Below are 71914 nucleotides of genomic sequence, written 5' to 3'. Positions count from 1 at the left end.
GTGTTTGTTAAACTATTTCGTCATTACAGCCACAATAAATAATTGTTCATAAGGATTAAACGAGTAAACTTTTTCTAAACGTTGTGGATAGATCATCAATAGTTCTACAGTTCTTGATAAGCTAATAAAATAAACCACATATATGTATGGATAGAAATGTATTAAAATAGAAACTATTAATATCCTTTGCAAACATTTTAGGGGAAACTATTATAACAGACAATTGCATCCTCAATATTCCATCAAAAAATGATCTCAATCATCTCACTTACGGAAATAGTTCAAAATGCATGAAATAGTTCATTATCCTGTCCATTTTTCCCTTTTCAAGTTCAAATGCCATAAGAAAAATGCTTTACTCTAATGAGCGTATCCACCAGTTTTCCTAGTCTAACCAAGAGCTGCAGTTGGAATTTTTTTTCGAATTTTGGATTTCGCTCTTTTACAAAAAATGAAAAAGCATTGTAAGATAAACTTAGTTAAAGTTAAAGCAGAAAATTGTAGAATAAACACAAATTTTGAGACTTTGGGGAGTAGCTCTCACACGATACATTTTCTGTCATCGGTTTATTTGAAAAAATGCGTGTGAGGCTAAGTTCACAGTACATGCATTTTTTGTGTAATTTTTGAGTTTTGATGGCAGTTTGCAAAGTGAATAATCCCCAAAGAGATGTGAATGTTTCTTTAAGGTTTAGCTGAAGGGATATTGTAATTGTTATTCGTACAACTAGTTTTGAAAGTCATATTTTTCGCCCTCATTAATCAAACTGCAAATTCATGAAAAAAAGACACTTTCGCAATGCGTTGTACACGAAAATTTTTTGTATAGTGATCCTTAATGACATAATTGAATAATATCATTGATATTCGTGATTTACTGTCACTCAAAAATTGATGTTACTGTGCATAGATAGGACTAAACGCCCTGGAAACACATAGTATAAATCGTGAAAAAAGTAACACTTTCCATACGATTTTCCGTTAAAAAGTCCGGTAATTTGATATATATGCAAAAAAAAAATTTTTTTTTAAGGTGCTTGGAGTTTTGAATAGAGATCTGAACAATCTCTCAATCAATCCTTTCTAAACATGTTTATAAATGGACTTTTGGTTACACTTTATAATAAAAATACCAAGGAAAACAGTTTGGAATATTTTTGGTAGTTTGGAGTTATGGTTACACTTCTGGAGATTTATCTGGTGTTTTTGGTACAATATGGGAGTTTTGTTTCACAGCACCTGGGGTCCATTCGAAGGCACTGAAGCTTTTTACTTTAGAATATTTTAATTAATCCTGCAATAGAAAAATATGGTTATTCCAAATTTACTGTGCTTTTTCTTAGCCATTTTATCGAGAACACTTTTCGATGAAACACTACAAGTGCTGTAACTATTAATATTATTATAAGGTTTTGTTGTAAAATGTCTATGTTATAAACTATAAATAAATACTTGTAGTTTTCATTTTGGAATAATTCATCTTGAATGACGTAACTGTTGAAACTACGTTGAAACTATTTCTAGGATTGATCAAACATTCCTGTCATATTAATCCGAATCCTTTTATAATGATACAATCACTTTTTAAAGATCGAGATACAAATTCTGTTTTCCGGAAGTACCTATACATGTTCGGATCCTGTAAAAGGATTCAGAATTCAAATTCGAAGCACTTTGGATCCTCCCCAGCTATGTCTTGAATAACGCAAATATGGAAGATTTTTCATAAGACATCTGAATAAAATTTTAATCCATACAACACAGATCTTCCTTGCATGCAACGAGTGAAGATAGAAGCCCCCGACATCATCTTTTAAGGGTTCAATTACGACTGGTGGTTGTCCAAAAGTTCCGATAGTTACAAACAAAACGATTTACAAAAAGCGCATTTCCACTTGTATTCATTTCCCATTTGTAAGATGCAACTTCTGTTAAAATCGTATAATCGTGCAAGCCTCGACACCATAAGGAACCAAATAGCGAAAAAAGTAGAACAATAGCTCTTAATATAAAGAACTAGTAGCGTCTCAATGAACGATCGGACGGACGGACGGACGAACAAAGTGGCCACAATAGCGCATTTTTTTAAATTTTTGTGAAAATGCGCTAAAAAGTTGCATTCGGCAATTGTAACGGAATCTTGCTCAGGAATTATATGCCCGTTAGTACATTTGGATTAAACGTCCTCTCATAACTCATTGATAGGGGTGCAGAACGCCTTGCCGCTAGGATTTTATTTTCAGTAATGATGCCCCAATAATTCTCTAATTGAGAATTAATTTTGGCAGGTACGTAGCTAGGTGGACCAAGTGCGCGGAAAAAATGTAATACAATTATATGTATTTGTCAGCCATCGCGGGACATTCGGCCAGAACGTGTTCTCAAGCCCATCTGCATTATACACGTTATTTTTCAGCAGTATGTTTGTCACAGAACTTAATAATACACTTGAAACAAACAAAACGGAAAACTGCTTTCGATAGGTAAATCTTCATAGACTTTTCATTACCGTTTACGTTTATTTCGCTAATTTTCCCTTAGAAATATGAATGTCAACTGCCAATCACAATTCTTTACGAATCAAATTAAGGAGATGAATCTGGCGTAGCAAGTTCTCTCACTTTCATTATGTTCGACAAAAGGTTAGCAAAAGATTAAGTAATAAGCAAAATTGGCAGGTAGGTACAATGATGGAATGTGCATCAAATCAAAGCTCTAGGCTAGGCAAACTACGATACGATAGTAATCACCATCTAAACACTAATGAAAGCAAATTAGCGCAATTTACCTGCTATTTTCGATCGGTAATGCCTTTCTAAGCCTTACAAAGGCTCCGTTGACAGCCTGCACTCGTCTTCTTTCTCTCGCGTTTCGTTTCGCAACGATCTGAGGAGGTTTATCTCTATGTGGCACGTGTTTTTGTCCACCAGTCTTTTTAGAATTCTTTTCTCGTAGTGGTCTCGATGCCTCTTCAAATTCATCTTTTATATTTTCATTGTAGTGGGTCGCATCTGCTTGCACCGTCGGCGCCGTAACTTGAGATGTATAAAAATCATTGGGCTCACGTATAATCCAAGAATTTTGAATAACATCTTTGTCTGTACTAAAAGCGGAGTACATGCAAGAGGACACCATTATCGGGTTACTGACGGAGCACATACTAACTCAAAAAAACAAAAACATTTAAAGGGAAGCTTTCGACGCGTGCCTTCGCCAAATGACTGTTAATAGATACTATCATTGTTCTGCAATAGGTTTTATCTATTAGTTTTTGTGTTCTTCACCCGCATACACCTGGATGGACGTAGGTGGGGTTTCAGGATTATAACTTTTTTAACTTTTTCAACTACACAGCTGCTTAAAATAATAGTAAATTTTCGGCGATTGGTCAGCATGATTATCCTAATAGCGTTAAACGCTACAAAGGGTGCAGCTGAAGAGTCTCTATCTTTACGTGATTGCTTCGCCTAAACATACCGCCTTGCAGTTTCGATTAACGTACCACCTGGGCACCTGGTTAGTTTAATTAGCATTATTATGTGTTGCAGTTTCAAGCAGATGTATTTAGACCTTATGGTTTTTGGTACAGATTTGTACACCCATCACTAAATCATTTCAATCAGTACAATATAGTTTACTTACGCACTTATTTGAGTTTATGCCAATGCTGATTTTTATTTATAGGAACTTAACTAAAGATAAAGCATTTTCGCACATTAAATCTTCTTTTCTTTACAATGGAATCACTTCGTTTCATTTGAGGCAGCTAAGTGTCCCAACAGTGTAACATTGAATTATTGTAGTATACGTACTTCGCTGGATTCCATCAGATACGTCATGTGGACTGATGTATTTATGCTGATTTCTTAATTAGCCACAGAGCTCGTTTATGATTTTCGACTTTCTGACCGTCCGTCCGTCCGTCTGTGTATACGATAACTCATCGGGAACGGTTTCGAATTTTCTCATTCTGTTTTCAGTAATAGGTAGACAATTGTCAAGAATTTTGGTCAATTTTGATTTGCATCGCAAAGACTAATGGTCCTTCCAAAATTGAGGCACACGGATAATTAAATCTGAAAATCGATTATGTGTGCATCCATTTGTTGTTCTACTAGACATCTCACATAGCATTCGATATCTTATGTATATACATTTTAAATCCATAATGTACAGGGAATATCCTGTCCATGTTATGTATATACTATGTATATTCATTATAGGATAGGCATATGTATTTTATGTTCAGTATGGATATTCTATAAATATACATTTTGGATGTGCTATGTATATACATGGGATTATATGTTATGTATATGCGTTTTGGATTTGATACATGCGTGTTCTGTATTACCGACGTTACAAACAAACGTTTCTTATAGAATGTGGCCTGTAGAATCCATAATTTCAAACAGTTCCAAGATTGGGCTACTAGTTCAAAAGTTGCAGCCCTTTGAATTTTCTTTCGAAATTGGTTTCTAGTCTATAATTTTTGATTGAGAAGTCTGATCGAAAAAGTACGAAATGATTTGGATTCTACGCACCAAAATTAATATGAAAAAGTGTTTTCCCGAGAAATTTTGGTGTAGTCGATTTTTGGTAAAAAAAGGAAGGTTGTACACTGCCTTTTTTTTGGCCCGAAAAAAAATTGTCTCAGAACGACCCGGAAAAAAAATTTCCTTATAGAATGTGGCCTGTAGAATCCATAATCCATAATTTGAGGAACATTAGACAGGAATTCAACTTCACAAGTGCTTCACCTTCAACACTTTAGCATTGTATAATGTTACCGTCATATTGCAATTTGCAAATTCCCATGGTATTTTGCAAAATGGGCAGCAAAGTGAGCAATGGAACTCGGGTTCCCACTTTGCGTGCCTCTATGCAATTCGAGAATTTTTGAGGATTGTAGATGGTCGTTATAACGGGAGTGTTTATTATACTATGTTTGAGTGAAAAATTCGTACATACGTCTCTACGAAAAAAAAATTCGTTTTGGATCCTTTTCTTCTCAATTTTGCTTACATATTTACCCTGTACCACAGCTGTAACTACACATTTTCAAAAGGGAACGCCCCTTCTTGTAGTATATTTCATATCCGTTAGTTTTTTGCGTCAGCTAAACATTTATACGAAGCGTCCGAAGTTTAGCTATAATTTTTTTGCAAATTTCATTTGGAAATTAAACCTTTAGTATGTGAAGGACAATTATCTGACGCGGTTTTATTTATATGTTTTCCTAGGCTACCTGAATTCAATTCACCATTAATTTTTTCACAGGAAACATTGTCGATAGTAATTTTTATTTTATTTTATGTAACTTCTGAATGTAATATTAATGTGGTTTTTCGACCAAACAGTTAATTGAAAAGCGTTAATGCTGTATGCCGTGATTCGTGCGCACATGATTTTAAAACATGCGATATGTTTGCTTTTACTAGGCTTGGTTAAAATTTCAAGAAAATATCTCTATAAATAGAATAGTTGACATTGTGCATTCAATCAAACTAATCCGATTTCCTACATATTTGATTGGGGACATTCCAATAACGATCTTAGATTTAGTTGAATGCCACTACTGCGTGAATATTGCCAGTGCGTCCAATCTTTTCGAACAAAACTTGCTAGGCAAAAGAAAAAGCAAACTATATAGACAATGGGTGTCGAACAAATGAGTTTAGTTTCCTTCCCTACGTAATTGGTACATAAATAACGTTAAAAAATATATACCTACAGCGCTTTATTTATTATTGTGTATATCAAATTACAAGAAAAACTAAATAATATACTCTAATTAAGAGACTTCAAATTTTAAAATAGACATTTTATAGTTTGTAGTTAGTGCTTATTGTTTAAATTGCGACAAAACGCCATTATGAACATAGTCGCTGAAATCAAACATTTATCGGCTAGAATTAATTAATTACTTAATTAGTCAATGCCCAAACAAAATCGGTAAATATTATTGAGATTGTAGGCCGTTATGTGCCTTAGAGGTATGCAACACACATATCACCAGTCCTTTTTATAAAAATCGAATATTCGATTTTTGCCCATCTTGAATTGAAAACAGCGTAACGTGACGCATTTATGGAATTCTCTGGAATGGGCTCTGGGGTTCTGGAGTTCTCCCTCAAAGAACGGTTTTGGTATTTTTGTCAAAACATTTGTTTTTATTTTAAGGCGGTAGATATTTTCGTTGCGAGACGCATTTTTACAAATTTAGTTAGGTGGCGAAGTAGTAAATTTGCAAATTATTCAAATTTTAGGAACTTACAATTTTCGTGAAAGGGTCGAATCTTACGTTTTGGCGCTTTCTTCACGCATTTTTCGTACACTGACCGCATTACTTTCCTGTTTCTACAGACATCTTAACAACCCTTTTCTATTTTTTTGATGCATTTTTACCCTCTTGCGATCATGACTCCTTCCCGAATTCTTAATTTTCTCTTCGCCTTTCATTCCATCACGCTTCTTCACTCCATACTTTCGTCATTCACCTTGTTCCTTCTACGCGGACGTATGAAAGTATTAACTCATACCATTGAAAGTGCTTATTCAATGCTCATACCTACGTCGATGTTTTTCTCCGTTTCTCGTATCTGTCTCAGACTTCCTTTCACACTTGCTTCCTTCCTTTTTTGATTTGCGTTGGGTGTCTTCTTTATACTTCTCCTTTCTAAACAACATCTTTTTAAGCCCTGTTTACCTTTTCTTTCACATTCACATCCTTCTTCATGCCTCCTGAAATTCCCTACGCGCTTTTTCCTTACACATTTTTTATGCCTTCTATACTACTCCCTCACGTCTTCCACACACATTAGTCATTCGTGACTATATATAATTATGTTTTACACTGCCATCTATGTTTAATTAGTTTACTGGCTGAACGAGATCTGTCAACGGTGGCAACGCTGTTCAAAAGTGACAGTTAAATGTAAGATAACCTCAATTTAAGTCTTTATGTTTGCCTTCTAATCTTACCGCAACGTGTTCGTTATTTAAATAGTAAAACGTTTGCTACTACTTAATACATAAGGAAAACTGAAACGGAAAATGGTAATAAATAAAGCCCTGAACGCTTTCTGTCAGAAAAGTGTGCCAATTTAAAAGGGATTTCACATCTTCATTTTCTGATGCAACTTCTTATATCTTATACACTTTCAGGTCTCATTGGAACGAAAGGGCACCTTCAAGGTTGAATATTTACAAAAGATCGAACGGGAAATTCAGAAACGGTGGCAGGATGAGAAGGTATTCGAAATCAACGCACCCTCAACCCCCAAGAAGACCGATGAAAAATTCTTCTGCACCTTTCCCTTTCCTTACATGAATGGCCGACTACATTTAGGCCACACATTTTCCTTGTCAAAATGTGAGTTTGCAGTGAGATATAATCGACTCAAGGGAAAGTATGCTCTGTTTCCCTTCGGTTTTCACTGCACCGGTATGCCCATTAAGGCATGCGCCGATAAATTGAAAAGGGAAATCGAGGAATACGGTTGCCCACCTCAGTTTCCGGTTGAGGACGTGTCGATTGTTGCCGTTGAGCGAGAAGATGTGGTACCTAAAGACAAATCCAAGGGGAAAAAGGTAGGGCTCATTTTTTGTAGTTCATGTTTGAATGATATTTTTTATATAGAGTAAGGCAGTTGCCAAAACCGCAAATACTAAATATCAGTGGCAAATCATGCAGAGTTTGGGAATGAGCGATGAGGAGATACCGAAATTTGCAGATGCCAATTATTGGCTGGATTACTTCCCTCCAAAGGCCGTAGAAGATTTAAACGGTATCGGAATTCACGTATGTGTTCCGAGGGGGTAACCACTCTAGCAAAATCGTACAGGTATTTTCAGAAATCGCATGTGATCTATTAAAGAAAGTTTCTTTGGTTTCACATACATTACTCTATGGATTTTTTTATTTTTTTAAAAAATAACTAAATGTTTCACTTATTGATTTCCTTCATACTTAGGTGCAATAACTTTTTTACCTGACCCCATATACATATTATGGAAACGGCAAATTATATCACACTCTCAACTCACAAAAAATTAAAAATGGACAAACATTTTTTTTCATTTTTTAAATCACTGGAACTTTTTTTAATTTTTTAATATCATCCATGGTGTGATATATTTTTGAAGAGAAAATTGAGTATCATACCTTTATACAGGGTGTTCTATTTAAAAAATGAAAACCGTAATAGATAGACATCAGATCAGTTTCGTGCGAATCTGAGATTAACAAAGAAATTTCGGAAAAATAATTGCATTCTACCCTTTGCCAAAATAAGTGCTGATAGATAATGGCAAAAATTCATTATTGTGGTAACAGTACTCAATTTTGCAAATTCTCTAAACGGAATTTTAATCACCACACAAAATGCACTCTATTTTTAATAACACGCAGTTCTAATCGGTTAGAAATATTCCGTGTACCATTTATGTTGCCAAATTTTTGGTGATTTTATTAGCAATGAATTACATGGATCAAAATTATTGTGGTTCTGCGATTTTTCAGTGATTATTGCGATTCCTGCAATTATACAAATATGTATGTTCAGAGTGGCTACCCTCCTCAATGTACCCTTGCATGTATTTTACCTTTTAAGTTATTGGTCACAGGTGGATTGGCGCCGTACATTTATCACAACTGACGTGAATCCGTTTTTCGACTCCTTTGTACGTTGGCAATTTTTACACTTAAAAAAGCGGAATAAAGTTCAGTTTGGCAAACGTTACACCATTTACTCACCAAAGGATGGACAGCCTTGCATGGACCACGATAGATCGTCAGGTGAGGGAGTGGGACCGCAGGAGTACACATTGATCAAAATGAGAATGCTAGAGCCGTATTCGCCGAAGTTCAAGTATACCATTTTAGTTCATAGTTGAGTGTTTCATGGAAATATTTTCAGGGTCTTCGGTAAGAAACCAATTTTCTTAGTGGCTGCGACTCTCCGGCCTGAAACAATGTACGGCCAAACGAACTGTTGGGTACGACCGGATATGAAGTATATTGCCTTTGAAAATGCCTCCGGAGAGGTTTTTATCGCAACAGAGCGTTCGGCGCGAAATATGTCCTATCAGGGATTTACAAAGGTCGAAGGAGAAGTGAATGTCGTTTTGCAAATCACTGGTCAGGTAAGAAAATCATTAAATAAATAATAAAAGGAAGTGTAAACATTATTTGATTATTAAATTGAGAAATTAAAGTGAGATTAATTACCCCTTGGACTATCACTTCATATGGAACGCCTTAATTCGGGGTTTAATGAAAACAGAAGATTGACTAGTTGTCTTGAACCCTTTTACCGGTAGTCGTTTTGATCATAATTTTGTTCGCACTTCATATAAACAAATTGGATGCAGAACGTTGATTAGTAAATTGTGTTTTACGCAACTGGCTACTACAAATCTGGCGCAATGGAATGTTTTACACCTTGGACCCCAACACTTTCGTAGTAGCAATTTATTTAAACTTGTTCGCTTACGTATTAATGGGGGGGGGGCTTTGCAATATTCACGGTTGGAAATTATAGCAGCCGCCCGATCGCCTCTTTCACGTAATGAAGTTCTCTTTCTGCATAAATAATAAATGGCAACCGTTACATGCGCATTTACTGAATGCATTTTGTCGAAGGATTTACTGGGTGCTGCTTTGAAGGCGCCTATGACGCACTACGCAAAGATCTACGCTCTTCCAATGTTAACAATCAAAGATGATAAAGGTACCGGCGTAGTGACGAGTGTGCCCTCGGACTCGCCCGATGATTACGCCGCTCTTGTCGATCTGAAGAAGAAAGCCGCATTTAGGGAAAAGTACGGAATAACTGATGAAATGGTAGGTAACTAAAACGCCCGTTTTCAAGCACGCCAATGTTTTAATTGTAGGTTTTACCTTTTGATCCTGTTCCAATCATTGACGTACCCGAATTTGGGAATTTATCCGCGGTTACTGCATACGATAAATTGAAGATTCAAAGTCAGAATGATAAGGATAAGTTACTGGAGGCAAAAGAGATGGTGTACATGAAAGGTTTTTATGATGGAGTTCGTCTTTGCTAACTTTATAATCATGGAATAAACCTGGTTGTGTTTTAGGTGATGTTGGTAGGCGAATTTAAGGGGAAGAAGATCCAAGATGTCAAGAAAACTATACAGAAAATTTTGTTAACGGACAATGAAGCTGTTATTTACTATGAGCCGGAGAAGACCATTATTTCTCGATCGGGCGACGACTGTGTAGTTGCCCTTTGCGACCAGTGGTACTTAGACTACGGCGACGAAAATTGGACTAAGCAAGCTGAAGAAGCTTTGAAGTCGATCAACACCTACTCCGAGGAGGTTAGGAAAAACTTTTCTGCAAGTCTTGACTGGTTACACGAACATGCCTGCTCGAGAAAGTACGGATTGGGAAGTAAGCTGCCATGGGACGAGCAGTGGTTAATCGAGTCTTTGTCCGATTCTACAATTTACAATGCCTATTACACCATAGCTCATTTTCTTCAAGGCAATTCGTTCAAGGGCGATAAACCAAATCAGTTGGGTATAAAAGCGGAACAAATGACTCCAGAGGTTTGGGATTATGTCTTCTTCAAAAACTCGCTTTATCCCTCCAAGTCTGGCATTAAAAAAGAAACATTGGACTTGTTGAGACGCGAGTTTGAGTTTTGGTACCCCGTCGATTTGAGAGCGTCAGGAAAGGACTTGATACAAAACCATTTAACGTATTATATCTATAATCATTGCGCAATTTGGTCGAATGATAAGTCTAAATGGCCGAAGGGTATTAGAGCTAATGGACATTTAATGTTAAACTCTGCCAAAATGTCAAAATCCGAGGGGAATTTTTTGACTCTGCAAGAAGCTACGAAGAAGTTTAGTGCCGATGGTATGCGTTTGTGTCTAGCGGATTCGGGCGATACTGTAGAAGATGCGAATTTCGTTGAAAATATAGCTGATGCTGGCATTTTGAGATTGTACACTTTCATTGAGTGGGTAAAGGAGATTTTAGCATCGAAGGCTAGTCTCAGGTAGGTTAACAAAAAATCCAAACGTAAGCGAAATTCTTTTCCAAACCTTTTAGGTCTGGTCCAGCGACTACTTTCCACGACAAAGTATTTGAAAGCGAAATTAATTTGAAAATAAAGGAAACTGAAGACTTCTGCAACAAGTTGCTCTTTAAAGAAGCACTGCGTACTGGTTTTTATGAGTTACAGGCAGTTAGAGATAAATACCGCGAGTTGACGGCAATGGATGGAATGAACGTCAATCTAATCCTTCATTTCATCGAAACTCAAGCTTTACTCCTTTCTCCAATTTGCCCACACGTTTCTGAGCATGTTTGGAGCCTTTTGGGAAAGGTAGCCGACACTTACACTGGGATTCCGATTTTGAACTGCAGTTTGTTTCAGGAGGATTGTATCATTAACGCGACTTGGCCGAAAGTTGGAGCTATTAATGAAGTTTTAATCAAGTCTTCTGAGTATTTAATGGAAGTCGCTCACTCATTTCGTGTTCATCTAAAAAATTGTATGCAAGGTGTAAAGCCTTCGAAGAGCAATCCAAATCCTCCACCTGTCGAAAAACCGAACACTGCTACCATTTGGGTCGCTAAGAGTTTTCCACCTTGGCAAAGTTGTGTGCTGACAGTTATGAAGAAATTTTTCGACGTAAGTTGTACCTACAATGAATCATTCAAGTTACTCTAATAAATTGTAGACTGACGGGAAACTGCCCGAAAATAAACTTTTATCGGCTGAGCTATCCAAAAAACCAGAATTACAAAAGTATATGAAGCGAGTTATGCCATTTGTACAAGCTACGAAGGAAAAATTAGAAAAGTTAGGGCCACAAGCTCTTGCTCTAACCCTAGTCTTTAACGAAATCGATGTGCTTAAAGAAAACAGTATTTATTTAACTAATACTTTAGATGTAAGTATTCAACCGTAAAATACAGCAATTTTTAAAGGTAATTGCAGCTTGAGGATATGGAAATTCGTTCAACTGATGAGGAGGGAGCTCCAGAGCGAACCGTGGACTGTTGCCCAGGTCAACCACAAATTCACTATGCTGTGAAGTCGGGAGTAACTGTTGAGTTTATAAATCCGATTCCACATTCCGGGCTGTTTTCACAATCCATCAAAATCAGTAATGGAGATACCTTTCCAAAGGTTGTCTCTCGCCTCGTTAAGGAATGCAGAAACTTGAAAGATCCTAGTGTGCAGCTTTGGAGATATGAAGATCCGATTATGGGAGATCGCAGGATGGTGCCCTTTAACAATCCTTTCCTTGGCAAAGTTATCATTTCGCCAGATAGTACGTTCCAAATAAATGGTAACGGCAACAGAGTTAGTGTAGTATCCAAAAATGGAGTTTTCGACTTGGGTGCATCTGTGATATATGTTGTTTCAACCTGATTTAATTCAGAAATGTATACAGCTGTGAATAAATGCTTGACATAAACGTAGCTATTTTTCTCTTTACCTTTAATATGTCCCTTTGGCCTGGCCTCTATTGTAAGGGGATGTAAAAATAAATAAAAGAAACCGATAGTTCAAGTTACAAAGCATACTGTCCACAATATTGATAAATCTTTTATCAACAACCAAGCCTCTAAATGAATTTTGTAAGTAAGGGGGGTGGAGGCACCTTGCCCATATATTCATATATTAAAAAGTAAGCTTTTTGTTACAGATTTAGAAAGATCGTCAATACTTTTAAAGTTCTTGCCGGTTTTTGCTATGTTAAAAAATATTTTCACTAAAAATCATTGTTTAACCCCTACATATTATGAAATAAAAATTCAAAAAGGAACAAGAACAAACTAAAATTGTTCATTAGGTACTTAAGATATGAATCGTATACACTTTTTGGTGATGTCAAAATTGTTATGCAAGCAGTAGTATTGATTTCGTTTGGAAATCGACCGATGGCCATGGCAATACCTAGTGTCACGATAGTATATTGAAAGACAAGTGTTACAATGCGACCTATTGTAATACGACTATCTTGTGGCACGAGTGGCGTAGCGAATTCAGATGTATCGGATTTTTATATTTGATTTGTGACAATGGAAACTTTCCCTAAACATTTCTAAATTGTTCTCAAATATTTGAATAACAAAAGTACTGCCTTTTTTTGAGGCCCGAAAAAAAATTGTCTCAGATCGACCCGGAAAAAAAATTTTCTTATAGAATGTGGCCTGTAGAATCCATAATTTCAAACAGTTCCAAGATTGGGCTACTACCTATTTCAAAAGTTACAGCCCTTTGAATTTTCTTTCGAAATTGGTTTCTAGTCAATCAATCAATCAATCATTTAATCGTTGAATTGTTGAATAACAATTATCGATACGTCAATAAATAAATAAATACATACACATAATAACGAAATGTTTAAAACCAGGTGGCGTTGCAGCAGCTTAATGTTTATTTACAAAGAGATTAATAAAATCATGTACGAGTAAAACGCATGTTGGAGCAGTATATCCTTAATTTTTACCTTGAATTCTTTTATGTCGCAGTTGGTGATAGATTCGGGTAGAATATTGTAGAGTTTTGTGGCGTTGTAAAAGGGCGATTTTTTGTAGAAAGAATGATTGTGTTTTTGAATTATGAATTTGTCTCTTGTTCTTGTGTTATATGAGTGTCTGCTTCCTACCCTATTAAAGTTATGTAAATGTGTGTGCATGTAGTACACCAATTTTAGTATATATATATATATACATGGTAGAGTCAATATATTAAATTTTTTAAAAGTGTATGTACAAGTTTGTGCGTAATTTAAGTTAAACATCAGTCTTATTATGCGCTTTTGTAACACAAAGAGTTTATTGAATCCCGTGCTAGCACCCCAACACATTATATGAAAGCTTAAGTGCGAGTACACTACAGCGTAATACACCTCAATTATGTGGTTTAAGTCAAATTGATGTTTTATTCTTCTTATTAGGTAGTATGCCTGGTTCAATTTTGCGCGTATGTGTTCTACGTGCGGATGCCAGGATAGATTATCATCCAGTTTGCATCCCAGGTAGGTAGAGGTAGACTCTGGCTTGGGGTGATTGAGTTCAGAATGGGGATGTTGCTGATTTCGAGTGTTCTACGGGACATATTCATTATTACCGTCTTGTCAATGTTAATAGCTAGTTTGTTTATGTGGCACCACGATGTAAATTCTGTCATCACCATCTTTAATTTGGACAATGCATCGTCGGGGTTATTTGCGCTGACCACTACGGCAGTATCATCGGCGTACATAAATGTGTTTCCGTGCAGTATGTGCTGTGGTAGGTCATTGATGTACAATATAAACAGGATGGGTCCAAGGTTGCTACCCTGAGGTGTTCCAAGATTCAGTATATATTCTTCGGATGATCTGTTTTCGTATGTGACGCTGTATCTTCGGTTGCCAAGAAACGACAGGATAAAGTCTTTGAATTCATTTCGTAAGCCGTAGTTTTCAAGCTTTCGTGATAAAATGCTCTGGTCAATGCTGTCGAAGGCTTTACGTATATCAAATAATACAATAAAACATTGTTTATTTGAATCGATTTCATTGTAGATATGCTGCAGTAGTTGAGCAACAGCTTCTTCGGTTGAAAACCCGGGACGAAACCCATATTGGCGATTGGAGAGGATGTTATATTTTTCAAAATATGCCATCAGCCTTTCACCAATACACTTCTCGAGTACTTTCGAAAACGAGCTTAGTAAGGAAATCGGTCTGTAGTTGGAAGGAGCTGCCTTATCGCCTAGTCTATAACTTTTGATTGAAAAATCTAATCGAAAAAATCCGAATTGTTTTGGATTCTACGCACCAAAATTAATAAGAAAAAGTGTTTTCCCGAGAAATTTTGGTGTAGTCGATTTTTGGTAAAAAAGGAAGGTTATACACTGCCTTTTTTGAGCCCCGAAAAAAAATTGTCTCAGATCGACCCGGAAAAAAAATTTCTTATAGAATGTGGCCTGTAGAATCCATAATTTCAAACAGTTCCAAGATTGGGCTACTAGTTCAAAAGTTACAGCCCTTTGAATTTTTTTTCGAAATTGGTTTCTAGTCTATAACTTTTGATTGAGAAGTCTGATCGAAAAAGTACGAATTGATTTGGATTCTACGCACCCAAATTAATAAAAAAAAAGTGTTTCCCCGAGAAATTTTGGTGTAGTCGATTTTTGGTAAAAAAGGAAGGTTATAATCTGCCTTTTTTTGAGCCCCGAAAAAAAAATTTGTCTCAGATCGACCCGGAAAAATATATTTCTTATCGAATGTCGCCTGTAGAATCCATAATTTCAAACAGTTCCAAGATTGGGCTACTAGTTGAAAAGTTACAGTCCTTTGAATTTTTTTCGAAATTGGTTTCTAGTCTAACTTTTGATTGAGAAGTCTGATCGAAAAAGTACGAATTGATTTGGATTCTACGCACCCAAATTAATAAAAAAAGTGTTTTCCCGAGAAATTTTGGTGCAGTCGATTTTTGGTAAAAAAGGAAGGTTATACACTGCCTTTTTTTGAGGCCCGAAAAAAAAAATTGTCTCAGATCGACCCGGAAAAAAATTTTCTTATAGAATGTGGCCTGTAGAATCCATAATTTCAAACAGTTCCAAGATTGGGCTACTAGTTCAAAAGTTACAGCCCTTTGAATTTTTTTTCGAAATTGGTTTCTAGTCTATAACTTTTGATTGAGAAGTCTGATCGAAAAAGTACGAATTGATTTGGATTCTACACACCCAAATTAATAAGAAAAGGTGTTTGCCGAGAAATTTTGGTGTAGTCGATTTTTGGTAAAAAAGGAAGGTTATACTCTGCCTTTTTTTGAGCCCCGAAAAAAAAATTGTCTCAGATCGACCCGGAAAAAAATTTTCTTATAGAATGTGGCCTGTAGAATCCATAATTTCAAACAGTTCCAAGATTGGGCTACTAGTTCAAAAGTTACAGCCCTTTGAATTTTTTTTCGAAATTGGTTTCTAGTCTATAACTTTTGATTGAGAAGTCTGATCGAAAAAGTACGAATTGATTTGGATTCTACGCACCCAAATTAATAAGAAAAAGTGTTTTCCCGAGAAATTTTGGTGTAGTCGATTTTTGGTAAAAAAGGAAGGTTATACACTGCCTTTTTTTGAGCCCCGAAAAAAAAATTGTCTCAGATCGACCCGGAAAAAAATTTTCTTATAGAATGTGGCCTGTAGAATCCATAATTTCAAACAGTTCCAAGATTGGGCTACTAGTTCAAAAGTTACAGCCCTTTGAATTTTTTTTCGAAATTGGTTTCTAGTCTATAACTTTTGATTGAGAAGTCTGATCGAAAAAGTACGAATTGTTTTGGATTCTACGCACCAAAATTAATAAGAAAAAGTGTTTTCCCGAGAAATTTTGGTGTAGTCGATTTTTGGTAAAAAAGGAAGGTTATACACTGCCTTTTTTTGAACCCAGAAAAAAAATTGTCTCAGATCGACCCGGAAAAAAAATTTTCTTATAGAATGTGGCCTGTAGAATCCATAATTTCAAACAGTTCCAAGATTGGGCTACTAGTTTAAAAGTTACAGCCCTTTGAATTTTTTTTCGAAATTGGTTTCTAGTCTATAACTTTTGATTGAGAAGTCTGATCGAAAAAGTAGGAATTGATTTGGATTCTACGCACCCAAATTAATAAGAAAAAGTGTTTTCCCGAGAAATTTTGGTGTAGTCGATTTTTGGTAAAAAAAGGAAGGTTAAGTATTCAATACTATGCGAAGTATTCGAATACTTCTCAAAGTATTCAAATACCTTGCGAGGTATTCGAATACTAAATATTTGTGAAAGTATTTGAGTTACAAAAACAAATACTGCTTCCATAAAAGTATTTAATTACAAAGTTTTTGAATACTTTAAAGGATTTGAATACTAAAAAGTATTTAGAAAATCGAATACTGCCCAGCTCTTGGTACACATGCTATGCACGTGATTTGATAAAAATGCAACTGGTAAGCAAGACGCAAGTTATAGGGGTAGGTACAGTGTGGTCCAATTTCGATGGGTTTAAATGGGTAACTTTCTTATTAGTGCAGATAAAGGGCGACCTCTTTTTTCATGCTTATTTCATTACGGTTACCAGAAATATAAGCTGCCGTCTTTTGTTTTTTAACTGGGGAGAAAAACGAAAAGTGGTCGATTCATTCACTTTACAGTAACTCCTTTATTTTTGAAGCTAGAACACTAAACATAATATGGCTTTAGCATTGTTCAGGCACTTTTTAACGTAGAAATCAATCCCGTCGGTCGTTTGTTTCTAGTCCTTTTAGTACTTAACTGCGTTGTAGTTGATTTAAATGGAAGTTACAGTTTACCCTCGAGTTTACCATGGTTTTAAGAGGGTTATTGTTTTACGAGCTTTCCTAAAATGTATAATACAGCGTGGTAACTAGTCGGCGGGACATAGGGAAATAACATAGGAAAATACATTTTTGGCAATTCCTGCTCCCCATTTTAACGTAAAGAAAAAATAAAAACACCTTCGGATAGATAATTAAAATCGACATTAGAATTACACTACAGAAGAAAACGTCTTTGTAAAATCGTTTTATGACTGGGAATAATACACGGCGAAGTTCGTGATTTAAGTGTACCTACTAATTATTTCACCATCTCGTGGTTGAGGTGAGATAATAGTCCAAGGAACGATTTGTTCTAGTAGGTACCTAGCAAGTTCGACACGTCACTCCATGGCCAACCAGTTTTTACCAATTTTTAGGATTTTTAATTTAATTTTTAGGCTTGCATGAGACCTCACTGTTGCGTATTTTTATGTCATCCGATGGATATTTTAATTATCTATCCGACTTCCGAGGATGTTTTTATTTTTCCTGTAGGATGAAATGGGGAACAGTATTCGCCACACTGCATATCATACTTATTTTCAATAATAAGTTTTCTACAATAGGTACATTTTTCTTATTAATACACTTGTCTGAAAGGAAATAACAAAAGATGGTCTATCTACTACCTATAAGTTCCATTAAAAAAGTTGCAGCGTAGTTACTAAAAGGTAAAAGGTCTAGAAACAAACGATTAACGGCATACGTTAAAAAGTGTCTGAATAATGCTAAAGCCATTTTGTTCTAGCTTCAAAAATAAAGGGGTTACAGCAAATTGAAGGAATCGGTCATTTTTCAGTTTTTCTCTCTGGAGAAGAAACAAAAGACGGCAGCTTATGTTTGGTAGCCATGCCTGCCATTTTAATAAATTTAAGTTTCCATATTTTATGTGATACGTACCCATGGCATAGTGATTCAAATGTACGTTTTATAACCGACTCACAAAGCGGCTTTGAGTTTTGCATTGCGGAACCGCGAAGGTGGCCATTGTTGTTTTTCTCCCTGTTTTTAGCGCAGTTGTGTAAAAGTATTATTGTAAAAAGGTAGCTTTTAATCTCACTTTGGCTGGCTTAGGATTTTCGCAATACATGTACACTTCAGCCGGAGTTATGGTTACTGGTTACTCCCGTGGCCTTAGCTTTTTTTAGGCGGTTGAGTTAAAATCGACAAGAATTTTCGGGATTAGATTGGATCATTAGGTCAAAAGTTATAGTCCTTGCGCTTTTCCTTTTGATGTAGTATTTCAATCTTGAAAATTCTAGCCGTTTAGCATTCCACAGACCAAACTCTATAGGCCCGATTGAATGGCTACGTTAAGGACAAAAAGCCGAGTTCTAAAAAAACAAATTTTCACAGATCTAATATGACAAAGGTGGTATTAGAGAAACCTGGTGCACGAGATGTCCAATAGGCTTAGCTACTAAATAATGGTTCTTCGTTATTAGCACTTAGGAACCGGGAGGAGTGAATGAGGTCCACGTACCAGTATGTCCTTTTATTTACACCTACTGCATGTTAGTACATCTTCAACATTCACGCAATAATACTCTACTCATCCATATATTCATATATTTTGAGAGATTATTGAGTGATAAAAAATTAAACTTCAGCATTTCATCAATCTTCAACTAACATATTACAATACTTTAAACTTAGTTATTAATATATAGTACAATTATGATATGAGAGAGTTCTTACGATACTAATTTTTTAAAATGGTGCTATAAATTGCTTTACCAAGATTGTTCTAATTAGAGATACAAAAATTTAATGACAATAAAGTCCTACAAGATTCAACAATATTATACATACTTATGTATAGGATATGAGTTAGAAAAATGTACAGAAATACATGTGCCCCATAATATATATCACAGTAATACAAGCCATGATATTAACATTGACTCCAAGTAACAAATTATTATTGTCATAGAATTCAAAATCCGTTCACTTAAGTTACGCTGCTTAAATGAACGAGTTCGTTTAGGGTTAGTGAATGGATAGGGCGATTGTAACAGTTTAGGAAACAATTAACAATTGATAGGTTTCTTATGTTAAAGGTACATTCGAACCCGAAGGTTTCAACTACAGAAGGCTGTTTATCACATTTATGGAAGCATAACAAAATGTATAGACCTTTTTAGAATGATTGTAACAAGGTTAACAACACGTATGATGTAGGTACAATTGGGCTTATTTTCTAAGTGGGTGCCACATTGCTACGGGTTTCCTTAAAGCTGTCAACATTTGGTTCCAATGGTTTAAGGATCTTCCGGATGCCTGAGCGCCGATTATAACGTGACCGATCGAGTACGTTCTGGTAGGGTGTTCGTTATTGATATTTTCGGCTACCGTTAATCTAAGCTGGATGGTCTGTAAATTCGTTACATACACAATTAAAAACTCCACTTACTCCTATTTTATACTTTATTAAAATTTAGTTAATATTTGCATTTGTGCCAATTAAAGCGAACGAAATGAATTTCATATTCAGCATTTGAATAGGCGCTTTGTTAGTCCGTAGATGAATGGATTTAAGTTGGAAGGTTGCGGCAAAATTGCCAAAATTAGAAATGTATCCAGGAGTAGATATTGAAAAGTGCCTGTGCAAACTTTTGGGATGAAGACGCTCAACGCTTGGATATGTAAACCCTTTTTATAAGCTCGAATAAATACCTACCCAGAACTTTCTCAGTTAAAATATAATTTAGCAAGACACGCACAAATCTCAAAATGTTTCAAAATTAATTCATAAGGTAATCTCTATTTATGACATTTCTTTAGGTACGGAAAGAACGAGAGCACTCTATTGATACTTAATAATTTAATATAGAGAACGCGTAACAATTTTGTGTAATTACTAATTAGTCAACACAATTGTTACACTAATGGATGAAGGATTATAGAATAAAGAAGACATACATACTGACCGTCAATTAATATATCATCGCGAATGTCTGCAATAGCTTTTCTCATTCGTTTTTTTAGTTTTCCCATTGAATTTTTATTCAATGGTTTAGCTCATCTGCGGTTTACGGCAATGTTCAAAAATACATTGTCTTTTAATTCATTCTATAGCCTATAGGAAGACGTCGAGAGGAGTTGGATTCGGAGAACGTCGGCACCATTTAATTGGGCCGTTAGTATCTCTACCCAGTTGCGTTTAAATATTTAGTTCAAACAATTTGTACTAATTAATATTGGAGATATGGGCAGGGGCACCGACTTGCTGGAAATAAGTACATATTTTTGTTACATTTTTACAAAAATGTCGTAAATTAACCCTACTACAAATTTAGACCGATGAAAAGTCATGAAATTTGCTACAAGAATACGCAAAAAATTATCAAGTAATTTAAGAAAAGTCAGCGGCGTCATAACATGTAAATGAAGGTTTTTACAAAATTTGTTTTTTACCAAGCTGTACCTAATACTGCCCCATTTAATACTTAATATATAGGGTTTGTTAATAGTTAAATCATGGTAGTATATGATGGAAGATTTAAAGTCGCTATAGACTTGGACCTTTTTGTAGAACAGACGGTGTAACTATATCTTGTAAGTTCCATAACATAAACGGAAAGAACATATAGCACATAGAAGCGTCCAATTTAACAAACTATATGCTGAATGTGACTGAATCAATCGTAAAATCGACCCAAAATGATGCAACAGGTGGAAGATGTAGAGGCAAACATAGAATTACGTTACGAAGCAATTACCCAACACGAACTAGAGAAAACAGTTAAATCTCGCCCTTCGGCTCCAACAAGGAGTGGGTTGGATACACGAAACTTCCAAATCAAATTAAAGTGGGTGGAAGTATCTGCCTCATTGAAATTCGTTGACCAACATCTGGGCAGGCGTCGATAATGCGAACGTGTTGTAACTTTGGGCAAAGTTGCTCCTCATAACACTTTCTCTTGAGGCGTTTTTGTGCTGTGTAAACTGAGGAATATGATAATAGCCAACGGAATCTTGGGCGGTCAACTAATATATCGAAAAGGATAGGTCACGAAAGTAGGCGAAATCGCTAAGGTGCAAAGTTTGAAAGGTTTTACCGCCCAACGCAAAAGGGAATGAATTTTCACCATTTACACAGATCTGAAATGGAAATTAATCTGTTAAATTGGTATCGATTGGAAATTCGTTTGCCTAGTACTCATTGGTTCAAAGTGTATTAATGAAATGCCAATATCATAATACGAGCGCCATTCAATGTTTGTGAAAGAAGGTATCGATCGCAGTGGAAGCCTGTTTATTTCCACAATTTTCGCGTTTCGTAGCTACATAACGAACTCAGAGGGTGTAATTACCTGCAATGTGTGAGCTGGAACGCTGAAAATCATAGACTCGTTAAAAATAGGCGATCGCTCTCCTCTCTTTGTTGATGTTTTCTTTTTATGAACTTTTTTCCCGTGATGCAGCAGATAGACCTGAAAACAAAAGAATGAGAAACTCAGAATAAGTACCATTTCATACCTTAACAAACGGATCTCCCGCATCCCTATCGTTTTGGAATTTTAAATTGCGTGCTTTCACCACAACCACCGTCAGACGTTCGGCTGTTGGAAGGTAACTTAACGAAAACATCACCTCTCCAAATTCCGTTCCTTTCTGTAAATAGGTAACTTGTGGGTATATGTGCGAACCAAGTGTTTTGCATACCTGTCCGGTATCCGTCAACGTGACCCATGTTGTAACTGGCTGTCGTAAGCTGATGTCAGTTAGACGTATTTCACCTTCCCCAAGTAGCGTATGCGACGTATTGTCTAGGGAGTAGACGTGAAAACAAAGCGACTTCTGCGATTGCTCTCGAGGGCGTAAAGGAAATGAAAATCTCTCTTTATAACTGGGACTATTTGAATATCTATACAATTTTGTTTGCGCACTCGTAGCTTTGTCCGGAAGGAGATAAATCTTCACGTATGAATCTATGGGGTTGTCGTCCTGTGATGATCCAATTAGGTCTTTTGCCTCTAATACGTTTACTATTAGATCGGATAATTCACTGTGAAAAAGAAGTAGCAAACATGACGTGATTATTCAGAAGAATATCTAAAAATGTAAAAAAGTAGACATTTCTAAAATACACATTATTGGCGAGGAAATATTAAATTGTTTAATTTCCGAGTCAAGTAGTGTCATTTTACTACGAAAGCGTAGAACGGACAAGGTACCTAGTTCAAATTATGTAATCCCGAGATATAAGTCGGGATTATACGTAATCCCGAGATATAAGTCGGGATTATACTTAATCTCGAGAAATTTACATCTCGAGATTACGTATAATCCCGACTTGTATCTCGGGATTAAGTATAATCCTCACTTACATCTCGAGATTACGTATAATCCTGACTTATATCTCGGGATTAAGTATACTCCCAAGTTATTTCTCGAGATTAAGTATAATCCCGACATATCTCGGGATTACATAATTTTTTTTTTTTTTTTATTGCCTTTATTTTATAGTGGGCGGAGTGTTAGCAATTTGCTACTCTTCCCACTCAACCCACTATACAATCACAAACAGCCATGCCTCACCTGGGATTCGAACCCAGGACCCTTGTAGCCAAAGTTAGAGCTTCTAACGTAAGCTCTTCTGAGCTACGCAGGTCGTTGAACTATACCTTCTCCGTTCTACCCTTTCGTATTTTACAGACCCATTTTTCCCGAAATCGTCTTTTTTAATATAATAATGTATAAAGAATTTTCGTATTAGCACAGATTTAAATTAGTATATTTAAATCTGTGGTATTAGGTTACTGCACCGTGAGTGAAATAAGGGAATTTGAACTCCTTTTTCTGTAAAGACAATAAGTTTCTCAAATTCTCACCCGTAAATAAAACTCATTAATATTACGGTAGAACATTAAAAAAATTCGTTTTGTTTGCCGTATAAAAACATCGAAGAATAATTTCATCCTGGCCGTTTAATAGACTCTCTATTTTAATTCAAAGAATGTAAGTATGCAAAGCAAAATTTCAATTAATTAATTAAAAGCTGAACACTACGAGAAAAGAATTGCAATAAAAATTTGTGCGGAACCGGGACAATCACCATGGAATGTAGCTCTAAAAACGGGGCTTTCAGTCCAAAAAGTTAGGCTGAGGCTAAACGGCTGAACCGATTGGAGCCAAATTTGGTATGCATCATATACACATTTTTAGACATAAAAGGAAGAGCTCAAAATATTTTAAGCAGAATCGCGCAGGTGTGCGGGTGGTATCTGTGCTAGCCACAGCAAATTTTTTAATTTAATTTCACACATGTTTGAATGAATTTTCGTTTACGTGAAAGTTAGTTTGCACAAGCACACCAGCCTAAAACATTACAGTACAGTCGCCGCTCCATTCAAAACCACTAAACCTATATCTTTAAAAAAGGATTTCCCTCTCTTTGGCACAATTATTCAAATGTAACACTTTGTATGTACTGTTACAGACATTTCTAAGGAAAACATATTATTGTGTTAAATTCTGTGACATGAAACCAAGAGAGCTTTAGAGTGATGTGCAATGTGTGCAAGTTTTACAAGTAAGCTGTCCATTTACTGAGTCATCTTTTCCCTTTAATACATATACTAAAGAGCTTAACTCTGAAAGTAAGTTCCAAGTTATTAATCTTTAGAAAGCGTTTCGTTCCACTATAAAAAAGTTGAAAACCTATATAAGAAGTTTATTTAATCACCAAATACCAAGTTTATACAGCAAAAGATTACATGGTTGTCATTCTCTATAGTACACCTACTTCAAGTTTTCAAGTCGATAAACTTGCGGCTATTTGCAACGTTTATTTTTCTTTCTGTCTAGACTACTGCAAAATTACATTGTTCTACAAAATCTTCCATCTAACTTTTCTTTATGTTTATTTGCAAGATTGAAGTTTTTGGAAAAAGAACGCGTTCGTAACGAATTAAAAATTGTGAAACAGAAAAATTTTCCACGGAAAATATTTCGGATTGTAAACTGCATATTGAACGACCGGTTAGCGGATACTACCGCGATAGGTAGGTGAAAGGTATAAAACGGAAAACCACACAGTCACCACAAATTTACGGTTTGTTTAATTTTAATTACGCTTTAAAATTCGCACGAATGGAAAATGTATGTATTTCACAGAAAAATAAATTCATTACAGGCCTTATGGTATTTTACCTTTTGCCCTTTTTTAGTAAGCGTTAACAATACTTTTTCCGGGACACGATATCTGCGTCATGACCAAGTTACTATCAACCCATTTCAGGTTATTATAGATCCTCTCAGTAAAATTCGCAATGTACATACAGTAACGTCAGAAGCTTTGCCAAAAAACTACCTTTATCGAGCTTTTGAAAGTCCGCATTATGCCAATTTCCATGGAAAAACTAACTGAATCTGCGACTGAGCAAAGCTCTACAAATTCAAGCGGCTTAATGCCGGTGGAGTGTTATATAATGGAAAAATCCAAGCATTACCGTGAAGCTTACCTTTACGAATGTGGAGCTTTATTTCAGAGGGTAGTAGGTACTGAAAATAATTCAGATTATAGCTCCTGCGTTTAAATAGTTCTCTGTATCATATAGCTTTCATAGAATATTCTTTTGAGTTTTATATCGATTGTGCTTCGTTCAAGCGAAAGTAAGCCTGTTAAATATTTATCAAGCTACTTCCTCCTGCAAAAAGCCTTTAACGTATTCGTGATAGCTTTAACCAATTTTCATATTTGTACGTACCGGAATGATAAAGGAGAGGTAGCATTTTTTTCGAATCAACCGAGGAATCACGGTGTTTCGTTTAGCAGCTAGACTCCAAAGACAGAGAATTTATGTAATCATTCGCTCTGTCCCAGACTCTGAAACGTATATGACAGTTGAGGTAACACAATTCAAATAGCATTAGAAACAATAAAAAGCTCAGATCAGGTCTAAAATTCCGACCCATCGGAAAATGATGAACGTCGTAACACAACAATGTCATGTCATGGCCCTATTCCATCGCTGCAGTATCCTGAACTACTATTGCTAATAAACATGCAACAAATGAAAATACTTACCCATCGCCCTATCTATAATATGTATTCGTCCAATCAGGTTTGTCTTGTGTTAATAACTTTACAGCTATGGTCATATACTCTAAATTTTCCCGCTGTATATCCTAACTTGGGACCGTTTTTCAATTTTTTAGTTAAACGTACGAATAGCACTGTTTTTTAGTGGGAGTAGAAGGAGAAATGGTCTTGAAACCGATCTCTCACATTCGTATGAAATATATTACTTTAAAAGCTCATTATATAATATACTATTCTCAAACAACATTTTTCGGCGAAAAGCTGCAACTTACACTTGGTGGTCAAATCTCTTGTTCTGCAGACCAAACTCTATCGCTGATCCTTGAATCCGTAGAAATCGATTTGCCATTTGCTATCCCTTCTTCTAAACTAAATTTCAGTAGAATACCCCATCTTCCATGACGCCCTCGTAATGATTGCGGCAATTCTTCGCAATTAAAGAATTTGGTGGCATTTAGGCACCTTACCTTTCAAAAACATCCTCAAAGAAAACCACTTTCACAAACAGGGCGCAGGGAAAATTTTGCTTGTTCCGAAAAGTTTTTAAGTCTAGGGAAAAGAACATTTTTGCACCAGAAAATCATGAAGTAACATTACTTATTTTAATTTTTCAAAAATAAATAAAAAAGTATATTTAACAAAATCCACAAATTTTGTTGAAGGAACTGCAAAAACATTGCGTTGAAGCGAAAAATTAGGAAAGAAATGTGATTTCCTTGCTTATAGCGAAAATTCTTCATTTAGACACCAATTTCGTCCGGAAATCATAAATACACATTGTCTGGATACCCAGGAACTAAATTTTGCGCTGTTTCTGTATTGTTTACTTTAAGGTCAATTTGTTGACCACTTTCACTATACAGGATACTACACAAATTTTTTTTCATTTTCTTTTTTTGGCGATATAGCAGTCCAAATGTTTATAAAGAGTCAGTTTTTCTCTTTAAATGACGGGTACGACTTCTTGGAACACTCTGTAGAGAGGGTAACAATCTTGTAGGCTACGACTTCCTGTATATAAAGTAACGTAATAATCGTAAAATGGGCTTGCGTCTTTTCACTCCAACCTCTTTGTTATTTTGATTGACAGCGTAAATTTCACACTCGTGAAATAATGCGCCCTCATGATATATTAAAAAATAGAGAAGAGTAATGAGTTATACCATCAGGGCATTGTATTGAAGAGACATAGAAAATTGGGGGAAGCTCAGTTTCGCGATGGAATTATGAATTTATACGTAGCGGAATAATTCGAAATTTAAACTCTGATGCTAGTCAGGGCGAAAGGATGAAACTTCTGCATGAAGTATTTAGAGTATTTTATTGTCGGTCAACATGCTTCGTTGTCAAAACGTCTACTTTTAAAATAAGCCGAGCGTGCAAAAAGGTTTGGTTTGGTTACTTTAACTTTCGTTAGATTGATTCCATTAACGTAATTAAAGCAAAGACTAAACATACTCGTATTTTCTGGAAAATATAGACTTTTCGGTTTCCAAAATTCGATGTTTCGATAGTTTTGGTTGTAACTTTAAAAGCCTACCTAATATCAACTCGCCTTCTCGCCAACTCAGACTGTGTGCATGTCAGTGCAAATGAAAGCGTTAAAATATTTAGTTCTCTTCGTTTCCAATAAAAAATAAACATTTAAACGAGCCTTTCTCTCCGGCTAATCAGAGTGAAGCGTTAGACGACTGACAGCTGCTAAATAAGTTGTATTTTCCAAACCACCCAAAATCAGTACAAAAAATTGCTATACCTGCGCACGCACGATTCTGCACAAAAGCTTTTCAGCTCTTCGTTTTATGTCTAAAGCCGACGGTTCCACCCAAATCGTACCTTTAGAATATGTGTAAAAATGTCGTTTTAATATGTTCAGCTGTTTAGCAGGAAATGGGAGTACAAACAGACCGACAGACAGACCGACATCATCGAGATTTTGCTGGTGCTTCAAGACGTGTATTTCCGTCAAGAAGTGGGAGTCAGTGTAAGACCCCAATGGAATACCACCCGCACGTTAGTAATTAAAAACTAGGTACTTATCTCACTCTCTTTTTTTTAAGGTTTCAAATGACATACCAGACAACTCCATGTGCCGTTGTAAATTTGAAATTTTTATATTCCAAAAGGGTTAGAACAGGTTATGCCTTACATATCATAGAAGATTTACAGTGTGGAAATTTAGAGGACCGATTTTCCAATAAATTATGTGGCTAGTGCAATTTCATGAATAAATCTATAAGCATTTGGAAGAATTGAAGATTTTCTTTTCCGCATATTTTGATTTCTGTAGAGCATTGTTTTCATAATGTGCTTCGGGTGTTTGGAGACGAGACTAACTAGAGCTAAAGTGGCCTTATACATACCAAACCACTGAATGAGCATGAGATCATTTCATTATCGTAGAAAATGTAAAAGGTGTTGGTCATACGTAGGGTTTGATATTACCCTAGCTTTTATTTAATTGGTACTGCAGACATGAAGGAAACAGATCAACAAATGAAGATAGCAGTGTTTCTTTAATAAGACACTATTTTGTGGGTGGCAGTTAATGAAAAAGGATAGTAGAGATCTTTACAGGGAAATTTTTGCGAGTTTTGAGTTTCGGGAGCCTGGAGAAAATATAGTTTTTTCTAGTAAAAATATAGTTTACTTTGGTGAAATCGAGCAAGATATAACTATTTCGGTGATCGCGATAAAATTAGTTTATATGCCAATGATGTTTGGCGAAATTCATATTCGAATTTGGAATTTTGTCACGCTGGTAAAGTGTTTAATTTCAAGAGATCCAGGTTTCGAAAAGCGCGAATAAATTAGGGGACTCACAATCAATTCAAACCAGGATTCAAACTCAACAATCATAATCGCGGTAGGAATTTTTTTCGTAAATGCAGGATAAATCCAGCAGTAGCCTAACCAAATGAATATCACGTTGGAATTAATAAATTTAAGTTTCAAGTAAAAAAGGCAAAGGAGCAATTTTTTCATTCGGAGTTTTACCAAATACAAAAATATCATTTCATATACGGCTTGCCGGAGGTCCTTTTAAAATTCTTGTTCAAAAATTCAAGTGCTAATCAATTCAAAGAAGAGGTTCAAGCCCCTTTTTATGCAAAACCTGTTGCAAGGTGCCTACTTCGCCTAATTGAATGAAATGTAAGTCTTGCAAATGAGACTAAATTTGATCCTCATTCCATTGACGTGTTCGAGAATTTTTATGTTAATCTGCATGAAATTGACTTATATAAAATTTTAGTTTGGAGACGCTGTACATCTAATTTCAGTATTTTAATATCGAATTATAAGATTAGAAAAAAATTAATAATAAATGAGATATTTACGAAATTTGAATTTCGCTGTTTATGACTTCAAGATGAGGCGTGAGAAAGGTAATTAGGGCAAGAGAACATAAACGACGAGATAAATTCCTTGGGGGCGATAGCTGACCAAAGCCGTGTTCTTCGGCCTTACGTTTGAAAATTCACTAATCGTTGTTAAATTGAAAGCGTCTATACGTGTAATGGCCTTGCGTGTTTTCATTTCAGCCTCTTTGTTATTTTGATTCATGGCAAAGATTTTATACTCGTGAGTTATCGCGCCCTCGCGTTATATTAGAAAAATAGAGAAGAGTAATAAATTATACCATGGAAATAGTAGATATAGAAGAGGATCGTCTGTTGGAACCCCAGTTTCGCGATGGCAATTATGAATTTATACCTACTACCCGATACCCGAATAACTCGAAATTTAAACGCGGATGCTATATGAGGCAGTGCGAAAGGCTGAAAGTTCTGCTTGAAGTATTTGAAGTATTTTATTGTCGGCAAAGATGCTTCGTTGTGGAAACGTCGTCTTTTGAGATAAACTGAGCGTGTAAAAAGGGTTGCTTTGACCACTTAGGTTTTCACTTTCGTTCCACTAATGTAATTACGATACAGATTGTACTTGTTCAAATTGATGATATACCAAAAATGTTCGGCTTTGAAACAAATTGGAGCATAAAACTTGAGTTTTGTGGGGGACGTGGAATTGTCAAATCTGGAAAGGAGCATAAGACGTTAACATTTCCGGAATGTAACCGTGAGTGTCCATTTTCCGAAAGGTATTCCACACTATCTCGAAACGAAAGGATTTCGGTTTCTCTCGCATCAACTTTTCTTAAAGTTCCTAATGATTTCCTTCTTGTCAGTTTTTCCAGTGTCCTTGAGAGTTATGACATTACTATACTGAAGAATTATCCCCATGAAAAAGATATCTTGATTGTTACCGTCCATGTCCACTGCAAAGAATGTCGTAATTCGCCACTGTAACTTGCAAACCTCTAAATTGCATAAGTCATAATAACCAATAAGGAAAACCCCTAAATTGCATAAGCCATAATAACCAATAAGGAAAACAGGCAAACCAAAAAAATGTATCGTATATAAATAAGCAGTTTCGTATAAAAGAGACTGCCACGCTGAAATGAAAAATGGAACAACTGTCGCGACGATTGTTTTAAGGGTAAGAAAAATGATGACGCTCGTAAAAGGTTAACAAACAAAAAAATGTTTCGAAAGTTGGAACTTTTTTCAATTTTGTCAGGGATTTCCGTAGGTTAATCAGGGATTTTGCATCTACATATTTCAAAGAAACGAAATACTCCCGCAAGTTGAACAATAGGTACTCACCTGTCGTATTCTAGGCCAAGGCATAGGTATCCCGTTACATTTGGTTCTTCGAGATCGCCAAGAGCAACAGACGAATCCGAACAAACGCTATCGCAGGAAATGGCCCTCTTTAGGGTGGCTGTTATTACTTCCTGTTCGTCCGATTGAACGTTATTAGGCGACGAATGCGGCTGATGATATCCGATTGAATATTTCGATACCGATAATGGATGTGCAGGACTCGGAGGCGGCGTGATGCACACTGGAAATTGGGATTTAGCCGCTAATTCCGCAACGCTTATTGAAGATTTAGGCCGTGGAATTGCTATCGTTAATACGGGTTCCGACTCTTCATTCCTGGAACAATAGAAACACACAATTAAGCTTAGATTTTATATGCTAGCAGTAAGCACAATTAACGATATGTCTAAATTGTAACAGTAATCTGTTTACAGCAGAAATTTGGAAATCCTTAGCCTTTTCCGAAAGCAGTGCGCACGTATCAAATATACACAGAATCACACTATCATGTTATCAAAGGCAGCCCTAAGGGCATACCTTGCTGTTATTTACGTCTATCGAAATAACGTAATGTATCGCTTCTACTGTCAGCATAATTGGATAAATGATGGATGGTGGAAGTATTGTAGGGACCGAAAACAATTTTAATTTAAGCATGTTTGATTGATTGATTGTACAGAGTAAGGACCGCTGGCGTATCAACACATACATTGTAGCGAATATTCTAGAAATCTCGCTAGACATCGAGGCACCATAAAAGATTAGTCATCGCGAAAGCGGATGTGACGCATTCTTTCCAGGAATACGTGTTTGTTCGAGTACATTCCAGAATATTCGGGAGCGTTCAGAAGCGTTCGACATCGATCGGAGTTTGCTACACAACCAAATCGAATTGTGTTTCAGAAATAAATATTTCGCGCTCAAGTTATGTTATACATTATGAGTGATAAATACAAATTAACTGTTATAAATTAATACATTTCAAAATTGTTATAAATTTATTGTTAATTAATCGTAAATAAATAAATCACGTTACGATATCACCTAAGCGGGGATGGCACGATCACCTGCACTTGTTTGTTTGTTTGTTTTTGTTTTCACCCTCATACAGGTACATACAGTTAACCATAATCTTCTTTTAAAAATATTGCACTACATCGGTTTTGGGAATTCTGCAATACAATTACTTAAAAATTACCTCTTTGATCGGTATCAGAAAGTGGTCATAGATGGAGTCTCTTCGAACCTGGTAGCGGTAACTTGTGGTGTTCCTCAAGGATCAATACTCGGGCCACTACTATTTTCGATCTATACCCTTAATCTACAGTCCTCTTTAAAACTAGGCAGTATTCACATGTATGCTGATGATTGTCAAATATATTTTAAAATACTTCCTAAAGAAATTAGCACAGTTGCAGACTCTATTAACAAAGATATAGCCGCGTTTGTAAATACAGCAGAAGACCATTGTCTCAATGTGAATACCGCAAAAACACAGTTGATATTTTTCGGTACAAAGTCAAATCGAAATCTTGCCGAAGAAAAAATATCTATCCAATTTAAAGGTGATCGTTTGAAACCCTCGAATGTAGTAAAAAATCTTGGACTATACATGGACAACCAATTAAACTTCCAAACACATGTAAACTCAAAAATTCACAAATCATATAATAATTTGCGGCGTTTATATTCATATAGGCATGTGCTGCCACAAAACACAAAAGCGTTACTGTCTAATTCCTTAGTGCTGGCACCTTTAAATTACTGTGATGCCGTTTACGGACCATGCATAACTAAACAAACCTGTTATAAAATTCAAAAGGTCCAAAATAGCTGTTTACGTTTTATTTTTGGAATACGTAAATACGAAAGGATATCACACACCTTCAATAAATTAAAATGGCTGAACATGGAAAACCAAAGAAAACTGCATCGACTCGGACTTTATCATCACATATTAATCACGCATAAACCCCCATACTTGTTCGAAAATATTTCTTTTAGAACAGACGTCCATAATATAAATATTAGGAAAAAAAACTTTCTCACCATACCTCTCCATAAGACATCACAGTATAAAGGGTCGTTCTCCTACAATATTGCTAAAGATTATAATATGCTACCGGAACGTTTGAAAGCAATTAGAAACCCTGGAACTTTCAAGGTCATTCTCAAACAATACCTTTACAATTCTCTCTAACTTGAATGCCATTTGATGTCAGTGATTCGATAGTAGATAACACTTACCTACTTAAGTATGTAAATTACAAGCAGTATTAACTGGTTGAGTGGAAGAACAGCTCAAACAAAGTTCGTTAGTATGATCATTTAGAAAAAAGCTATGCTGAACTCCGCCACTTACTACCTTAATTGTTTGATACCTAAACTGTAATTTCTTTCTTCACCAAAACTTGCAATTGAGGTAATAATAAAGAGTATTATTATTATTATTATTACATTTATATTATTTAGTATCGGCTGCCTTAGTTACCATGGGTACAATAAACAATAAAAGGCAGCCGATAGAAATTAATAAAAATGGCCGACGCTAAAGTTGTCATGTCAAGTCATTTAAAAATTTTGATTATTTGTGATATCCATCGGTTCCTGGAGCAGGCTAACGTTATTACTTCACTACTATAACATCACGTAACATTTACTTACTTTTTGGTAGTTATACCATATGGCCTGCCACCTTTTATTTACACAACAATTTGATTGAACATATTTTTAGCGCATTTTTGGCCACTTTGTCCGTCCGTCCGTCCGCTCGTTTTGCGACGCTACTAGTTCTTTATCTTAAGAGCTATTGTTCTACTTTTTTCGCTATTTGGTTCGTTATGTTGTCGAGTCTTGTACCAAGGAAGGAATTTTTTCTGTGCCGCTTACAAAAAAAGTTATTGTAAAAAAAAACAAAAAAACCGTTTTTGACATGTTACATAATTTTACACTTTTGCCGTTTATTAACGATCCTAGAGATCGTTTATAATTTTGCATTGCTATCTGTCGTCTGCCTGTTGGTCTGTCCGTCTGTTCCTTTGGCTGTCTGTCCATCTACCTGTCCGTGTGAACGATAACTTTGTTTAGAAATGTTCGATCACTTTTACATCTCCGTTAGTTATGAACTGAATTGCATGAAATTCAATATGGGCATAGCTTTAGCCATATAATACGCAATGCAAAAAGTTGAATCGAATCGATTCAAAATTCACAGTGCCCTTTTCGCATCTCGACCATTTATAAACCGAATTGCAAACTTTTTTACTTATAAAAGTATTTGAATGAAATTTGATACATAGGCACTTGGAACAAAGGAAAATCTAGCGCCAGTTCCAAAATTTTATTTTGCGCATGCGCAGTGCCAACTTTTTTATCTATGGAAGCATTTAAGTGAAATTTGATACTTAGGCGCTTGGAACAAAGGAAAATCTTACATTAGTTTCAAAATTTAGGTTTGCGCATGCGCAGTTCCAACTTTCTTATTTAGAAAAGCATTGAAATGAAATTCTTCTCATAAACTGACATTGAAGTAGCACGACAAAAATGGATTGCCCATGTGCAACGCTATCTTTCATATTTGTGGCCGGATTTTTACGATTTTATAGAAGTGCAAGTGGAAATGCGCTTTATGTAAATCGTTTACGATTACTTTTTAACTTGTTTAATCGTACTGGTGACATGGTCAACGGGCCCATTACGATATTTTTATTTGTTTTGTGATTTGTAAAGAATTAGTAATAATAAATTAGGTTCGCCAAACCTTGGAAAATTACGCAGCTTTTGTACCACCTTTATCTATATCAGAAGAATGTTGTAATACCAAATCTATGAGGTTTAGGAGAACACAGTTGAAAATTAATATCCGAATAACATCTAAAAATCGTGTTTCTTAATTTAGCTGTAATTGTTATTCCATTAACAAAGTACACCTACGGAAATAACAATGTTAACATTTTGTGCTCATTACAGTACGTAAAATGCTTCTCAAATTTGCCTCATTATTCTATACAATCTGAAAGTTCATAATGATTGCGGTTATATTAACTGCAATACATGTTTGAATTCCGTCCGTCCGTCTGGGGGTTTGCAATCCCAGTACTCACTTCGTAGAAAGATGCTTTTTTTAATTGGCTTTCAACACGTGGTGTGGGCGAAAAGAAAGATACTTGCACTGTTTATTCATTTATAAATACTTGTTATAAAAGCGAATCCAGTAGATATATTGTATGAGATGGATATGAGCATGTGTGCATTTGCAGAACCCACTTTCTTATTTGTGGAGCAATTTTGATGTATGTGCCCTACGTTGGGCAACAAATAATGTTATATGCAATACCAAAAGATACCACCCACAAGTTCACCTAGCGGCACTAAGGGCCAGATAAAAACACATCACGCAACAAGTGATAAAACAAATTAAATGAAATCTTAATTCCTTACAGTGTGAAATGTGGTCAAACGATTTTTCTTATCAGACGCACAATATCAATCAACACAAACACCTTTTTTGTAATTCCTATTGTAAATGTGACTTTTCAGTGGTGCACAACTTCACTTTCACGGAAATTAAAGTACTTGGCCCCAAAGGGGCGTCGCACTTCTATATTTCCTCGCCAGTAATGTATCACTTTCCTGACTTTTATGTAAATAACCATTTAACACAAAATAGATGGCCCTAGCTTATAGCTAATTATATCAAAGTTTTAAGAATTTTAAAATCTGCATTCGTTCCTGAGATATCGTGCGGTCCCATTCTTCGCTGAACACCCTTCACATCGCATTTTTAGCCCCAATGGCAATTTACACGATACTGATTCAGAACTTGACCAAACTTTTAGCTTTGGCGTTTTATAATGAACGGCTTAAGGTATGGATTTTATGTTTCTTCGACATTTGTTGACCCAACCTTATTTTATACTGAATGATCAAGTTCAAAGTGAAACTTCAAGATTATCACCGTGCATATTGATTTATTATAGGGCCGATATACAAAGTTCTGATTCACATCTTGACAAAAAATTTAGTTCAAGCGCTTTATAATTAATAATTCGAGGTAAGGATTTTAAAATCGACCCACTTTACATATTTTGGAGTTGATTAAAAAACTGTCCATCTTCATTTCTTCAACAGAGCAACCTACTTTATAAGGATTATATTATTTATGGAAACTACAAAATACAAACCTTACGGAACACAAAGTAATGATCCCGCAGAAACCAAAAAATACGCGTTATTTGTCTTCTCTGCCCACCTGAAAGGGCGGATTTAGTTCTGGTTTCCTTATGGCTGCGTTTTCAATGACAGGTTTCAAGAACTGATTTACAAAACATTTCCAACACAAATAATACCTACTATGCTTTACAGCCGACGGTGTCGAGACGAGTTTTGTATAAAATTGAATTTCTCGTGATACAACAGAATTTTGATACTTTATTCCGGTTAATCTATTTATCAGCGAGAATCTCTTTCAAATTTTCCATCTCCTACATCATTTTTTCGATTAACTACAACATATTTAAATTACCTATACCCTGCTTGTATCCCTATCGCATAAATTTGAATATGTAAATAACTACGTAAACATTTACTTTTCTGTATTTACATTCCATTTCGTAACTTTCCGATCATTTACATCCCTCATTACGAATGCAGCTACATTCTGTTATACGTGCCCCTGTAAAATATATACAAAATCACGGAACATTTTAGAATAAATAGCCTGGTTAAGTGTAACAAAACATTATTTGGACATTTTAACCTGATATATTGTACCTCATTTGGGAAGGTGACTAAATGCAATTTTTTCAAATTAGCAGAGCCGACCGGAAATATATAACTGGGGCTTGCGAATTATTTTTAATTCCTGGAGGATTAAAGTTAATTAGCAGTAACTTCGCCATATCAGAAGGGAATGCGAAAATTTTGCAGCATATTGGAATATGGGAATCTAAATGTGTTCGTCGGATTTTTTACCTTAAAGGACAGTTCGGTTTATTTTACACTTGCTCTAGCCTTTGGGTTCGTTATTCAAACTACGCCCTCAATTTTAAAGACATCGAGAGGCGGTTTTTCGCGTTTGATTTCAGAGTTGCATTCTATGAAGTAGGTATAAACTTATTCGAAATAGATGTCTGCAACTAAACGCCCCTCCCAGTCTAAATCCGCCTGTATTTCTAATTTTTCTGTCCCATGAAAATTACCTTTAGGTTTTTAATCGAACATCCTGCATAATGCAAATAGGATTATATTTTGCTTCAATTTTAGTAATACATTTCCCCCATTACTTGTTTAAATACAACATACGTATTTGAAATGTTTCAACTGGAAGGTTTTATGGAAGTATCTAATAGGTGTTTTCGCCAGAGGAATTTACTTATGCAATATTATTACTCTAATTCCAACGTAATTGTACACAACCCAATTTAAACCCTTAGCGAATTTAATATCTACACTATTCAGTTTCGAAATGTACCACTAATACTATTTCATACCCACTAATTGGAATGGAGTTCTTGTAATTCCATACATTCAGCAGATGTAATCAGCGCCATTTATATTTCTGTAATGACTTTACGTTACAGTTGCGTACCTTACTCGCCCTACTTCAATCTTAAAGATTGAACTAAATCTAAAATGATTACTTTGTAATACAATAGTGAAGGGAAAGAATGTAAATTTGTACTTTATTACATTTCGAAGTTCTGTACTAAACCTAAAGCGCACTGAAGTGGTTTCGACAGACGTAAATTAAATTTCCACGAGCGACTACTACGAAAATTTTATATCGGTTTCGAAACTAACTTGGTTTATGGTAAAACTGAAGAAAGGCCGAGTCGAGTTCGCGGGTTTATTTGCTTCTTTCCTATTGTGTAAATAATTTAGTATACGAATACAGAAGTTTAAAAGCACAAATAGTTTCTTTAAGTGGTTAAGACAATACACCCTGAGATCCGACCTCGTCCTCGCAAGAAGGGATGTGATCCGAGCTGTCTTACTCGAAGGGTTATAATAAGACCACTCTCTCGAACTCAGATTGTCCGTTCCTCACACATGTGGGAATCGTGTGGTTTACAGACGGGTAGAACGGGGAGAAATTACAAAATATTTTTGGCAATATCTCGTTAAGGGGCTAACCAAAAACATGGAAAGTTATTCTGTTAGATGCATGAAGTCTGTCACTGTGACGCCCTGATCAGAGACAGACATCAGTTCTATGGCGCCAGTTATCTGGAACCGGGGAGGGTGAAACAGCTTAGACTAAGCAAGGACGGTTCTACCCTTTGCTGAGAGGAACGGGCTCTGAACTTAGTTGCGAAAGAAAGTGGATATACACAATGGAGAAAGAAGAAAAAATTTATTTAAACATAAAGAAACTGCTCTTATAACAAGGGTTGTTTAAATACACATCAGTAAGTATAATAACCAATCACATAAGATAATTCTTTTCTTTATACTGTGCGATCAAAAAAAGAGTTGCTGTCGAGTCACCTTTGGAATTTTTGTTTACATGCGAAATCATATTTGACTTGAACTTCCAAAGGCGACCCGACGTCATTCCTTTTTTAATCACCCATTACAAATTTACGTTGAATTTAGGCGTAGATATTAAGAGACACTCCCAAAGAAACGACTTCTCAACTTTACATAAGAATTATTTTGCTTTTAGTACCATAAGGATGTGTTATCAACCAAAAATTCACTCACTATTACATATCATTTAGTACCTATAGCTTTTGAGGTTGAGCGTACGATAATCCCGATCAGTGTTGCCTTTAAAATTATAAAGAAATGTTAAACCAGTATACACTTTTTAAACGCTTTCAGCCTTAGTTTTAGGGATTTGAGTGAAATAATTATAAAAACTCTTTTAAACCGCAGATATTTATCACAGGCGTGGAACTTTCAAATTCTAGTGCGAAGGAGATTTGCGGTTACTGGTATGAGAAACGTCCTCGGTGATTATAAGGTACATACATATGCTTAATTTTGTCGATGTTGTTAGGTGGTAAGTAACGCACATTAATCAGAAAGTTGCAACTTAAAACAGTAACTAAATTTAGGCCTTTTATAGTACTGTTTAGTTTTTCGTTCAAATAAAAGTTATGGTGTGTTTTTAGATTGCATATATATTTTCTATCACGGTTTGGTTTAGTAGTGTAAGTAATTTTTAAGGAAATTTTAAGAGAAACCTTAATTTTTACAAATAACCAAAGTTATACCATGGAAAAGGAATTTTCCTTATTCAATTGATATACACGAAAAGCCATTTCCACTTGATTTACTAACTTATATTTTATACATTGAAAATGATGAAAAGCGCGCGTTCGTTCCTAAGTATACATTAAACCATAGAGTAAACAACGCAGATAATGTTATTAATGAAAGTACATCATCAATGCCGCATACATTAAACTTCGACTCGTTGCGAAGCTTCTGAAAAGACCACTAAAGAAAATGAACTCAAAGCTTTGTCTGAGTACCCTTTTGTTCTGGGACGGAAATTGGAAGGTGCATACATAAATAAAATGAAAGCGTAGTAAGAGTCGAGCTCTAAAAAGATGCCAATCGGAGACGTACGCACAATTTTCTATTTATAAGTAAAATGCAGTAATATATCACAAATGGGTTCCTGTCGTGCCTGTCTGATGTGGTCTTAACTTTGATGCAAGTAGTGAAAGATTAGTTTTGTACGTTTTTTGAAAGAAAGACGGAAAGACAGTAACTGTGAACTATGCAGATACCGAACAAAAAAAAAGAAAGGCGATGGATTATGTTACCAAAAATGACGATGATGAGTGCCTCCTTATAAAAGCGGATACTTTTTCTTTAAAAAACTAAAGGAAATTGCGGTTATGGAGGGCTGCCACCCATATAGAATGGTATATAAGACTGTTACCTACGTATCCAAGAGACGTTCCTTTCGACTCTCAAATAATGTGATTCAAATTCGCGGCTCACAATTGAAATTACGTATGTCTCATGTCTGTGCCTACATGAAACCGAACGCAATATTCATGTTATTGAACGATACATTGCAAACGTTTTTTGAGCCGCAATTATAAACTACAGAGGAGAAATTGCATTCTAGAGTTTGGAAAAATTAAATGCCGTGCGTTACAGTCAAGGGCGGAATTAGGGATTAAAGGGCCGGATGCTAAATTACCAAAAGATCATCTCACTACTTTGAATGTGGATGATCGGATAATGGAATTAAACATTAACGAAGAAGGCCAACGTGTTCCATTTAGTGGTAAAATAGCAACGTGTTTACTTACTTTCGCCTGATTAACGGAAAACTGACATTACTGAATTCATGTGATAAAACTTTTTGAGATTGTATACATATGGCAAGGATATCATTCCATTTCAAAAAGTTGTGGTGACTCTTAATAGGTAAGGTTAATCGTATAGTTTCAGTAGGTCCCTTATAATTGCCCTACATCCTAGAAAATGGATCTTGAAATTGTACTTTGGTTTAAAATATAAAATAGTATAATTGAATGAATGTCATGCATACAGTAGATTTTAGATCAAAGAAAGAAACAAAGAAAAAAAGAAAGAAAGAGCTTTGTTTATTATTTGATCGAAGAGCGACGATTTATACATAAAATGAATGGAACAAGTTTAATGGACTTCATAAAATGAAATGAGAATAGAAGAACTAATGAAATCAAATGAGGACAATAAATTAAATGAAATAAAATTGTGTCCATTACTTTAATTATACATTATATTTTACACCGATAAGTCATTTCAGTGAGAACCCCTGTTTATTTGTTTTTTTATAGGATATAGGGCAATTATAAACCTACTGGGGCTGCGAAGCACTAATTAAATTTTCTAAATTTCTACATCATTTTTATGAAATATGGGTTGTTATTTCCAATTATGTTCCTCACAACATATTGAAGAATTCATTTCAATTTATGCTCCAAAGTTTTTTTGGGTAACTGGACTACTGAGTTTTGGGCTTTTTCCTTTAATTTATCTTCTCGAATATTTCGAAATGCCAAAAATTGCGATAAAATATGCACCCAGAAGACCTATAGGCACTAATTGTTGGGTGATAATTGCGATTAAATGTAATAAATACTTGTTCACACTCGAATCCATTAAAAAAATGAAATATCCGGTGTTTAAATTTGGCAACCATGTATAGATTGTTAGAAACAACGTTTATGGTAAGATGTGATACTGATTATGATCTTTTAGTACATTACGAAATTGTAAATTGCTTTAGGGCAGTGTATAAGAATCTTTTGGTAGGTATAAAATCGGGAGGGTAAATCTGGGGGTTCAGAGTCTAGAAGTTATAAGCTCTTCTCAAAAAAATTTACAAAAAAAAACGATTCTTGGTAAGTGCTATTGTCTGTAAGAGAGTGTCTGCTTAGTGCAGCAAAGCAAAACCTCAAAAAGAATGGGCATAGAAGTTTCCACAGTTTAAACCACAGCAGGGCGGAGTTACTTCACAAACAGCATCAACTACATTAACTTTCCCATACGTAAGAATCATTTACAGTTACAGAACAATAAGATGTCTTAGCCCAAAGTAGTTCTCATTTGTTTACCATCACTCAACCACCACGAATGTGACTAAAAAATTTGCCAAATTCTTGACACAACAGCTTCCTAGCCCAAACCAAAAATAGCGCTTTTAGAAGAGTGGAAAAAACATTTCCCACGAAAGTATTATTTTCCGATGTAGAATAAGAATAAAATGCATGGGCCTATCCATATGAAGAAGATGTTATATAAAGCATTTTTTGATATCCCCGCTAGTTTCCTCAATAATCGACTGTCTCAAGACAAATGGGACACCCTGTATATAAATTAACATAAAGCATAAAGTAACATTGAATGAAATATAAGATTGCAGAACTGGTAGTCGCCCTCGTTTACATCCCAGTTCGTCTCGCTTATGGAGATAAAACCCAATAAATCATCCCTGAAGGGAATATTCGCATAGGTTCTAATGATATTGCCCGCTATTTATTCGTTTGTTCCGAATTCCATTATTATACTCGGACAAAGGCAAAAAAGCGTTCTCTATAACTAAAATGTCACTGTCAAGCGTCGATTCGTTCGATAGCAATTATTTACCAACGAGTAGCACAACACTCACTTTGCAAACTTTTGTACCTGCTTTTGTACCATCATCACAAAAGCTGAGACATCAAGAATTAGGTACCTAAATGTACAAACTCATAATTGTGCTTATTGCAAAAGAGAATTTGATACAGGAAAAAGGCTTAATATCCATATAAGTTGTTCTCATATACAGGGTGAGTTTTTTCCAATGTTTAGTATGGGATCTCGTAAACCGTGAGAGATACATGCTTAAATGAGAAAACAAATGCAGAATTTATAGAATCGTATAGGTATAAAAATTATGAATCTGCGCGCATTCAGTGTTGCCAACTTGGGGTGGCTTTAATAACGTTGCCAGGGGCGTACGACTCTAATAGTCGCGGGGCGGTAGTATCAAGTTCAAAGTAAAAGTAAAATCTCGTTACACTTACCTTATTGCGGGTACGTTTTCTTCGATAATTAAAGGCGGCGTCTTCGTAGTTTTAGGCGACGTGGGCACCGATGTGGGTGCAGGCCTTAAAGGTTGCGGAGGAATGGTCTCATCCTCTTCTACCTTATTCCATTGGCCTCCCAAACTCGTAGTCGTTAAGGTTATCTTAAAGTCTCGATCAACGGAGTCAAATCTTTTGAACGTTCCAATAGCGTCTAGGTGTATATCGGAATCCGAGTTAACCTAAACAGTTTAGATGAGAAATACGGTTACGTCGCAGAAGACGATAAGTACCAAATAGCCGTTGGCGTTGTACACTTTGGATCTAGTTAGGCCGACCTTCTCCTCCCGTGTTGATAAAATCCACGTCGCCAACCAAGTCCAAAAAGTTGACCAATGGTAAAGTGCGACGAGTAATAGTAAGATAAACGCCGATATGCAAATAACAGTGAACGCAACCTCGACCCTTTCCATCTGAAACAAATTTCGAATTTAAATTTTTGCTCAGATTTCAGAATAAAAGTACTACATCATTTATATCTCTAAGAACAGTATTGGCGTAATTCCACGGCAAATCGACGCAGCAACTTGACAAACATAATCGATTCCCTCAATTTGTTTGGAGCACGCATCTCAAGCCGAATATCATAAAAATTGACGCGTTTATCCGTGAAAGGTGCCTTCGGCTACCTGTTTCTCACAAGTTTTCTGAATTCTAAAACGCAAGTGGTAGAGTCGTAATGGGATTCGACGGCTTAAGACATTCTCTGTCGGCTGTCCACTTAAGGATAGGAATTAGGATAGGGAGAGGAATACAAATCAATTTTCCGAAACGAATAAGAATCCTAATTAAGAAAGGGATAATGCAATATCCAAGGAATTAACGTACTTTCTCTGTACCACCATTTCGAATACGAATACGATTATTGTAAAGAGAATTGAACAAAGAAACTGTCGCCTATTATTTTATACACATAGCAGCACACCTACACTCCTCTGCTTGTGCAATTAAGTTCAAACCACTTAAAATTAAGTAATGTACACGAACCCCGGCATATTCGCTAATTAGATTTGGTGACAGAAATTAAAACAATCCATTACGCTATAATTGTATCAAATTTAATTCTGGTTTTAAACGAAACACGATGGGGAAATTATGAATGTTTTTTGTCGATCTTATGGCCACGGCCACATAAGTATTTCCACACCCGAAGGGAAATAGTATCCTCCTACCATCTCAGGGTTATCTTTACCTTTGTACTGAATCCAGTTTGTTGTAGGTGCCGTGTATTTTTGTGGAAAAGGTTAGTATGTACAATTTAGACTCGGTTTGCTTTATGTCGTCGCATATTACCCTCGATTTACTTTTAACAAAGCTTCACGAATTCCTATAATGTGAAAATGGGAATGAATGTATACATTATTTTTGTTCAGAGTTAAAGAAATCTTTTTGAATAGGTACTAGAACCCGAATGTTGGGTAAGGGAAAAAAGAAATCTTGATCCAAGTCTGATGAAATCCCTAAATAATTTTTAAAATCCCGCAACACAATCCTCGGCAGTGATTCGAACCACGCATTGGATATTTAGAATTATGTAAATCCCAGATACGAATCTAGTTAAATAATAATTTCGCAGATGTTAGGCCGCCGATTTGAAACTGAAACGGGTTCACAAAAAATGATTTGACAGATGGTTAAATGCTTCCAAGCCAAATTAATGATCCGGATCACGAATAATTTTGCCTTCTAATTTAGCATTCCGTTTCTAAAAAGGATTTGAATTCGATTCAGAATTTGAATCGTATACATCTTAAATAATTACCAACAGTGTTCGTATTTCAATCAATACAAAAGTATTTGGATGGCTACAAATAAACAATCTTTCTAAGATCATGAGCAAATAAAAGAATATTTTTGTTACACAACTCCGTAGTTTTTTATGTTACAATTGCTCGAAATTCCATATAAATAGTTCGACGATTTGGAGCCCGGATCCGAACGAAAAACCAATCTGCTCCAATTCTCATGTATTTCACTAAGGATTCCGAAACGTGATAATTGCGACAAATGTTTTACAAATGAACATGGTTTGAAAATTCACATGAGCCAAGCTCACAAGGGAATGTGGAAATCATTTTCCTCACAAATACCAAATACATCAACCGGAATCGGAAATATGGCATCAAATCCGGGGAAGTTTTTTCGGCCTCACTTTTTCACTCCAGAAAATGAAAATGAAACGGCAACTAAGTCATCCTCGTCTCCATCATCATTACAGTCCACGAATTTTTACTGTTCCATCTGTAAAAGGTAATTCAAGAGTAAAACTGGATTTAAAATTCACCTCAATAGAATACACCTTACAATCGATCAAATTTATGATGGAAATGTTTGTTCCTCGCCAGTGGATTTCACTTTGGATAAATTTAAAATGTTCTGTTTTGAAAAGAGGGCCGTTTTTCGACATATGAATATTAAAAGGAAGCTACGAGTATTATTACCACCCGCACGTTAGTAAAGGGAGGTTATTGCATTGGAGTAAAACATGACCCTTTCCCCCTATTTTGATGGAAATACACGTTTTGAAGCACCAGGAATCCGAATCAAACAAAATCTTGATGATGTCGATCTTTCGGTCTGTCTGTCGGTCTATCTGTACTCTCATTTCCGGCTAAACGGCTAAACCGATTTATAACAAATTTGGAATTGGAACACATATTCTTATACATAAAAGGAAGAACTGAAAAGCTATTGGAGAGATTCGGGCCTGCGCAAGTGTGTCAAACTCTTATTTCCGGCTAAACCGATTGGAACCAAATTTGGTACACATATTCTTAGACAGAAAAGGGCAGAATCGCTCATATGCAGGTGTGCGGGTGGTATCTGCGCTAACCACAGCAAATTTTGTTTGTCTATAGAACGTTCAGTATATAATTTTACATCCAAATTTGTGTTCATAGCGAATGAATCATGAAGGGTAACGTGTCGATCTAATCGCAAAAATTAATTGATAAAGCCTACAAAAACAACTTGACTTATCTATAGCAAAACACCATTTCTATTAGTCGATTCACCAAATCCAAAACTATGCGTCAGCGCAATTATGGTTAGGTAAGTCATTAGTGAACTCATCTATTTAGAGAAGAATATACGTTTTTTTAATAAACTGAAGGTTGGTAGGAGGCATAAATCAGTCATTAATGAAAAACGTAGACGGCATCTCCATATTGGAAACGATTTCTTAATAATCAGAGCGTAAGTGATTTTATATTTTGATATTTACTACTCGCAACGCCAGTCCTAAAAGATCTATCGCCCCATTAATACGTCCACCACATAGAAATACCAAATGACTCCACGCACGTAAGTGTACAACTTGTGTTTTATAGGTCAATCAATCGAAAAGCTCTTGTCGGAAATCTAGGTCGCCGACAATTCAATTTAATCGTCAAAAGTACGCATTTTCTTTTTAATGTTTGCGAATATATTTTGAGGTTAGATGAAAGCAATTGGAGTAAGGAAAAGTAATGAATCAAGTACTTGTGTGTTTAGAGTACACAAGTATAGCTAGTGAAGTTCAAGCCATAGTCGAGAATAGTTTTCATTGCCGTAATACAGATTAAACTCATTGTGTTTCGTAGAATCGATAGGCAACAGTTGGCTTTTGCTCAAAGCTCATCATTAACGTATATTACAATGTATCAAGCCTCAAGGGAATGCTATGTGCACAGACAAAAATCGTTATCTAGGCAAAACAGTGCTGTGTGCCTCATGTCAGATTATAACTAAAATCATGGCCTCCCTAAATGTATTTGACAGTAAGGATCAACTCGTAAGATCGTGGTCTAAAGATTCCTTCAGTATCCCACTTCCTTCGTTTCTTTCCACGCAACTTACTTTTAGAACCATACGTCTTTCGGAATGTTTCATTATAGCTAATATATTATTTTGGTGGAACGTTTTCGTCGAAGAAACCGTTTAAACGGAAACATTATTTGGACCGAACAACACTACGTCTTTCCCACCTGTCACGTTTACTGCCTTCGCCAGGAATTCTCATTATCCGACACCTGCCTGTTCCGCAATTAGTTAATCGTAGATTTCCAACTGTGAGTTAAACTCCATTAAATTTTCATTGCAGAACTTAGTAGAACAACGATATCTAATTTTCCCAATTTACTTCGTACCATGCGGTTTAAAAGCTTTGCAATGATATTTACACGGTAGCTAAATCTATTTGGAATCCTTTTTAACCTATTAAATAGAGCAAATAGAGACCTATTTGTATTGGAATTTAAATGGTGACGGAAAACTTAAGGAAGGTCTAAGTAAGGGTAATTTTTTCAGTTTTAGCTATCAATTCGCGAAAACCCGAAGTCTGTAGGTGGCCCAGGGGCCGAGATCTCGATGGAACGAACGGACGGACGGACAGACGGAAACACGAGCACATAAGCTTTACCTCAACTTCGTTGTGTTACGCTTACGCTAAAAATCAATCCACGACATGAGGCAAATAGAAAAGACAATTACCCTTATAGCACCAAATCGAATGTAAATGTGTGAAATAATTATTGAACCAAGTAGTACAAACGTAAAATTACCAGAAATCTGATTTAGATCCATTTATGCACCATACAGTGAACGAGGTGCTGACGTATTTTGGTAAAGTGCTTGCCACAACTCAATTCAGCTTGCCTATATTGCTCTTGGGATTTTCTGACAGGCATTCAGTGATATATTGCGATAGCGGAAAATAGAGAAACTTGTATTATATTCAAGTTTGAAAGCTGAATACCTTTATTGTTCGGCGAGTTTCTGAACTTCTCAACTACATGTAGTTAGTTTATTCATTGTTAAATGTGGGGAACTGTGTCCATCTTCTCTTAACAAAAAATTATATTAAAGATATGAATTCAACGTTGATTGTACAATGCGTAACAGAAATATCATTTAACATTTATGTAATTGGAACTAGATTCTTAACCAGAGCTCGATTTGAGTGTGGAAGGATGTGCAAATTTTTCTACTTCACTATATCCGAAAAGGTTATGTGCAACAAGGCGAAAGTCGCAGTGCCTATAAGAGAGAAAGCTGCCAAAGGTTCCTCTTTTCTATGTGCCCGCAACTGAGCGTGTTACGTGAATGAGGAACTGCTCAATTTTTTATGTGTTTGTGATTTACAAGGGCGACAGCAGAAAAATTAATGCCCTGGGGATACAAGACCGATTATTTGAGGTTTTGCGCTCATTTAGTTTCTTATTTCACAGACAGAAAACTTTGATTACTATTATTACTTTTGTTTTCGTTGCAAGTGAATTTCGATTAGTATAAGTTAAGTTTCAGGCATGAAATTGATACTAAAAGCATTGATATGGTAAAACGAAAATTGTATTACCATTGAGGGAATGAAAGTTCAGATTTCACAACACATTAATCAAATGAACTTTCTAAGATTGTTACGTAACGAGGTGGATTTCAGTGATGGCCATTGTTTAAAGTTGTGCCAGGATAATAATTAGCTGTGATTTACCATAAGCTAATTCATCACGCACCTATAAAATAAAAAATAAGTTCATGAAGTAGATTCACTGGCATCGGTTTTTATAATAAAACAGTTTGTATTTGCGTTTCGTAATTTGCATCTTTATTTTTACAATTTCTTAAAACCGACTTCAATTTATTAAGCTAATCGACCATAGGGTGCTTAATGTTCGTTTTTTGTACTTTCAAAGGTATTTTTAAGTAAGCGATCCATTAAGTTGTACTTGCACATGCAAATCAATTTGGCAATACTGCTCCTAGCTTCACTTCATTTTTAAATCACGGACATTTCACAAACCTAATGTAAGGATGTTTATTAAATATAATATAGCCATCGTTCAAAGCGTATATGTACACCTAGCAAAAAGGGCCATATACACATTATGTATGGAAAACGTAAACGTATAGAGAGTGTAGGATATACTGAAAAGGTGCTTTTAAGAATTATTTATACAGTTGCCATTTCACGCATCTAATGCTTTTAAAAAACCTTTTTATACCTGTACCCTAAAAGAACATTGAGAAATGTTAAACAATTTACGAGGAACTGTATTACTTAGGTTCCTAACTCTAGACACATCTATAGGAGACACTCAATTGGTGTAACTCATTTATGCCGCTAGCAAATAATGGAATTAAAATTTAAACTTAATTGAAACTGTATGGAAATGCATAGTTAATTAAATGCGATTTAAATTCACATTTCCAGCGGCATTATGGAAGCGCAAAGCGAGCGAGATTGCTAAACTTCTCTTTGGAGTTTAGAGAAATGAAACTACTGCTTATTATCGTTTACTCATTTACTGTGTACTAAAATTATAACCAGCATAATAAAACGCGTAGGTACAGTTTAAATTTTTTTGCCCAAACAGATGACGGATGCAATGGAGTTTTTCGTTAGTATAATTGTCGCTTTAACGCTTGGTTTAAATGTTTTGGAATTGTGGAATTGAATTCTTGCATTTTTTTTAACAAGTTAAAAAGTAATCGTAAACGATTTACATAAAGCGCATTTCCACTTGCATTCATTTCCCATTTGTAAGATGCAACTTCTGTTAAAATCGTAAAATCCGGCCACAAATATGAAAGATAGCGTTGCACATGGGCAATCCATTTTTGACGTGCTACTTCAATTTCAGTTTATGAGAAGAATTTCATTTCAATGCTTTTCTAAATAAGAAAGTTGGAACTGCTCATGCGCAAACCCAAATTTTGAAACTAATGTTAGATTTTCCTTTGTTCCAAGCGCCTAAGTATCAAATTTCACATAAATGCTTCCATAGATAAAAAAGTTGGCATTGCGCATGCGCAAAATAAAATTTTGAAACTGGCCTTAGATTTTCCTTTATTCCAAGTGCCTATGTATCAAATTTCGTTTAAATTCTCCCATAAATAAAAAGTTGGCACTGCGCATGCGCAAAACCAGATTTTGAAATTGGCGTTTGATTTTCCTTTATTCCAACAGACAGACGACAGACAGCAATACAAAATTATAAACGATCTCTAGGATCGTTAATAAACGGCAAAATTATGGAACATGTAAAAAACGGTTTTTTGTTTTTTTTACAATAACTTTTTTTGTAAGCGGTACAGAAAAAATTCTTTCCTTGGTGCAACACTCGACACCATAACGAACCATATAGCGAAAAAAGTAGAACAATAGCTCTTACGATAAAGAACTAGTATCGTCGCAAAACGAGCGGACGGACGGACGGACAAAGTGGCCACAATAGCGCATTTTTTTATTTTTGTGGAAATGCGCTAAAAAGGAACCGTTAAATAGGAATTCATTAAGTTGACCGATTGCTTATGGTTGTCACATTTCTTTTGTCCTGTGTTAAAAAGTAACTCTTTTAGTCGAATTACCAAATTTTTTGTTTTTGAAAACGCTTAATTAATCCATTTTTATTAATTTCAGGATCGTAGTTGGGAGGGGGGGGGGGAGGGATTAATAACGTTATCTATCCGAAAGATTGATTGACCACAACTAACCATTTCAAATACACATTAACTGTTTCTTTCCCAAAGGTGCGTATTTTATAACTACTTGCAAAATGCGCGTAATATTTCTTTAATTTTGAAACATTTTTATGCTAGTTAGACATTTGAACGTTAAGATCCACTATCCAAATTCGTCATCATATAATCAACTATTGTAACTCCATTACGTTGCTAAAAATAAATGATACTTTCGCGTATCATTGTGGCAATTTACGTGTCATTTCTTAGCTGTCATTTTTTTCTAACGTTGGATTATTCACCTTTATTTGATGACATCCCTAGGGGTTTACAACACCAAAATAATCCCAACTTCCTGGCAAACTAAGTGCTGTGACATGTTTCAAACCATTACCATAATTAAATATCCTTCAAATTATTATAGTGTGATTAAACATATCCGTCTCTCCAATAATGTTGTCATTAAAATGAGGATGGTTATTGTTAACGTCATTCCGAAACAAATATTCGACAGGCGTTTAGGATGTTTATGATTTAGTAAAATAAATGGAAAGAAAAACATGTTTTCTAACGAGGTTAGCAAAAAAGTACGTATGTGTTATGGATCACTCGACGGCATTTGTTAACAAATGAACGAAGCTCACTTTCAGGCCAGCTTACTTTGATTAAATGTATCATTTCCGAAGGGAGTTGTAGAAAAACATCTGCCTCTGTCAAAATCCATCTGCATCTTCGATGTAAATAATTTCCACTATTCCATTTTGTTTTCCATATTTGACCAGCACTAGATAAATTAAATGTCTATGCAATTACAAAAAGTAATTTGATTTTTTTATTTTAATTTCTTCGGTGATTCAACTAGAAGCTGACTATTTACGGGACCAGGTTTATATTACTTGTGTCACTAAAAATACTTCCAAAAACGTATTAGAATTTAATTAATCGAACTCATAAAATATAGTAATTAAATTTGAGGAATTAATGAAATTGGAAAGAGAACCTAACGAGTGAGCTATTTTGATATTAAATACCTGTCAGATCAGATGTGATTAATGTGCAATTTTTGGGGCTGTGTTTAATGAACGTATTAGAGATACAACGATAAAATTCTCTGAGTCTTTGAGAATACATTATTTCTGTTTTTAATGCCTACCAACCAAAGGACAAACGCGGCCTCTTCCCCATTTCCACTCGATTTTCGTTAATTGGAAATAGAGTGTCTACCGGATCGTTATTAACGTCGAGAATTTTTTGTGCCACGATTTATCCTATATTTTACGTATAGCTAGTTTTTGTTTGTTTTCAACGTATTCTTTATCGACAGGTTTCTTTCATGTCCAACCTTTCAATATTTTAGGTTCAGTAAGCGCTATAGAGTGGAATAATGGCGAAACCTTCGGGACGGGACAAGTTTGTGCAAAATAAATTCCTCTATCGTAGTACCGCCTAACCACAAATTCACCGAATGCCTTTAGATAAAATGAAAAGAATTATGTAAAGGGCTTCTGTATGGATTTGAATTTTACACCTTAGCTGTGGCCACCTGCCTATATTCCAATTTAGAAACCAGGACAGTCTTTGGGCTAGGTGCTCTTCACCTATTTACTTATACTTAAAAGGATCGCTGTCGAGGATAAGAGTAAAGCTGTGCAATTCCAACCAAAACAACACAGGAATTCACAGATATTTTAAGGAAGTTCGACGCCCGCCGTTTTTAAAAGAAACAAATTGATGAATTCAATTATACGTAGGGAATTAACTACGTTGCCCTTGCACTGAATTGCGTTATTATAACGACATCAAAGAACAAAGCATTTCATGCATCTACTCCAAGTTATTTCCTTTGTGTTGAAATTTAATCAATAATTCACAATGGAGCGCGCGGTTTAATACATGTTTCGAAAATGTATATGAAATATGATCAAACAGCATTGAAAGGATCGCGTGGACGTTATGTGTTGGTCAGCGTCACCCATTGTTAATAAATAAAATGCGAGAGTCTTCGATAGCGTTTTTGAAAACAATTTCGTGAAAATTGCTACCGCAATATAATCTCAAGGGTGGAAGGGCATAAAATCGGAACAACAACAAACAGATTAAAACTGTCTGTTAGTCTGTTGCTGGTAAAAGGATTTACTGCGTGCATTAGCTAAAACAAGTGCTGTTTCTGTTGCAGTACTTTAAAGTCAAAATCGCTGGGCTAGTTTAGGACGTTCTTGCTTCTTCTACAAACCCTCTCGATTTAATTCCACCCGATTTTAGATGATTCTTTAATGTGGAAATGCACTTTTGTATAATGAACGATTATATCGTATTTGGAAGTGCTTTATTTTACAGGAGCGGTTGATAAGCTAAACATAATCATTTGGATAGATTACATTTTCAAAATTTCATTGATTACAATATCTATATTTGGAACTGATTGTACGATAAAGACAAGTTACAGCCCAGATTAAATATATTCAAGTGCATTTCTATGACCAAGCGTAATAATTTAAAAAAAATTAATAAGCACTCGGGGGCAATTTTGGTTGATTAGGTGGGAAGGGTTTTGGGAGATGTGTAGCAAATTTCGCTATTTCACACACATCACTTACAGGTTAGGTTCGGTATTATTATTTCTTGTTAATATGTACTCATATGTATCTTATATTCTGATTGTACCTAATCTTGTAGTGCATCAGCTTACTTGTTTTTTCTTTAAAAATCATTTTTTTTATATCTTGACTTATCTTGCATTTTGCGTTTGTAATATTATTTTCCTTCGAACGTTATAATTTTTTGTGTAGTGTTAAATTAAATTGTCGTTTATTGCGAATGTGTTTACCCCCTAAAGGGTGGTGACTTCCCTGACAGCAAACTATCGACCAATCGCTCTCATCTGTGTTCATACTTATACCAGGGTAAGTTTTTGGTTATTCTACAGAAATTCACAAGAAAAAGAGAAGCAAAAATATAACAACAGAAAGCGATCCGTATAACAGCGGCTAATTAGTCTAAGGAACATTATTAGTCTCCTTTTCCCAGAAACTGCAGGATCTAGGCGATGGGCACGTTTCAACATCCAGTCCCTAGAGGACCCATTGGATATATTTATCACATCCACATCCTTCAGAATGCCGTTAACACGTTCATTAGTAGATTTTTTCATGCCGTGGATAAGAAAACAGTTTCTTCTCGAGGATGATTCCAGAGAATCAACCTTATCATTAAGTTTGACAATCATTAATCTCGGCGATTGCAGATACTGTTTAACATGTTTTCAAAACATCTAGTTAAGGTTGCCGATCGTTTTTTACTTCAATACTTTTAGTAGTTTGTCCTTTTTAAAATCAACTAACGGGGAAAACCACTTATTATCCAATAATGTTACGTCCATATTGGCCGGACAGATACGTAAGGTCAGCAAGTATACAAAATATCAGCAGATGCACGCATTGTGTCTATCAATTGCATTTCGGAATGCACAATGGCTCATGTATTTTAAATAGAGACCACGAAGGCGGATAAGTACTATTTTGAAAAAGTTGCGAGGAGAACATTGGACACCTCTACTTCACGCGAGCTTCCATCCATGATGGTCTTCAGAATTGTGTTCTTCATACCCTCTAGTAAATGATTTCCTGAACGATGATAATAAGTGATTGCCGGATCTACGGCGCGATGATTTGCAATGATTATTAGTTCTTATTAGTAAATTACATCGAATCCAAATCTCATATTGAACTGAACCTTGTAAAAATGCCTAATAACGATATTAATAGATTACAGCTAAGGTAATATACGACTTATCTCTACAAGTCAAGTACCGCCCACCACCTTATAGGTATAATGTAGACGATTTCTGATTTATTGTGCTTCGTCTCTTCCAACTCAATTCGTGTAGTTTTTTTTCCTCTGTGACACATTCCCAACCGGTGACTTTTAGAGGTTGATTCTTCATGACCACAAAGTGAATTGCAAGATGAAGTCATCTTTCTTACCAAGCATAAAATCCTGAACGTTACGTCTAACAGAGGAATACGAGCAAGTTTGATCAATCCTTCCCCAATTGAGGAGCTAATGGTATTCATTTCCGGGAAAGGTGAATAAACGACCTTGCAATCCAGGAAAGGTATGCCTAACAGTAACGTGATTTCACATTCATTTAGCTTTTAGAAAAAAACACTTTTTCATTATTTCGCACTTGTTTGACGTTTGGTCGCTGTAGGTACTTATTCGGAGACGGATATTTATTGCCATGTGAACCCTAACGTAGTGGCACTATGAATGAAATACCAGGACGCAGTATTTTTAGAAAAAATTTGTAAAAATAAAACCGTCTACAAAGCTAAAAATTCCCTGGCCATCTTCCAAACTTTGACCGTTTGATCCCGCGTTGTATTTCATTAAATTGTATACGCCGCCCAATTATAGTTCTATATCATTTTCAACGTCGCTGCACTTGATCCCAATTGATAGAGGATAGGGAACAACTAATTATTAATTGAAAGTGTTTTGTCGAGTTTACTACTAACTGAGTAGGTTGATGCAATCTTTTCCATCATTGCAATACTCACATGATTACCATTTTTGCCCCCCTCTCTGCGTCAAGACCCTGAAACTAAGTTTTCTGCATAAATTAATTGACTTTTTGTCGACTAACGTTCTCTACTTCTAAGACACTCTTTATTTTTACACCTAATTTTTTTACGCAAACTGTAACCGCAGAGGAGGTATACGGAAACACCAAACGCCAAACCACAATACAGAATTACGCTTATTCATGACGAAATTGTAAAGTGAATTTCAACAGTCAGTTTGCGTGTTTTGGGGTTATGGGGTCCAGGAATTGGTAATTAAGAATCCTTACTTCCACAACAATGCGACCCTCTCCACTGATAATGTACGGATAACGCTTCAGTATTTATTAATCTGTAGTCAGTCACACTTGCAAATTGCGTTCGCTTTTTTAAAAAGAGCAAATGGATAAACAATATAGCTACAGTGGTTAGTAGGCAGAATGTAGTGAAAGTGTTGTAATTAATTCCATTCTTGTTGCAGCTGTCGCAATGAGTGAGCCGAAAGGACCAACAGTTCCTGGAAGATTTTCATCTACGTAAGTAACTATTTGTTATTTTGAAAGTATAATTAAACGGGGAGGTGTGGGGGATTTGAAAAACTTTAACAACGAAAAACAAAGACTATCAAAATTAATAATGAAATTAATTAACTTTGTATCAAACATGTATTTGTTGTATCATATTCGGCGCCGTGTCTATAAAAAGTACCGAGATAAAAATAATTAGATAACATACCTTATTAATTATCAAGATTGCGATGTACTTGCCGAATTTTTTTTGTTTTTAGTTTTAGAATTTTAGAAAAAAAGAGCAAAATAGTTTTAGGTCTTTCTCGAATCGAAATCATAGATAATCGTGACTATAGGGGAATTTTCCGTAAAATTCCGGACATGGAAATTCAAAATAATATGTACCTAGTAAAAATATCGAGAAGAGGATGAGTCTTGTCCAGACCTTCGCTTTTCACTTTGTGAGTATCCCTTCCGACTACCCAGTTCGCGAGATACTCACATATGAAGTTTTTTTTTTGAAAAGTTGTCCTGAAAGGGATATTTCATGACTTGCAAAACTTTTAATAAAAAAGGTACCAAGATATCTACTACCACTAAAACAATATCATATCAAGTGGCTATTTAGAAAAAAAAACAGCTATATCGTACCAACTTTTACAGTTCATGAAAAATGGATTATGTGTCGTTTTCAAATTCATTCTTCATTCATTCGTATTTGAGGACTTTTTGCCTTCCGAGTCGATTAATTTTCATTTTTGCCCTTTGAAACCAAGAGTAATAAATTTTTTCAAAATTCATTCCAATTTTACATAAACCTTAAATTGCATTTCCCTTTCATATTTCAGTGTTGGGCTGAAAAACTAGATTTTGCATAGCGACGCAACGTTTTATTTCTTTTGCCGACACGAGGAGTGGTAAAAATTTTGTTCAATAAAAATTGTTTTACAAAATGATAACACAGGCATGCTTTTTTAAATTAACCTCATTCTTTTATTAATACTTTAATTAATGCAGCTGTGCTGCTGTGCATGTGAAGTGTTTGTACGGATTTTATCTCGGATTTTATGTTGGCAATAAGTGAATCCATGGTAAAAAAAAGGTTCAATTGACAAAATAGTAAGATTTGGTATTTTACGGAACTACCAAGTTCAGTATGGCGGGGCACATTGTAAAACCGTTCGCGTTATATCTCAACGAACTCTCAGTTGATACCAATTTTATTTGTTGGTACTAAACTAAATAATGAAGAAACAGAAGGGGGTGGCCCAATACCACGTTTAACTTCCATTTATATTTCCAGTGCGAAGCTTGGATCCAGCGAAGTTTCCATACCTGTTGATAGTAAAACCTTGCTAACTCAAAATGACGATTACAATCCATTCGAGCACAGAAACGTGGAGCACCCAAATTCGTAAGTACTTGCGCTACTTTTTCCCGATTTAAAGTCGTTCTTATTTTAGAACTGTTGGCGCTCTAATCCACTTACTCAAAAGTTCCTTGGGCACCGGAATTTTGGCGATGCCCGTGGCGTTCAGAAATGCTGGTTTACTTGGCGGAGCCATCGGTACATTTTGCGTGGGATTTTTATGCACATATTGCGTGCACATGTTAGTAAGTCTAAATGCATGATCAAAAACGTCAAAAGGTCTGAACGTCCGCATGTAGCGTGCACGATTACTCAAAAACACTTTGACATCAAATTTGGTACCTACCAAGATATGCTATGATAAAATCTTGGGCTTCGGAGTCAATCCCCACGGGGAAGAGTTAAAGGTCAAAGGTTTTTATCGACAACATGTGACATGGGTCGTTATACTTTCAGAATGCTCTTAAAAGAATCTAATCTAATTTTGATTTACTTTTGGAGTATACTAATTTGCGTATCTTTCAGGTAAGCGCATCTCATGAAATCTGCAAGCGTGCGCGACTTCCATCACTGGGCCTTGCAGAAACGTGTGGGGCAGCTTTTGAGTATGGTCCAAAGCCTTTGCGACGATTTGGCACAGCAGTAAGGTAAGCAAAAACTTACAATTTTTCAAAGATTAAAAAAAGAGATTGCGATATTCTGACCACGTCCATCGATCCTACTGATTGTATCACATTTAATTTTTAGCCCAAAACCTAGCCTAGTTTTCTAAAAATCGCGAATCCAAACTAGTTTTTTTGAAAATTTGGACGAAAACTTGATTGCTATATCAACGACTTCAATACGTTCGCCATACAGTTGGTATTTTTGTCGGACGGAGAATCATGCATCAGTTCTTACTCCACCATTAACTAAACCTGCAGCGATCGGAGGAATCATGTTTGTATTCTTTGTTTTCTTTCCTTTTACCACAACTAAGTAAGTAATGACATCTGATAGTGCAAAGGCCGAACCCTCTGACGCTAACGTGATTCGTTGTTGACTTTCCATTCCGTTTTTTAGGAACTGCATTAGTTTCTTAAACGTGATCTCTGAGGACGTCGAAGATCCGCCTGTCTCCGCAGAATTGTCACGCTCTATAGCTATAGAATCGTTAATACATGCAGCTAACGGAGAACGTTTCCAAATTCATAACAGTTCTTCGGGCAAACATGATTCAATTAGTGGAAATAACATGGACGCACACCCCTTTAGACGCAACCCCCAAAGTTTCTAACCCACGTAATTATGGCGATATGCCATAATATAAGATCGATCGATCTATGTTATTGCATTGAATAACAAATTGTATAGCGTATCAACTTTAAAAGTTCTAATGCATAGAATTGCAAGTTTTCTCCACCAAAGCGCGCTTTTAAACATTTAACAAGTTTTTGATAATGGTCCACTAGTAGAGAAACCCTCCACAAGTTGCCTGGCCTTACTGTATGATACCGTCATGGATTTTGCTAAACTGGGCCCAAAATGGAAGCCAGTCTTTACCGTTGCCATCGAAAGGTTTAAACTGTATAGTAGGCAGTTTAAACCTTCGCTTACAAAGGGGCAAAGCAATGTTGAATGTCCCAAATATCACCTTCACTCGGACCGTCCTACACTTCTTCAAGCGGCAAAAACAAACGGATTACAGAAATACAGAATACAGAAATATAAAACTATAAAACGAATTTATTTTGAACTCTTCAGTTCCAAGTATAAATGGGAAATTTAGTACCCGATACATGCTTCACTAATTCGTTCATTTTACTAGATGCCAGTCAAGTTTGTCGTTACCTTGCAAATGTCTGCAGGCGTTTTTTTTTTAGTAAAATACCTTCATGCACTTGCTTTGGGTTACATTCAGATGACCTTAAAGAAAACTTTGAAATACTTTTTCGCGTTTCAAAAAAATAACCGCGTTTTTAGGTTTGTAGTGCACTTTGAATGTGTAGGTGCTTTTTCAGTAAAATACCTTCATGCACTTGCTTTAGTTTATATTCAGACGACCTTAACCAAGACTTTCAAGTAATTTTTCGCGTTTCAAACAAATAACCGTGTTTTTACGTTTAAGACTTGTATTTCCTCGAAGGAGAAAAACTATGGTCTTAGTTTCTTTTGCTCGAGTAAAAATCTGTTTAGTAATTTAGTTGGCGGAACGGCTACATTTAAAACCCTTTACCTATCTACCAGAAGCGGGAAACGCATACAAGCAACCTTATAATAATATACTAATGCACATTTTCTGTTACAGAATTGCGGTAGATATCGGTTTGGTTATTACAACCTTCATGGTTACAGGCGTCTATGTCGTCTTTATGTCAAATTCCCTTCAGCAGGTAAGTTTCCTTGATAGATGCTCTGAAGAGTACGAAAACGATTAATTGCTTTGAATTTTTAACAATTTTTACAATCGATTTTGTCAAAAATATGAACACAGTTATCGAATGTTATAAACAATACGTTAACAAAATCGTGTTTTTGAAATTTCAGCTCATGGAACATTGGGTGCCAGGAACAGCGTACAACGCAAGGTTGTACATGGTGATGCTAATGTTGCCACTAATGATATCATCACAAGTGAGGGAACTAAAACACTTAGTACCTTATTCGTTCCTGGCTAACATTTGTATGGTTACGTCCTTTGCAATTTCGCTGTATTACCTATTCATGGATATACCCGATCCGTCCAGTAGGCCGCTGTTTTCATCGATCGGCAACCTGCCACTATTTTTCAGTACAGTGCTTTTTGCTATGGAAGGTATTGGAGTGGTGATGCCTGTCGAGAATACTATGAAGAAGCCTCAACACTTTCTTGGATGTCCGGGTGTATTAAACGGTACTATGGGTATCGTGGTTGTCTTATATGCAATGATCGGCTTTTTTGGATATTTAAAGTACGGAGATGCAACCGAAGGCACGATTACCTTAAATTTTCCCGTTCACGAAATGTAAGTTCGTGTGAATTAATTGCGTGGAGCTAATGAGACTCTTTTCAGACCGGCCCAAATACTTAAGCTGCTGATCGTGTTGTCCGTATTTTTCACTTATAACCTGCAATTGTATGTGGCGCTAGAAATCATCTGGAAGAAAGTTGATCATCGAATCGTTGGACGAACTAAGAGAAATGTCTCGCAGGTTATCGCTCGATGCGTATATGTGGCCGGAACGGTTGCAATCGCTGCTGCCGTTCCCAATTTGGAGCACATAATAGGACTAGTGGGTTCCATTTGTTTGTCAATTCTTGGAGTTTTATTGCCGGCCATTATTGAAACGGTTGTATATTGGGAGCATGGTTTTGGATGCCTAAAATGGAGGCTGATTAAAAATATTTTTCTGGCAGTATTAGCTCTATTTGCTTTAGTTTCGGGGTCTATGGAAAGCATTAGAGCACTATTTTAATTCCAAATCAAAGGTAGTTCTAGCTACCTATTTTACTGTGACGGCGAATGTATTGGTTGTTCAATGTCGACTATGCCTGCATCAATTTTTGGGTTTTGTGGAAAAAAGAAACAAAACAACTCACAAATTATTACAGGTATATGGCAGCTTTACATTCAATAACAGCGTAATATATGTAGATAACGAAAATCTGTGATTCACTCAGTAAGATATTATTTATTATGTACCGACTTACTTAAGAATAAATGAAAATTATGAAATTTGAATATTATTGTGTCGTTTGTTTAGAATATTAAATGAATGAAAAATCTCTTCCTTATTTACTACTAAGCGTGGCTTAAGCTGGATTCCTACAGACAAGTGGAAGTGTTAGTTGTAAGTTAAGGGTAAGGGTAAAATGTGTATCTGTTATGTTCAATTGTAAACGAATCTATTACTGGACTCTATAGAGCACTAAATGATATAAAGATATATATGCCTGCAAAACGAAGGTGTCAATTTATTACTAAATTTACATATCTATTTATATTTTCCAAGCAAGAAAATTTTCAATGGTAGTTCAAGCATACCAGGAGTATTATACCATAGGACTCTACTTCCAGGAACCTTGAAGAAATTGTTAAAGAGTTTGAGTACCTAAGCATATCTGTCATTCTATCATAAAGTCATTAGCAATTGATTACATTAAGAATACCGTGATCCAGAGAATAGGAAAACCTAGCCTGATGGCTGGTTTCCATTACATTTTCCTGTAAAAAAAAATTCCTCTTAAATATCTCTGTAAGCTATACATGTGAGACCTACCCTGTCAGTTGATTAGGTTATTAAAAAAGCACAAAAATTGCATAAATGCGGGTTAATTTAAATATAGATGGAAGTATCTATAAATAACTAAATCGTGCCAATGCATCTTTTAAAAACATTAATTGACCTTTTAGAGTTAATAACTCGCATTTATGTAGCTTATTGTATACGAAAATGTAAAGTAAACACCCCGAATTTTCTATTGATTGCATTTTCCTGAATTTTATAAAAGCTATAACAATAAAATACTTATGTACAAGACATTGATTTTTTCTTGTTTCTTCTTTATTAGTTTCATTACACAACCGAAATATATCTCTATACCTACGGTTCGGTACGGTCGTGTTCTAAAAATCCTCTTAATGGTGACGACAAATTTAATAATCTAAGTAATTATAATGGTGAACACAAGATCGTTAACTGACGCAACTACTACAGCAGTGACTGCTTCTGTTGAGCAGCTCAAAGAACTCATCCGAGAGGCAGTTTCTGAAAAAACGTCGGAGTTAGTGACCATCATAGAAGAATTACGGAAAGAAGTGGATGTATTAAAATCCAGTAATATTGACTTGATAATGTTATTATCAGCAAACGCGGGAAAGAACAATGTGCTAACTGTAAGTAAAGCTAAGCCAGAAAAAGTGGCTCTTAAATTTAAACAACGAAGTGAAAGTGTTCCTAGTGACAACGAAATTGCGACTAACAGTACAACAGCTTGCGATAAACTATCTAAGGTCGGTACAAGTGCAACAGGCACAGATAAAAGTCGCTCCGTATCTAAATCGACAAATAAAAATAATAACAACAAGGCCCACAACAACGTGGTTATCGGAAAAGCTGAAACTTGTGCTTCTATTGCGGGCTTTACCGCAATTCAAAAGCGCGCTTGGGTTTATGTAGGTAGGGTAGCTTCTGCAACAGAAGCAGCACAAATTAGAGATTATTTGATGCAAAAATATGCAAAAAATAATTTTGATGTCGACCAGCTACCGAAACGAGATGACGCTCGCAGTGTTGCTTTTCGAATCGGTGCGGACCTGGATTTAATGGACGAGCTGTATAAAGCAGAAAATTGGCCCAGCGGCGTAATAATTAAACAATTCCGATTTTTTCGGAAGTCTCAACCGGGACAATTTTAAACCAACTACTAACTTTAGAAACAGGGGGGACTACTCTATAAACCTTTTCTACACCAACATTCAGTGTATTAGGAATAAAATTAATATTCTAGAATCTTATTTATGTGACAAAAACTATGATATTCTTTGTTTTACCGAACATTGGCTAACGAAAAATGAAGTGGTGCACTCGCTGATAGACAATTATGTAGTTTCATCTATATATACACGACAAAGCCACATACATGGTGGCACAATAATCATGCTGAAGAATAATATTGACTATACTGATCTAAATTGGGTAAGTGAGCTATCTGTGGACATGCACGGCGAAGTGTCCGCCATACAGCTTCTTAAACACAATCTATATTTGTTATGTGTATATAGATCTCCGAATGGAGATATACAAACTTTCATGCAAATACTTCAAAAGGTAATTGATAAAATTAACTGTCAAAACAAAATAGTTATCTGTGGTGATTTTAACTGTCAGTTTGATAAAAAAGACAAAAATTGTGATATGTTGTGTGACTTAATGGCCGCACTAGGTTTTTCTTACATTATTCATACTAATACAAGGAAATCAAACTGTATCGATAATGTGTTTGTAAATTATAACTTAGACCTGTTTAAGTCAGAAGTAACTACGTTAAGTATATCAGATCATAATCAAATTATTATAAAAATTCCGGTGGAGAAGGATGAAAAAGCCAAGAAATGGAAGACAATACGTCCATTTACCAATAATGGCAAGCTTGCCTTTTATAATGCAATTCTTAATTTAATTGGGAGTTCATTAACGACAATGAGTGTCAGGGTGTTGATAACACATTTAATATTTTCCATGATAAATTTATATCCTGCAGGAATACCTGCTTCCCTGAGAGGAAAGTGAAAGACAATAGAGACCATAACCACAAAAACTGGTTTAATAATGATGTAAAGCAAATGAGAAACACTTACCAGTTATTAAGTGACATTTATAGAATTACACCCACTTCCGAAAATAAAAATGCATTGAGAATATGTAGATCGCAATACAATAAACTTATCAAAAATGCTAAAAGGACATTTTATGATGAGATTATACGAAAAGCAAAAAACTCAACTAAAACAATGTGGAATATAGTTAACAATAAAAGAAAGGTAAAAAAATGTAGTGCTTTAAATCTTAACCCAAATAAAGTAAACACGTTTTTTACCACGAATATCCAAAAATTATCGAATACCAGGAATAACGATGGAAATCCACAAAACTCATATCTAAGTAATATACACACTGGTACCTTACCGATATTCTCATTTGAACCAATCTCTTGTACTAAAGTTAGAGATATTATTACATCATTATCAAACACACACAGCCAAGACACCTATGGTCTAAATATTCAATTAATCAAGCTTGTTATTGATATAATTATAATACCATTAACAAAATTACTGAATATGAGCCTACGGGAAGCAAAGTTTCCAAGTGCCTTAAAACAAGCCCTGATTGTACCAATACACAAGAAGGGCAATAAGAACGATTTAAATAATTACAGGCCAGTAGCACTTCTGCCAGTCTTTTCTAAGATATTTGAAAAAGCGCTTTGCTTACAAATAGCCGAATTTTTTGAAATTAATAATATTCTTAACAGTAAACAATATGGTTTTAGAAAACAATATAGTACACAAAGTGCTATTATTGATTTTACTGAAAATGCTTTACGTTGCTTTGAGGAGGGAAATACATGGTGTCTACTTTTTGCGACTTGAGTAAGGCATTTGATAGTGTCAAGCATGAAATCTTAACAGAAACTCAAAATACAATTTTGACGGTAAAAGTATAGGCTAATACAATCCTATCTCGAAGGTAGATCACAGTCTGTCAAAATTAATGGACAAAAATCAGACTCTTTGAGGATCAATGTGGGTGTTCCTCAGGGGCGTTTTGGGCCCTATCCTTTTTTTAATTTACCTAAACGACCTTTCTCTTAATGTAAATGCTGATTTCAGATTTTATGCTGATGAATACCACAATAAGCTGCGAAGGTTATATACTGGAGCACACGTTAGAAACAAATAACATATTGCTCGAAAAAACTGAAAAATGGTTTAACGCGAATCAACTGTCCCTCAACATGGCAAAAAACGTACACCTTGATAAATTCCTTGCGCCCATAACACGCAGTACAGACACACATAGCGTACAATTTTTAGGTGTTACTATCGACGCACATTTAAAATGGATCACCAAGTTAATACAGTGGCCCAAAAACTAGCCAAAAATATATATATCTTAAAAGTGTTGCAACATGAGGTATCTAGTAATGTACTGCAATCTGTTTATTTTGCTCTCTGTCATTTTGTAATGTCTTATTCTGTACTGGCATGGGGTCACGCAGCAGATAGTCATAGGGTATTTAGTCTACAGAGAAGAGCGGTAAGAATTCTAGGTCATGTCGGATACAGAGATAACTGTAGAGATTTGTTTAAAAAATTCGAAATCCTTACTTTTCCGTCACTATATATTTTAGAATGCGTTCTATATGTACATACCAGGAAAGACCAGTACTTACAACATAGAGATCTACCCTCTCATGACACCCGATCAAAAAATAAGTTGTACACAAACCAATACCGACTAACAAGAACCCTAAACAGTCATTGTCGGCAATCTATTAATTATTATAATCATCTTCCCGACAAAATAACAACTTTGAAGTATGATAACTTCAAACGTACAGTAAAGAAGTGGCTAATCGGAAAAGCATTTTTCTCTACCAGAGAATTTTTAGAGTCTAAATGTTTTGTTTAAGTGTGTTATCTCTTGCTTATTGTGACGTGTGTAAATACTTTATGTGTATTCAACACAAATAAAAAATATGAAATATGAAATATAAACTAAGTAAAAGATTATGTGCTGTGGTGAGTCTGAGGGTAATGCATCAATTAATTTACCCCTCAGTTTTTCTTAGACTCAGACGTCCTAGATAATAGTGCAGGTTGGGCTTTTAAAGCTAAATAATCTTATTCATTCATCTACAGTTATTTTATTTGAAACCGTATAGAGACAAGCTAAAGATATTACTGTGTGCAATTGGCTGCGGTTAACTAAACCACCCACAAAACACCTGTCCAGCTAACTCAAATAAATCAAAAATTTAAACTTAGAACTCGTACACCTACAGCATTCGCTACAAAACAAAATCCTAATAATGACTCGAAAAGAATTACTCAGTAGCCAACCGAAAATTACAAATACTCAATTATACAAACACCTGAGATAAATCGGAAATAGAATAAAATGAGAACTCTATCTGGGTTGTGTAATGGATTCAAATAAACACACAATTAATTGACCGACAATGACAAAAATTGCTATTCCGAAACATACGCTTTAAGTCATAAAGAAATGACGTGAAATAAAGAGGCACAAGTCCGTTTTTATATTTCCCACCGGCACGTGGTCGACACAAATAAACAAAGAAAGTCTTGAAATCACTTACAATTTTCCTCTTGAAAATCCAATTAATCTTTCAAAACATCGGTTCTTGCGAGATTCAGGCGCATGTAGCACTAACACGAAAACACTCATTGACAGTACGTTTGATGAAGTTTTCCATTATTTATATATTATTATGTGTTTGCCAATATATAAAATGTATTTGTTTTCTCTATATGCGATCGATTTCGGTATTTACCATTCTCAGGCTTGCGTCAATTGTGTTTAATATTATATCAGATGGAATGGTGATGCAGGGAGTAGATATTTGTTGGAATCTGTGCGTTTTGTGTGATGTGTAGTGTTTATTTTGAATTATTTCGTGGTTATAATTGACACTCATTGACAGCTTCAGGAAATCTCATTTCTTTGCTGTCACACTGCACTCAATCCCTCTTTCTTGTAGCTATTCAGACGGGAAACACTTCAAATATTTTTGTTGATAAATAACGTTTTAAAACGGTTTCATTATGCATTACAACTGCGTTTCCAAAAGCAAAGAACCTTCTTCCGTTAACGGACCAACAGCATTAAACTTTGTACCTACAAAATTAACTTAACTGCATCTGCACAGATTATTTTGATTAAACCCCGCGTGCAGGAGTAAGAATTCGTTAAGCCGAGTGTGAGCAAGAGGCGAAGAGTGCGCTTTCAAATTTGTTTTTTCGATTTTAATAGCTCTTATGGACATTTTCATGTCTTAACGAGAACACAAACATGAAATAATTTTTAATTTTTGATCGAACGACACCAATTTCAAGTCTGTAAATGGTGTAGTTCCGGAGCCTTTGTGACTCAGACAGACATATAAGGAACTTTATTTTTTGAAAGTGAAAGTGCACTAAAAATATAGAACACATCGGCACAATCTCAATAAACGGAAATTTCACAGTTTAAAAGAATAGTAAGTCCGAGAGTAGGTAAGTGTTTCAAAAAGGAGCTATAGTGAATTTAAATTTAATATAGGGAATTTAAAATAACAAATAAAAATTACCTCGGAAAAGTGCGTTCGGGAACAGGCACGGTTGTTACAAAGAAAACGTGTTGCTGCTAGCAACCCGTCTAATATAAAAATGTTATCTTTATATAAAACGTATCCGGACACGTATAAAATTAAATTTGCTACCAAACAATTACGCGTTTAGCTAACCCCAGTTTCCAGTGTGGTAGCTCTGAACTTCTTCACTTTGTAATGGGCCAGTGTTTACCTAACAGTTAGCTAAAATCAGCGAAATGGGCATTTTGCATAATTCTCATCTTTAAACGTGCCTTTTAAGGTGCTCAACATTAAATAAATTACGTTTAAAGGATTACCTTAACTTTTTCACACCCATCAACGTAACTGCCACGTTCATCCCTTTGAAATTTAAGACAAACCTAGTTAAACGCCGTGACCTGAATTACTAATTACAAAGATGAAAGGCTGAAGTTAGTACGCGCACTGTATTAAATTGTTTAATTTGCACGAAAGATGTAGAAAATTTTTTCCTGATACATAAGCCCGTTGAGGGAAGGCGTGGTGCTTGTTAAAAATTACCCGATCTACTTGGGGTAATTAAATTTGCAGGTTACTAATGGTATGGTATCTCTATAATCCAGTGTGCTCAAGGACAAAGTACTTAGCTAACTGCAAATGTTTGTTTTCAAGATCTACAAAGCTTAGCTATAATACTCTACGAACACAGATTCCTCGTTTACAATGCACCTTACTTTTACACTCTTATGTGTACTGGAAAAGGTACAAACTTGTCATACTTAAATTATACCTATTTTGATTCGATTAGACAGTTTTTAATTAAATACGAGGTCAGATCAGCTTATATTAGATGTAGAAACTTATACAAAGAGTCCCAACATTTAGTCTTCATAAATTGACTGGTCTTTTTTGTCATGGAAAACGACTTATGAAAGAAAATGTGAACATCTAAGTTAGTAAATAAGAGCAGACAGTGGAAAACCCACAAGGGGCATATATACTTAAACCGAAACGAATTCCTAAGGAGAGCAATAAACACACCGTCAATTCTACGAGTATACGTCACGTTTTTCGCCAAAATAAAGCGCTCTGAAATAAATGAATCGCTCTGAGTTACGCAGATAATGATGATTAAAGTTTAAAGTTAATGCAGTTACACCTACCTTCAAATTTCCTGGAGCTTCCCTTCTACCGCTTCCTTCGAAATAAATTTAAAATGATCCCGGTAATATCCATAGCTCAATAGCGTAAAGTCTTCAAACGTAGATCCACTAATTGGAATTTGCACTAATTTTAACAAAAAGAAGCTTACAGTTACGCTAATTAATATTAATAACTTACAATTACATTAGGCCATTCAATTTCTAATTTTTCTCCCACAATCGCGTGCAGAGAACTTCGAGCGGACGCGCGTTCCCAATAGAGTCATGCATTTACATCGCGAACGATGGGAAAGCTCCAGCTTTCTCATCTAAAATTTGGGGTGGTTGCTATTTTCATTTGATCCCAGTGAATCCAGTCGCATGCGCAATAAATAACTTCATTTTAGATTATTTTATGACGGCTCCCGAACGACACATTTGGAAAGGCGAAATTTTACAAATGGACCTTAGCTGTACAATTTATGGGGAAAAATAAATAATTTGGGGGCTACAGTTAACTTTAATTTCGGCGAAGCAGGGAAGTCGGAAAATTTTAAGTACTGAGTATTACGATCGTTAGATGGCGAACAGAGTTTTCCAAAGGGAACGCTCCATATACTATATAGGCAACTATTTTACAAATTGTGAGAATTACAGAAAAGTACTACAAATTAGTTGCAAGATGTTTATCATCCCTTGTAAGATGACGATAAACTAATTCTGCGTACAGTGTGCGACACAGTATCAGCAAGATTAGCGAAGCACAGTACTCAAATGATACGTACCTACTATTAGGAGAAACAGAAAACTGACAAAATGAGAGTAGAGAGTGAGGTAATTTAAAAACAAGCTAAATTGTAACTTTATTTTTGATTTAGATTGATGTGACTATCCGAAACTGACAAACAAAGAAGTTTATGTTATATGCAGAAAGAATAGATACACAACTAACTATAACTCAATTTAAATTTTATTACAACCTAAATGGCACTTGTTACAAAGACTAAGGACTAGGAGTCAGGATTACGAGCGTACAAAAGAAGTCATACAGGAGACAAATAAAACGAAATGATAGCTATGGTTGGGTAACTATTTATTTCTATGTATGATGAACAAAAATTGCGAAGAATAAGCAGGAATGACAAACCACGAAAAATGGACAAACAATATAAATCAATGAAAATACACATCGCAGAGAGTATTGACTATCAGATCAAAAAAATCGACATTATACTAGAAATACTTTAACTTTAACTGACTCTGTACACAGAACAGCATTATGTTGCCAATTTCTAGTGTTTTTAAAGTAGTTTGCTACCAATCCACGTATTTTTAATTTGTTATCAGTGGAGTACTTCTAGTCAAGGTGCGATTTTTTAATTGCAACTACTAGTTTCGTTAACTATTATTAAAGAGTACTTTTAACAGTCTTTTTAAGAGAAGAACTCAAATTAAGGAAAAAAGTTATGATAATTAATTTTATAATTTTACTATAGTTTGATCATGTTTTATGTTGCCATATTAAAAAAAGTCCATTTTTTGATAATACCTCCCGAGAAATAGTGCATTACATTAAAAACGTGATCCTTTTAGTTCTGTAGACGCAAGCCAATGTAAATAATTTTTAAGCATGTATATTTATTTAAATATTTTAATGATTTTTGATACAGTAAATTAAGATTATAATTCGTTTATTTCATCGCAAACTAGTAAAAGTATATAATTAATTAAATTTAAGCAATAAAACATTTTCCTCCGCCCGGGTGGTTACCCAGGGACCCTTGAGATGGGCAGTCCATTTAAGACTGCAGAACCAAACGGGATATTTCCGGGTCTTCTGCAGAATGACATGGAAGTATGGAACCGCTGTTACACCTTCTTAGAACATCCCTGGCTTTAGGGTATATCCCAGAAAGCTGCAGAAAGATAAGAGTTGCGTACTTACCTAAGCCGGGTCGTGTCAAACATGGCATCCGCATATCATCGTTTCTTCTAAAAACGGTAGAGAAGCTAGTGGGTGCATACGAAAGGAATGAGGCACTGGTTTAGACCACTACCTACATCAGGGCGCGGTTAACAGCGCCACGTTCGATTCCATAGTGAGGCTGCTGAAGGCTTTGGCATCAATTTTAAGATGGATCTGCCCCTTGCTTGGAAGCAGGGTCATTAGATCCTCAATCGGGAAGACGAAGATTAGCTCCTTGGTCATCACAGGATGTCCGCAGAGTGGAGTGTTGTCTCCAATGCTGTGGCACCTGGTGCTTGATAGGCTCCTCCGCACTTTGAACAAGGTTGGAGCGTATACCAGTACACATGAATACGCAGACACGACCTGCCGATCGTCATAACCGGACAAAGAATGAAGAATGAACCGGGCATTGATGGTCTCAAGCTTCGAGGGTGCTAACTGGGTCTGTAGTAATATAAGGCCAATAATACTGCTAATAATACTATACTGGTGGCCTGCCATACGTAGCCCAACCTACATGTAGCAGCTAACTAGGCTTCGGAGATTGGCCTGTCAGAGGGTCATGAATACCGCGGCAACTTTTGCCATGGCAATTTTGGAACTAGAGCCTTTACACAGCTGAGGAAGGTATATATACAAAAATGATCCCTTCCTGGAACTACCGGATAAACCACAAGTAATTTTTATAAACCTCAGAATTTGAAATATTAACACCTTATATTTCAGATTCTGGATTTTGAATCTGGCATCTTGGATACTCAATTACAAACCAAATGCCGACCTCCTGAACCTACCTACTGATTGGGCTCTGCATCTTGATCGAACTTAACAGGCCTGACATCCGAAGGTTATCCTGTGGACTTTATTATCTATTATATATGTAAAATAATTAAATAAATAAAAAACAACGATAAATGATTTACAGGTCATAGGTCGTCTCTCAAAAGAATTAAGAGTCACGCCACACGCAGAAGTGAAGGGTATAAATTGCTCGGGTTCAGATCGCACCAATGACCAATCGAATGATGCCATCCTGCGGTCCGCGCGTTGTGATAGTAGGTGCGGGAGTCGCCGGAATCGCTGCCGCCTCCCGTCTAATCGAGAACGGGTTCGCAAACTGCATCATTTTGGAAGCAGAAGATCGAGTTGGCGGTCGAATCTGTACGAGACGTCTGGGCGATGGAGTGGTGGATTTGGGGGCACAGTACTGTCGTAAGGATAGCATCGTGTACCATTTAGTGAAGGATTTCGACCTGTTGGAAGTAAGGAACGTCTCCACTCACGTGTACCACTCCCAAAACGGACGTTTGGAAGACAGCTTTGTAAATAAGTTGCTGGATAAGGTCTCCGATTTGTATCACGGAGGACCGGTGCAGAACGTCGAATGGAAACAGTACCTCGAGGAACGGTATGTTATTTCGTGACGCGTGTGCGCTGGCTATCTTTTGTTTTAGGTTCGACGATGAGATCGTAGACCTTTTTCATGATGAGCGCCAACGGTTACTCGCGAGAGACAACATGGACTTTGTGAAGAAGCAGGTTTTACTCTGTACTGGATCGATTTGCCTGAATGGAGTGTACGGAGCGACCAGTGGAGAGTTCCCCCCTGATTTCAGATGCGTATGGAAATCGCACGGGTACCAAGCGCTCTTAGATATTCTAATGAAGAAGCACCTCAAAACTAAAAGCGCTCTTCAATATGAGCAAAAGGTCATTTTAAACAGCGAGGTTACAAAAATTGAGTGGGGAGAAGAAGATGGGGCAAAAGTAATTTGTGCTAATGGTTTGTACTATTTAGCAGATTATGTAATTGTAACCGTGCCCTTGGGCGCCTTGAAGAGACAACATAGCACACTTTTTTCACCTGCTCTCCCGAAGACGAAACAAAAGGTCATTGAGTTATTGGGATTTGGCTCCATACTGAAGGTGTGCTTTCACTTTTCCACAAAATGGTGGTCCGACAACGACTTCGCTTTCGCATGGGGCGAGGAAGACTTGAAGACCGCTCTAATAAAGGTAAGGCTACGTTTCAGAATCTTTCTTCTACCACTTCCCATAGAGCGAGCACCCTTGGATGACGAACTGCATGGGATTTTACTTGGTTCCTAATAACCCCAACGTTTTAATGGCATGGTTTGTGGGAAACTACATTTCAACCTTAGAGTCCATCAGTGATGACGTTTTGTTGGACGGGGCTCACATGGTTTTACAAAGATTCCTTGGAAGAACCTTTCAAAACATCACGAAACCAATTAAGCTGGAGCGGTAAGCATAGCCAGAATTCCGAAATGGTATGACTTAAGCTGGTTTGCTACAGCAATCGGTGGTGCACAAACCCCCATTTTGGTGGAATGGTTTCTTATGAAACCTTGCAGAGTAAAAGGCACGGACTGACCGGCGAAACTTTAGCAGAATCAGTTGATTCTAAGGTTGGCATACCTCAACTGCTGTTTGGCGGAGAGGCGACAATGAAGGTCGGTTATGGTTCCGTTAACGGTGCCGTTATGTCCGGTTTTAGAGAGGCAGATAGAATTATAAACTATTGTAGAGGTAACAAATGAACACGTTTTACTAATAAACGGTTTAAAAAAATCTCGCATTTTTTATTTCCCGTTTTTTTTGAATCCTTGAATTGGTGATTAATAATTCCGAAACGTTCCCTGTCATCGCCTGTCCTAGTGCTCTTCCTCCACTACGTTCGATCTTGTGCCTTTTCCTTCATCGCTACGTTACTACGTTTTCTTCCTTTGACGTCGCCTATCATCTTCCTCCCTCTCCCTAGTAAGTACTACCTCTTCTGTGCACAGTTTGTTTCATCACGTGTCTTCGTTTTTTTCTCAACCCGGCCAATTTCATTTTCTTTTGGTAATGGTGTCCATGATTCTCCTTTCTCCAACTTTTTCTGGTATTACCTCTTCAATTGATCTCCAAAATCCTCTTTCGTGCCCACATTTGCAACACTTTTATTTTTTTGTTCATGCTTCTCAAGTATATATCGTAAAACGATTTAAAATGTGCCCTTGCTTAATAATTTAATTTAATTTACCCTACTGATGTTAAAGGTATGAATGGGAATGTATGTGCGCTAAAAGAAAATGAGAAAACCTTTTTTTAGTTTGTACGGACTGGCAGCCTCTTTCGTTAAACAAATTCCACAAGTATGGTTGATGGTTCAGCCCAATCTCAAATTTTAAGCTGCTGTTAGTATGGTACTCTTTTTGTAGATAACTTTACGATCAATCGCAGATTTTCCTCTACTGCTGTTAAACAAATTCGTACACATTTCTTAATCGAATCGTATCAACATTAAAAAGATTAGAGGAGCTAAAACAAAATATTTTTAGCACCATCTGCATATCAAAGAATATAAATAAACTGCAGTATTAAAAAGATTAATTACACAACATAAATAAATAATTTTACAATTAAAAAGTTAATCGTATCTAA

The 71914-nt window shown here is 35.8% G+C and overlaps 5 protein-coding genes across 11 annotated transcripts in view; 3 read left to right on the top strand and 2 right to left on the bottom strand.

Moving 5' to 3' along the window:
* The window catches only part of LOC116167993 (achaete-scute complex protein T3-like), a 5411-nt gene extending 2170 nt beyond the window's left edge, over positions 1 to 3241 (bottom strand). The window contains exons 1-2 of the mRNA XM_031483629.1: positions 3162 to 3241; positions 2789 to 3103 (exon numbers count right to left, since the gene is read on the bottom strand). Of these exons, the coding sequence (XP_031339489.1) occupies positions 2789 to 3103; positions 3162 to 3241 (395 nt within the window). The remainder of the gene's footprint in view (positions 1 to 2788; positions 3104 to 3161) is intronic.
* A 3683-nt stretch (positions 3242 to 6924) lies between these two features.
* Positions 6925 to 12475, top strand: LOC116168676 (leucine--tRNA ligase, cytoplasmic-like). Its single transcript, XM_031484617.1, has 12 exons — positions 6925 to 7059; positions 7168 to 7593; positions 7643 to 7804; positions 8629 to 8873; positions 8922 to 9147; positions 9647 to 9847; positions 9898 to 10056; positions 10108 to 11039; positions 11093 to 11369; positions 11421 to 11678; positions 11728 to 11940; positions 11988 to 12475. Exons 1-12 carry the CDS (start codon positions 7057 to 7059, stop codon positions 12423 to 12425), a joined length of 3540 nt encoding a protein of 1179 aa, XP_031340477.1. The 5' UTR covers positions 6925 to 7056; the 3' UTR covers positions 12426 to 12475.
* Positions 12476 to 19084: 6609 nt separating this feature from the next.
* Positions 19085 to 66831, bottom strand: LOC116168682 (synaptotagmin-12). 2 transcript variants are annotated; one of them, XM_031484627.1, is made up of 9 exons: positions 66698 to 66831; positions 66520 to 66643; positions 41890 to 42069; positions 41597 to 41838; positions 30078 to 30413; positions 22029 to 22371; positions 21843 to 21977; positions 21677 to 21796; positions 19085 to 19733 (listed from the first exon to the last, which is right to left on the bottom strand). In XM_031484627.1, exons 3-9 carry the CDS (start codon positions 42067 to 42069, stop codon positions 19554 to 19556), a joined length of 1536 nt encoding a protein of 511 aa, XP_031340487.1. In that variant the 5' UTR covers positions 66520 to 66643; positions 66698 to 66831; the 3' UTR covers positions 19085 to 19553. The 2 variants fall into 2 exon arrangements, with proteins under 2 accessions (XP_031340487.1, XP_031340488.1); XM_031484628.1 differs by having other exon boundaries at positions 66704 to 66812.
* LOC116168685 (proton-coupled amino acid transporter-like protein pathetic) lies at positions 38055 to 59237 on the top strand. Of its 6 annotated transcripts, none has more exons than XM_031484630.1 (8): positions 38055 to 38082; positions 54140 to 54194; positions 55471 to 55581; positions 55631 to 55781; positions 56062 to 56183; positions 57824 to 57908; positions 58063 to 58520; positions 58569 to 59237. In XM_031484630.1, the coding sequence occupies exons 1-8, from the start codon at positions 38070 to 38072 to the stop codon at positions 58969 to 58971; spliced, it is 1398 nt and encodes a 465-aa protein (XP_031340490.1). In that variant the 5' UTR covers positions 38055 to 38069; the 3' UTR covers positions 58972 to 59237. The 6 variants fall into 6 exon arrangements, with proteins under 6 accessions (XP_031340490.1, XP_031340493.1, XP_031340492.1 ...); XM_031484633.1 differs by lacking the exon at positions 38055 to 38082 and adding an exon at positions 44675 to 44707; XM_031484632.1 differs by lacking the exon at positions 38055 to 38082 and adding an exon at positions 44737 to 44851.
* A 2631-nt stretch (positions 66832 to 69462) lies between the features above and the next one.
* Positions 69463 to 71059, top strand: LOC116169447 (spermine oxidase-like). The gene is made up of 4 exons (XM_031485537.1): positions 69463 to 69875; positions 69922 to 70483; positions 70527 to 70732; positions 70785 to 71059. Exons 1-4 carry the CDS (start codon positions 69478 to 69480, stop codon positions 71026 to 71028), a joined length of 1410 nt encoding a protein of 469 aa, XP_031341397.1. The 5' UTR covers positions 69463 to 69477; the 3' UTR covers positions 71029 to 71059.
* Positions 71060 to 71914: the final 855 nt, after the last annotated feature.

Source organism: Photinus pyralis, unplaced genomic scaffold, assembly GCF_008802855.1.
Source record: "Photinus pyralis isolate 1611_PpyrPB1 unplaced genomic scaffold, Ppyr1.3 Ppyr1.4_LG4, whole genome shotgun sequence".
Taxonomy (NCBI): domain Eukaryota; kingdom Metazoa; phylum Arthropoda; class Insecta; order Coleoptera; family Lampyridae; genus Photinus; species Photinus pyralis.
This window is presented reverse-complemented; position numbering and strand designations above follow the sequence as displayed.

What these genes read in the sequence shown, in the direction of transcription:
- LOC116169447 (XM_031485537.1), top strand. Translation starts at nt 69,478, where the DNA reads ATGACCAATCGAATGATGCCATCCTGCGGTCCGCGCGTTGTGATAGTA. An exon ending in AAACAGTACCTCGAGGAACG is followed by an intron (nt 69,876 to 69,921) that starts GTATGTTATTTC and finishes CTTTTGTTTTAG; the next exon opens with GTTCGACGATGAGATCGTAG. An exon ending in AAACCAATTAAGCTGGAGCG is followed by an intron (nt 70,733 to 70,784) that starts GTAAGCATAGCC and finishes GGTTTGCTACAG; the next exon opens with CAATCGGTGGTGCACAAACC.
- LOC116168676 (XM_031484617.1), top strand. An exon ending in TAAACGGTATCGGAATTCAC is followed by an intron (nt 7,805 to 8,628) that starts GTATGTGTTCCG and finishes TATTGGTCACAG; the next exon opens with GTGGATTGGCGCCGTACATT. An exon ending in TGAAAGGTTTTTATGATGGA is followed by an intron (nt 10,057 to 10,107) that starts GTTCGTCTTTGC and finishes GTTGTGTTTTAG; the next exon opens with GTGATGTTGGTAGGCGAATT.
- LOC116168685 (XM_031484629.1), top strand. Translation starts at nt 54,061, where the DNA reads ATGGATAAACAATATAGCTACAGTG. An exon ending in AACGTGGAGCACCCAAATTC is followed by an intron (nt 55,582 to 55,630) that starts GTAAGTACTTGC and finishes TTCTTATTTTAG; the next exon opens with AACTGTTGGCGCTCTAATCC. An exon ending in TGTCAAATTCCCTTCAGCAG is followed by an intron (nt 57,909 to 58,062) that starts GTAAGTTTCCTT and finishes TTGAAATTTCAG; the next exon opens with CTCATGGAACATTGGGTGCC.
- LOC116168682 (XM_031484627.1), bottom strand. Translation starts at nt 42,069, where the DNA reads ATGGAAAGGGTCGAGGTTGCGTTCACTGTTATTTGCATATCGGCGTTT. An exon ending in ACAACGCCAACGGCTATTTG is followed by an intron (nt 41,839 to 41,889) that starts GTACTTATCGTC and finishes TAAACTGTTTAG; the next exon opens with GTTAACTCGGATTCCGATAT. An exon ending in CGGGAGATCCGTTTGTTAAG is followed by an intron (nt 21,797 to 21,842) that starts GTATGAAATGGT and finishes TTTTGTTTTCAG; the next exon opens with GTCTATCTGCTGCATCACGG.